The sequence below is a fragment of the Sus scrofa genome, chromosome 10, assembly GCF_054392235.1.
Source record: "Sus scrofa isolate SSC_HxYL_T2T_F1_AM1 chromosome 10, Sscrofa_HxYL_maternal_Yorkshire_Landrace_v2.0, whole genome shotgun sequence".
Taxonomy (NCBI): Eukaryota; Metazoa; Chordata; class Mammalia; order Artiodactyla; family Suidae; genus Sus; species Sus scrofa.
Genome location: NC_139392.1, coordinates 75,147,318 through 75,208,265, shown reverse-complemented (window position 1 = coordinate 75,208,265; position 60,948 = coordinate 75,147,318). Strand labels below are relative to the sequence as shown.

General features: G+C 43.9%; 2 protein-coding genes across 12 annotated transcripts in view; one reads left to right on the top strand and one right to left on the bottom strand.

The window, feature by feature from the left end:
- The first annotated feature begins 2,986 nt into the window (after nucleotides 1-2,986).
- On the top strand, nucleotides 2,987-46,190 carry MCM10 (minichromosome maintenance 10 replication initiation factor). Of its 10 annotated transcripts, none has more exons than XM_021064867.2 (20): nucleotides 2,987-3,033; nucleotides 5,096-5,181; nucleotides 9,850-10,191; nucleotides 11,185-11,289; nucleotides 11,435-11,572; nucleotides 13,338-13,509; nucleotides 17,190-17,355; nucleotides 19,435-19,602; nucleotides 21,044-21,160; nucleotides 23,115-23,314; nucleotides 25,688-25,788; nucleotides 27,263-27,373; nucleotides 27,459-27,576; nucleotides 29,723-29,951; nucleotides 31,235-31,379; nucleotides 32,276-32,394; nucleotides 33,547-33,660; nucleotides 36,822-36,967; nucleotides 41,944-41,986; nucleotides 42,071-46,190. In XM_021064867.2, the coding sequence occupies exons 2-20, from the start codon at nucleotides 5,175-5,177 to the stop codon at nucleotides 42,152-42,154; spliced, it is 2,625 nt and encodes an 874-aa protein (XP_020920526.1). In that variant the 5' UTR covers nucleotides 2,987-3,033; nucleotides 5,096-5,174; the 3' UTR covers nucleotides 42,155-46,190. The 10 variants fall into 10 exon arrangements, 4 of the variants coding, with proteins under 4 accessions (XP_020920526.1, XP_020920524.1, XP_020920527.1 ...); XM_021064865.2 differs by having other exon boundaries at nucleotides 11,432-11,572; XM_021064868.2 differs by having other exon boundaries at nucleotides 2,987-3,168.
- Nucleotides 46,191-55,105: 8,915 nt separating this feature from the next.
- Nucleotides 55,106-60,948, bottom strand: part of UCMA (upper zone of growth plate and cartilage matrix associated) — a 10,477-nt gene continuing 4,634 nt past the window's right edge. The window contains exons 4-5 of one of the 2 annotated variants that reach the window (XM_021064863.2): nucleotides 60,480-60,578; nucleotides 55,106-55,524 (exon numbers count right to left, since the gene is read on the bottom strand). In XM_021064863.2, the coding sequence (XP_020920522.1) occupies nucleotides 55,427-55,524; nucleotides 60,480-60,578 (197 nt within the window). In that variant the 3' untranslated portion in view covers nucleotides 55,106-55,426. The remainder of the gene's footprint in view (nucleotides 55,525-60,479; nucleotides 60,579-60,948) is intronic. The other variant, XM_021064864.2, reaches the window with a different exon arrangement.

The window sequence follows — 60,948 nt, the reverse complement described above, 5'->3', positions numbered from 1 at the left end:
GAACCTTAATGTAAACTATAGATTTAAATTAATAATAATGTATCAATATTAGCTCATCGATTTTAACAAAAAGTCCCATACTAATGCAAGATATTAATAATAGGGGAAATTGTGTGTGAAAGGGTCTATATGGGAACTCCATTCTTCCCATTCAGTTTTTTTGTAATCCTAAAATCCTCTAAAAAATATTCTTTTCTTTAAAAATGAAAAAAAAACTTTGAACTCTGTATAAGATTATTTAAATATGAAAATATAAAAATGTATGGATCATAAAATCATGATTCTGATGAAGAATGGCTCACAATTCCACTTGATCCATAATGAAAGGGCTAAGCTGGAACTGCTTTCAATGAGATACTAAATTTATTATGCCATCATTAATTCAAGGGAAGAAAGCCAATATAACAGCTCACTGCAGCTTTTCAGTGTTAACAGGAACCAAGTATATGGACCAATATACAAATGTCTTAGGACAACAAATTAGTAGAATTGTTAGTTGGACAAATTCAAGTTTGGGATAAAACTCTTGAGAGTCCTGCAATACAGCACAGGAGATGTGAAGGCAGATGTAAATAGACATCTACAGGGAGTGGTGGGGGTGCTGTAGAAATTGGCTGTTATTCCCAGGAAAAGGGCTGATTTTCTGATTTTGAATAGCATCGCTTCCTGCTGGGCCTAAGGGTGGAAGCATTGATTTAATTATCCAGTCCATTAGCCCTGTCAACATGTTCCACAATCTCTACTTTAGAGGACTCACCAAACCTACACTTGAAGCTCTAATATGTTCTCTTGCCTTTGGTCATAAATTGAAAGGTAACTGGAGTTCTCTGGTGGCCTAGCAGGTTAAGGATCTGGCATTGTCACTGTTGTGTGCCATGGGTTCAGTCCCTGGCCCGGGAACTTCCACATGCTACAGGCACAGCTGAAAAAAAAAAAAAAAAAGTAAATGTACAGAAAAAGTTTAAAATAAAGTAATAGTCCATGCAGGTTCAATCCCTGGCCTTGCTCATTGGGTTAAGGATCCGGTGTTGTCATGAGCTGTGGTGTAGGTTGCTGACCCAGCCCAATCTGGTGGTGGTGTGGCTGTGGTGTAGGCTGGCAGCTGTAGCTCTGATTTGACCCCTAGCCTGGGAACTTCCATATGCCTCGGATGTGGCCCTAAAAAGCAAAAAAAAAAAAAAAGTCTAAAGGTAGCTCCTGAAATCTGCACCATCACCTTAGGCTGATCTTGTCATTTCTACCTTGTCTAAAGCCAGCTCCTCCTCTATAATTCTACTAGTGTCTCAGCTACTGCCACCTTAGCCATTGTCCTCTCCTTTTCCTACCAAAGGTAATTTTTCTTTGGTCACTTAGCACAATAGATAGGTTTCCCACATAATGTTTCCCATTTGTCCTTTCCCCTCAACTCTTTTAACAGTCTGGGACTATCACCATCTTCTCTCAAGCTTCTTCGACTCCAGTTTCTGGTATATCTAGTTCCTGAGCACTTACCTTTTTAACTGTCCTAAGCAATGCCTTTGAAAGAATATAAGTTAATACACATTTAATACTTACATGTGTTGGGCATACTCTGCACATATTCAAGTTTTTCTCATGAATCCTCAAAATATCCTATGAAATCACTACAACTATCCTTGTTTTGCAGATAAGTTGAGGCTCAGAGAGGTTAAGTAACTTAGCAGAAGTTGCACAGTTCATATGTGACAGTTAAAAATCTTAACATAGTGTAAGCACCTAGCTGCACCTTCCTTTCCCACTTGCTCAAACATGATCTTTTTACTGCTTACAGAATAAAATATTTATCTGCCACATAATTTGCTTTACCTGCTTTTTTAAAATTTTTATTTTAACATTTGCTCCTCTTTTTACCTTCTCTCCAGCAAGACTGGTGCTCCTCAGTAGTCACCTTATGTTATCTTTTATGCATGTCACATCTCCAAAATTAGACCTAATAAATTTCTAGAACATGGACCTCCTCTTTGTCCAACCTTGTGCACCTGAGGCACGAAGTGATTATGGTCAATAACTCACTTGATCTTTCCTAAAATCCTCCAATCCAGGTATTGCTATTATCAGCACTTTACAGATGAAGAAATCGAGCCCCCCAAAGCTGACTTGTTAAGGAGTAAATACTCTGTTCGATTTTTTCTTTCTTAAGCATTTACTGTGTGCCAGGCACCAGCACCAAGAGAGAAGACAGAGGAAGGGGAAGATGAAAAGACACGGTTTCTTTGTCTCCAGATGCTGATATTTTGGTGGGAAGAAGCAGCAGTCATTCCCAACTCCGACGAATTCTCAAAGTCTATGGACCACGGACTCCTCTGGAAACGATGGTTTCTACTGTGCCAAAGAATGTCATCCAGCCTTTCCTTCTCATTTTATAGACGGTGAAGATGTTAGTGCCCAAGGTCAATCAGAGGCAAAAGGAGACCAGATTTCTGGTTTTGACTCCCAACTATTTCAATTGAACACTGGGCTATAAACTAATCTACTAAGTAAAATAGTCAACCGGCTTGTTCAGATCTCTACACAATTGGTCCAGCCGCGGGAACTCTGTGAGGACAGGGGTAGGTTTGTAATGGGTTCTGTGGTTTGGGCGTCAGCATACAGAGTTGTTCGCATCAAGCGTTACCAGCTACCTCACAGGAAGAGAAAGAGAGGATCAGAACCACATGACACACTCAGTTCCGGAAAGTGTCAGGAACTGACACCTGTGAAAATACCGTACGGGGATATTTCAACTTCCTGGCGCCAGCAAGGACGCAGGAACACTCACCTGAAGAAGCCCAGTGCCGCACCGACCGGAAGTTCCTTTGCCCCCAACAAAGAGGGCGCCGGTCACATGAGCCAATCAGATTGCTGTACGTAAGGCGCCACCCCCCTCCATCCCCACCCTGTCGTTTCCGCCCAGTTCTCTGAAGTAGCCAATCAGTACAGCTCTGAGCTTGGCGTGCGTCTGACGTCAGAGGCGGGGCGGTGGCTAGTTGGAATTTTGGCGGGTCTGGTTGTAGAAAGGGAAGAGTGCGGAGCCTGGTAAGAAGCTGGCGTCCATAGGTTGAGGGGCGGGTTGAAGGGTTCGCCACGCGCCTCAGTAGGAGAGTTTAGCAAGCTCCGAAGGCGGAAGGCCCGGAGTCTTAGGGGCGCCCAGGTGGGCGAGACTGGAATTGGGTAAGCGCGGGGGCGGCCTGGGCAGAGCGCGGGGCTGGCGCGGGCTGGGAGGCGCAGTGGGCGCTGGGTTTGGAGCCGCGAAAAATGAGGGGGTTGGGGGATTGCGTGGACTTGCGAAATGCATCTTGAGGTACAGGCGTCCGGCCGCCATGCTGTTTAAGGGTCCAATTTTTCTTTTTTAGAGGCAACCTTTTAAACTCTTGCTAAATGCGTGGCGGTTGGGCTTTCTCTTATTCACTCGTTCATTTGCTTAATTGATGATTTGCTAACAGTTAATGAATGCGTGCCATGTGCAGCGCTACAAATACCCATTACTTCTTAAAGAAGATAACAGCTAACAAACAGCTAACAAACAGTGGAATTGTAGGATGAGGGGAGAGGATGTCAGGGGCCTGGTCAGATAGGGTGGCCTGGAAAAGCTGAGAAAAATTGATAGTTAAGCAGAGCTTGAGGGATGAGAAGTTGCTGGAGGAGAGCTTTGCAAAGAACCTGAGGTCTGAAAGCACCGCTGAGTTGGAGAAATTGAAAGCAGACTAATCTGGGTGGAATGTCTTTTGGGACATGGGTAGAGTTGGGGGAATGACCCCTGGAAAAAATGAGGAAGTAGAACTAGGCAGGAGAGAGCCTATCCATTGCCTCATAGGCTCCGTAAATTTTCTTTTCAGGGCAGTGGGAAAATCGTTAAAGAAATCATATGAAGGGACTACCACGATCTGGCTTATGTTCCTTAAAGATTGCTAAGGAAAGAAAAAATTAACTGTAGATGTTGTATAGAGGATAGATTACAGAGGGGCAGAGAGACCAATACAGGTAGTTAATACAGTAGTCTAGGCAAAAGATTGATGGTGGCTTGGGCTAGGCTTTTGGCAGTGAAAGTGGGGAGAAGTAGGAGATGTGAGCAATATTTTGGAGATAGAACCCATAACATGTCATATGGGCCTAGATGTGAGGTGAGGAACAGTGCATGGGTTTGTCTGGTGGGAAAAGGGATTAGTTATAGAAATGAACAAGACAGTCTACTCCTACCAAACCCTCAAGAAGCTCACAATCCAGCAGAATCCCTAGTAGACAGCACAGCTCAGGGCACATGAGGGGTCCGTGGAAATATTTGTTGAATAAGTGAAAAGAAAGCACCATAATTAACACTTGATAGTGGACTTACCAAGGACACACACACACGTCTTTTTAGGGCTGCGCCTGTGGTATATGGAAGTTCCCAGGCTAGGAGTTGAATCCGAGCTGCTGGCCTACACCACAACCACAGCCAATGCCAGATCCGAGCCACATCTGCAACCTACACCACAGCTCATGGCAGTGCCAGATCCTTATCCCACTGAATGAGGCCAGGGATTGAACCTAAATCTTCATGGATACCAGTCAGATTCATTTCCACTGAGCCATGGCGGGAACTCCCTCTTGCAGTTTTAAAAGTCATTTTAAATGAAAAAAGGAAAGTGCACAGAATAATATGAATTCGTCCTAATTAGCTATGCCAACTGTTTGCTTTGCTAACTAGTTTGAATTGAAAACTTGATGTGGTCAGGTTGCAACTAAGTAGAATCACACAGTAAGCTCTTAGGGATAATGTAGACATCAAATGTGTTACAGGAAATAAAACGGATTATAGTCCTCCTGTTTAGACCCTACTGTTTACCAGCTTTCATAATACACAGTTTGTTCACAGTTTGTCTCACCTGTGTAATCTATTATTGTACATGAGATACATGCCATGTACCTCAAGTTTCTCTAACCATGGAGATGAGAAAAAGGGACTGCTTCCATATTAGGCGGGGAGAAGGAGTTGCCAGTGGGGTGAAAAACTGAGAGCCTGGCTGAATTCTGACCCTAAGCCTCTAGAATTTGTAGTATTCTGGTTTTGTTGGATACTCGATGTGAGAGAATAATTTCTTATGTTGATTTCACACAGACAAGAGTCGGCATCACTGCCATCACCTGGCACCTGGTCCTCCTTCATAGGTCTCCGTCTCCACTGTTCTCTTGACAGCATGGATGGTAAGTCCTGACCGTTTTCTCCATTTCTCTTTGTTTCATGGAAAACCACTCTTTTGTCCGTGGGCTTATTGTTATGTATTCCACCTATAAAATGGTGAAAAGAGCTACCCTGGTCTCAAATAATTGTCTGAGCGGTTCCAAAGAAATCTCACTTCAGTCAAAGACTGTTATTTGTTTTAATCAGGTGAGATTTCTCCTCCTGACACCAGTGATGGTCTTTCATAATTGGGGAGTTCTTGCTGTGGCTCAGCAGGTTAAGAACCCGACTAATATCCATGAAGATCCATCCCTGGCCCCACTCTATAGGTTAGGGATCTGTCATTGCTGTGAGTTGTGGTGTAGGTTGCAGATGCAGCTCAGATCTGGCATTGCTACGTCTGTGCTGTAGGCTGGCAACTACAGCTCCAATTCAGTCCCTAGCCTGGGAACTTGCATGTGCCATAAGTGGGGCCATAAAAAAAAACTTTTTCAAGTTCCCATTGTGGCAGAGCAGAAACAAATCTGACTAGGAACCATGGGTTAAAGATCGGGCATTGCCATGAGCTGTAGTGTAGATTGCAGACTTGGTTTGGATCTAGCGTTGCCATGGCTGTGGCGTAGGCTGGCAGCTGCGGCTCCAATTCGACCCCTAGCCTGGGAACTTCTATATCACATGCCGCACATGCTTTTTAGGTACAGCCCTAAAAAGAAAAGAAGGGAAAAAAAAAAAGAAAAAAAGACAACTGGCATTTACTTCCAGTGTTCCAAGCACTGCTCTGAGATCTTAGGTATATAGCAGACCTTCCATATTTGAGGTTTCTGCATCTGCAGATTCAACTGACTGGATAGAAAATATTCAAGAGAAAAAAAATTCCAGAAAGTTTCAAAAAGCAAAACTGGCAACTATTTACATAACATTTGTGTTGAATTAAGTATTATAAGTGATCTAGGGATGGTTTAAAGTGTATGGGAGGTTGTGGGTAGATATATGCAAATACTATGCCATTTTATGTAAGGGACTTGAGCATCTGTGCATTTTGGTATCTATGTGGATTCCTGGAACAAATGCTGTTGGATACCAAGGACAATTGTATTAACTGATTTTATCCTCACCACAACCGTGTTTTATACACAGGAAAACAGATGTTAGATAACTTGTCACGGGTGAAACTGAGAGGCAGTCTGACATCAGAGTTCACTTTTGATATTGAAATTTCTTGAGGTGGTTTAAGTCTAGCTATGACTTAAATTCTTGGTCTTTTGAGATTTCGTTCATTTTACTGGGATGTGGGCAAAATATTCACCTAGTAAAGCTATTGTCACTCTAATTAGCAGAGCTTAGCCTGAGAGCAGCACAGAAATGATTGTGCTGCCTGGGAAGAGACCCTAATGTGTAAAATGCATTATTTTTCTGGTTGTGTAATTTTACTTTATAATTTTTTATTTATTTTTTTGCTTTTTAGGGCCACACCCATGGCATATGGATGTTCCCAGGCTAGGGGTCAAATTGGAGCTACAGCTGCTAGCCTACACCACAGCCACAGCCACGTGGGATCCGAGCCTTGTCTGCTTGTCTGTGACCTACACCACAGCTCATGGCAATGACGGACCCCCGACCCACTGAATGAGGCCAAGGATTGAACTTGCATCCTCATAATTACTAGTCAGATTTGTTTCTGCTTCACCATCTTGGGAACTCCTGGTTGTGTAATTTTTTTTTTGTCTTTTTGCTATTTCTTTGGGCCACTCCCGCGGCATATGGAGGTTCCCAGGCTAGGGGTCGAATCGGAGCTGTAGCCACTGGCCTACGCCAGAGCCACAGCAACGCAGGATCCGAGCCGCGTCTGCAACCTACACCACAGCTCACGGCAATGCCAGATCCTTAACCCACTGAGCAAGGGCAGGGATGGAACCCGCAACCTCATGGTTCCTAGTCTGATTCATTAACCACTGCGCCACGACGGGAACTCCTGGTTGTGTAATTTTAAAGCCCAAGTGTATTACACTTTGCCCTTAAAAAAAATAGAACCAAATGTTAAAAATCATCACACTGATAATATGTGAAACTAATTGCACCTTTGTTGTAATGATAGTTTTCTGTTCCCTAAAATCACCAAATTTTGATGTAATACAAAGCATGATTTGTGGCTAGTCAGGAAAATAAGTGGTGAATGGGTCTGTATTCTCTAAGAAATTACTATATCTAATAAAAATCTCATTTGGTTGCCGTGGCTTCACAGTTTGGTCCAGTATAGACAAAATCAAAAAGTTTACTGGTGCACAGTGAGTGCTGCTGAACAACATCCCTGCTTACATGCTAGTAGAGAGTGCAAGCAAATCCGAAACAAATAAGTAGGAAAATCTCAGGTGGTTGGTAAGATGGGAGACACTGGAATGAGTTTGGATGCTGAGGGGAATGTGCCCGAAGACAGGGAAGAATGAGTGATGTGGGGGAGAGAGCTGGTGACTGTCAGCTGAAGTCTTTGAGAAGCTGAGAGGAAGGGGAGCCAGTGTATAAATGGTGGAATTGGCCAGAAATAGGACTCGACTCTTTATCCACTGTTGCCGGAGGAAAAGCGGAGATATACATGTTCAGGTTGGGTAGTGAAAGATGATGAAGTCTGATTGCTTCTACTTTTTTTTTTTTTTTCCCTGTAAAATATGAGGCAAGATCATCTAAGAGTAAAGAGGGAGGAGAAGGCCCCAGAGGTTGGAGGAGAGACAGTATGAAGGAGTTCAAGAACAGGAAAGCAAGGGTGTCAGGGAAGTGTGGGCGCTTTTAAGCAGTGTTGACTGCCACTTTGTTATTGGGGGGTGTACATTTAGAGCTAAACCAGTCAGGGTGGTGGGTCTTTGTCCAGGCAAGTTTACCAGCAGGGGGATAGGCATGGAGGTGTTGGCCTGTTGGATTTCATCAGGGTTACAGGACAGGAGGGCAGGAGAGAGAAGTAAGGCAGTTAAGAGGCGTTAGAAGACGGTGATTCTAATGAGGGAACACGGATCCAAAGTGAGGACGTGAGAGATGGGGGGTGAGGGATGGTAAAAACCTTACGGGGGGGGGTCAATGGAAGGGCAGGAAATGCTGGGTAGGAATACTAGAGTGAGTTGGTGAAGGATCAGGGGCAGGGATCAAAGTGGGATGCTTGAAATCAAGATCTCAGAGGTAGGTTGTGCCTTTGCTGTGATGAAAGGGAGTGACCTCGGGAGTAAGTGGCTAAGATGAGAGGGGAGGACTTGACCTTGAAGGTGAGGTCAAGAAACCAAGAGACCAAGGCGTTGGCTGGTCCCTGAATGCGTGTTGTAGAGACTGAGAATGGAGACGGCAGTAGTGTTGGAGGGAAACCTGGGGGCATCCAAAGGGAAATCTGGCAGGGACAGCAGCTGGGAGGGGATCTTAATGAAAAAAATCTGTGCTTATTAACTGTGGCTGAAAGAAAGGTACGTGGTTCCAAAGTGAACAGAGATAAGCAAAGAAGACCTGAGGGCCCTGTAGTTGATTGTCAGGTATCTATGGCATGCCTTGTGCATGCTGGACACTTCTTGCATTTGCAGAGTGGGCTGTGGAAGGTTAATGAACTTCTAGTCAAGAAGGTTGCAGGACAGCCAGATTTCTGGTTTAAGAGCCACTGAGGATATAGGGAGACTACCTGATGGTAGATTTTTTTTGGTTTCAGAGAGCAGATCCCAGGAATTTGGAGCAAGGAGGGTGGAGGATGGAGACAGTGTAACATGGAGAAGACAGATGGTTTGGGGTGGTGACCCAGATAAACTGGGATGGGAGGCATCATGGGATCAGCCTTCATTCTCTCAGGGAAAGATGGGCTCAAGGCAAGAGCTTGAAGTCACTAGGCACCCTTTCTCGCCGTAGCTCCCTGGGGGTGTGGGCCAAGGCCTCTTCTGGGTGTGCTCTCTATGTCATCTTGGAACAGGAGAGAGGAGGGCCCCTTGGCTCCTTTTCAAGGATGCGGTGGTCTCACCTGGAGCTGAGGGGCCAGGTGGCCTCTTCTCTTTTCCTGTAGTCTGCAGTCTTGGGAGTCTTTGTTGGCTGGTAAGCAATTTAGACTAATCCTTATGCAGCCCCTGACTTTAAGCCTTAGATTGTTTCATCAGATTCTAGGCCTTGAGTTTAGCTATTGGCTCATTTCCTTCTGGTAAGGGAGTGTAAAGTGATGAAAAGGATATTGGCTTACTGGTCTTGAGATCTCCATCCTAACCCAGGTTCCTTTGCCAACCTGTTTCACCACGTGATCCTGAACAGACCCTTAACCTCTCTAGACTTCAGCCCTGTCTTTCTGAGGAGAGGTTGCATCACGTATCCTTAATGTTTTTCCTTTAAAATGCCTCTGATTTTGTAAAGGAATCATACCCAGATGGGGGGAGAGGGGAGCAAACAGGAGTTCCCTGGTGGCTCAGTAGGTTAAGGATCCTTTGCCACTGCTGTGGCATAGGTTCGATCTCTGGCCTGGAAACTTCCACATGCTGCAAACGCAGCAAAAAAAAAAAAAAAAGAAAAGAAACAAAATAAACAGATAAATCAAGAAAGAGGAACTCTAACTGTCCCATTCTCTACCTTGGAAATGCCCATCAGAACAGTGAGTCTTATGAATATTGGATATTGTAACTCTGCTTGTCAATGGCTGTTTTTCATAGGTAGCCTTCCTTTTTTCCTTTTTCTTCTTTTTGCCCCAGGGGAGGAAGATGATTTGTCTCTGCTGACTGCACTGTTGGAGGAGAATGAGTCGGCCTTGAATTGTAATTCAGAAGTGAGTCAGCCCTTGACCCAGGAAGATGGTGAACCTGACGAATTTGATGAGCTTTTTGATGCTGATGGTGATGGTGAATCCTACACAGAGGAGACTTCTGAGGGAGAAGTGGAAAAGGCGGAAGACCAAAAGGAGAATTTGGATGCTCTCTTTGGAGACATGGGAGACTTAACTGATGAGGAAGAAGTTCCTACATTGCAGTCAGCTAAAAATGGGGTCCTTCCTGCTCCTGCTCCCCGTCAAGGGAAAAGTAATCAGGAGTTGCAAGGTGCCTTAATCACTAGCTTTCTCTAATTTCTTTATGATAGACCAGATGAAAACTACCTGTCTGAAAGCTTTCCTCTAAGTGGCTGCTGAGTCAGGGGTAGAGATAAATGCCTTTGCCAAAAAAAGCTGTATGAGTGGAACAAGCATTTGAAGTCTGCTTTTGAACTACAGAGGCCCACTTATATCCATACCAACTGCTATGATTGATTCTTTGCAGAATGGCTCCAGTAGTCCTCATACTTATTACAGAAACATAATAGTTTGGGGTTTTTATGCACATGAGCCAGGGATAAGAATACAAAGCGGCATATGGAGGTTCCTAGGCTAGGGGTCCATTCGGAGCTGCAGCTGCCAGCCTACCCCGCAGCCGCAGCAATGTGAGATCTGAGCTGCCTCTGTGACCTACACTGCTGCTCATGGCAATGTTGGATCCTTAACCCACTGAGCAAGGCCAGGGATTGAACCCGCGTCCTCACAGATACTAGTAAGTTCGTTACTGCTGAGCCACGATTGGAACTCCAGAGCAGAAGACCATTTCTAAACAGACACATTGAGAAGTGCCCTTTTCTTATTCCTGGTATCTTCTCTTACATATTTTTAAATTACATACAACAAAATTCCGTTTCAGTCAACTGGCTGTTTCTTCTAATACAAGAGTCAGCATTCATTGTATAAATTATGATCCTCAGTTTTTGAAATAAATGTGATCATCTCTTGACTCCTAAAAACTTTTCAACCATGGCTGTATATCTGTGGTATTCTGTCATAATGAGCTTTGGTATTAGAGGTTTGATGACTGGAAATAGCAAGTTTATTTCTCTGAGGGGACCTCTTTAAAGGGCAAAAGTTAACTACGAGTTCTTGGTATGTGATTATATTATGGGTCCCAAGGTTGTAGGGGTGATGGAAAGACATCAAAAACCTTTCAGCATTTTTGTTGTGTGTAATATTTCCTCTAGTCTGGTTCTTAAATCAGTATATGTGTCTTTCCCAGACGAGTTAAAGAAGTTGCAAGAACAAATGAAGTCCTTACAAGAACAGCTAAAACTAGCAACAATTAAACAGCCTGCTAGTCCAGCTCGTCTGCATAAATCCCCAGGTAATCACACTAATTCTAGAAATAGTATGCATTTTCTATTATGAAGTAATTATAACATTACTTATGTATCCAACTCCTGGTAAAACAGCTTTTGAGTCCCTTTCTAAATTTTCTTTACTAATTTCTTTCACTATTATTGAAGTAGATAAGACTTCACGTCCCCCTCTTAAGGAGAAGAAAGTTCAGAGAATTCAAGAGTCGGCGTGCTTTTCTGCAGATCTTGACGTCCCAACTCTGCCAAAACCCAAGCGAGTGGCTCGGACACCAAAGGTTTCACCTGCAGGTATAGTACTTGAGGCCCTCCTGGTTTCTTACTGCTTGAGTTCTGTTTAAAACACATATTGGGGAATTCCTGTTGTGGCTCAGCAATAATGAACCCAACTAGTGTCCATGAGGATGTGGGTTCCATCCCGTGGCCTTGCTTAGTGGGCTAAGGATCCAGCATTGCCATGAGCTATGGTGTAGTGGTGTAGGACACAGACACGGCTCAGATCCCATGTTACTGTGGCTGTGGTGTAGGCCAGCAGCTGCAGCTCCAATTTGACCCCTTGCCTGGGAACTTCCATGTACCAAAAGTACAGCCCTAAAAAAGCAAAGAGAATTAAAAACTACAACACATTTTGACTCTGTCTTATCTGCCTATTGAGAAAAGTAAGTTTTTTGGGAATGAGAACCATATGCAGTATTCTGTAATCTTTCTCTACATCTCCAAATGCTTAGAAAATCCTTAGGTAGTAAGTAGGTGTTTAACTAAATGCTTAGTGGATTCAGTTTCTTTTTAAGTCTTGTAGTTGTACGTAACCACTGGGTTGAGTTCTTCTACTAGCAGTCTAGAGATTTACTCTTCAGGCTGTGAGATAAAGGCACAGATTCCCTTATAAAATGGTCAGGTTTTATTTTTGACCTTTTGACTACCATTGGCATGTGACACAATAGGACAGAATAGGTGCAGGCTCTCAGTGTATTTATTTGACAACAAATTATGTATTTTGTGTATCCACTGATAAATGGTGTTTATCCCCTTAGAACCTTTGATATTACTAAGGTGTTTCATCAGGCAGTGTCCAAAGTTGAGTTTTGAGAGGATGGGTCAAGTGCATGATTTCTGGAGATTCTAAAGTTCTAGAGTTGCACTAGCCCCTGGCTTGGGAGCAGTGATCCAGAGTGGCTTTGAAGGTAAACAATGATCTTATTTAAGAGAGAGCGATATATACCCAAGCTTTCTGACCTTCAGGAGAATTATCAAATGCTTCTAAAATATGAAAAGTAATCACATCAGTAGAATAGTCTAGCCCCCTTAACTCCCTCCTACCCCACAAATAAAATGGATTGGATTGAAATGAAATTAAATGAAACAAGAAAACAAAGGGAAGCTAAGTTTGATCTGTGCAGAAATTCCCACTAATGCGTTTTTTCTTTTTATGGCCTCACCTGCGGCAATGTGGAAGTTCCTGGGCTAGGGGTCAAATTGGAGCTGCATCTGTAAGGCCTTTGCTGCAAACTGTGCCAATGCCAGATCCTTAACCCACTGATGGAGGCCAGGGATCGAACCTGCATCCTCACAGAGACTGTGTCAGGTCCTTAACCTGTTGGGCCACAATGGGAACTCTCAACTAAATGATTTCTAAAGGAAGGCTCTTACTTCCTTAAGGAATCAACCCCAGGTCTTTGTATGTGGTGAATACTCAAAAAATGGCATAGCACAGAGGAACAGTGTTTGAGAGCAGCACTGATATAGCAGCCACTAGCCGCATGTGACTGTTTAAATTAAATTAAATTAGACATTCATTTCCTTGGAACGCTATTCATTGTCAGTGTCCCCATGTGGTTGGTGGCTACCACAGTGGAAAGCACCAGTGTGAAATATTTCCATATGCAGAAAGTCCTTTTGGACAGAGCTTTGAGCGTAGAGCAGAAATGATCCTCTCGGCTTCCTTTGGTCTCTCAAGATTTGGTTGTTGCATGTGTTGATTAAAAAAGAAACAATTCCATAAAAAATTGTTAGTTATCAGTGTTGTTTTCTTCTTAAATTTATGTTAATTTTCTAGAGCCCAAAAGCCCATCTTCAAGGATGACAAGTATACCCTCCCAGCCGCTCCGAACAACTCCTGGGAACACTCCTGGTGGGGTGACTAGAGATCAGAGTGCAGGGACCCCCAGGAGCTCTGGGGAAACAGCTCCGACAGTCTCTGTGGAAACCTTCTCCGGCCTGAGGCTCAGGTCAGTAACCGTAACCCCCCTACACACTCTCTTTGGATGCCCATTACATGGCTCATCCTCCTTCCTCGGGACTGAGCCTTCCAGAAATAAGTGTATTTACACTGCAGGTCCACATTAGACCACCAGCTCTTGAACTTGACAAAACTTGGCTCTCAGCACTGGGTTTGTTTGACTCAGTATATTTGCCTGTGAAATTAAGGAAGACTTTCTCTTGCTTATATAAAGAATCAATGATATATGTTCATAAAGAAATGAATAAATAATAATACTGTATTTACTATTAAAAATTTTTTTTTTAGGACTGCACCCACAGCATATGCAAGTTCCCAGGCTAGGGGTGGAATCAGAGCTGTAGCTGCCGACCTACACCACAGCCAGAGCAACGCTGGATCCTTAACCCACTGAGCAAGGCCAGGGATCAAACCTGAGTCCTCATGGATACTAGGGTTCGTTACCACTGAGCCACAATGGGAACTCCTGATACTGTATTTAATCAGAAACTGGGAGTTCCTGTCATGGCTTAGGGGTTAATGAATCTGACTAGCATCTGTGAGGACATGTGTTTGATCCCTGGCCTCAATTAGTGGGTTAAGCATCTGACATTGCTCTGGCTGTGGCGTAGGCCTGCAGCTATAGCTCTGATTGGACCCCTAGCCTGGGAACCTTCTTATGCCTTGGGTGCGGCCCTAAAAAGCCAAAAGAAAGAAAGAAACTGGCAAAAACAGTAATAGAGACTGTTTATTTATTTATTTTTTTAGAACCGCACCCACTTCATATGGAGGTTCCCAGACTAGGGGTCTAATTGGAGCTATAGCTGCCGGCCTACACCACAGCCACAGCAATGCAGGATCCAAGCTGCGTCTGCAACCTAAACCATAGCTCACAGCAACACCGGATCCTTAACCCACTGAGGGAGGCCAGGGATTGAACCCTTATCCTCATGGTTCCTAGTCAGATTCGTTTCTGCTGCACCACGACAGGAACTCTGAGACTTTTTAAATACCTAAAGGTATATGCAGTTTAATCAGGATAGTGTCTTATAATTGATGTTAAAAGAAATAACTGTGCTCTTTTTCTTCATGATAACTTTTAAGGCCATTTTATATTCTTTGCGTCTGGTAGGTGGAGAAATTAAGATACTCAGTTAAAATAGGAATAAATCCCAGGATCAGTTTAGGGAAAAGCCTGGACTTGTAAATCTTCTGTGCTCTGCATCACTGCTGCCTTGCATCTCCGTTATTACTGCTCTTGAAGCCCTGGGCACAGCAGTAATCTGAAACCAGATGGCCTTTTGTAACTTCCATCTAAGTCGCCAAGTGCAGCCCCTCTAGAACACCTGAACCTTGTCCATCAAACTGAAACTGCTGAGCTCTTAAATTGTATATTAGTAAGAAGGGGAAAAACAAATGACTCCCGACACACAGTATAAATTTATTCTCCAAAATTGGGGGGCAGGGTGGTGCTGGGTGGGAATCAGTATCTTGATAACATTTCAGACAGTCTCAGGGATGGAATATAGTAAAAGCTCATTGAGGGAGCTTCAGGGTTCTTGTTCAAGGTAAACATGACCTTCCTGAGCTGGTGCTGCCTTTCCCAGTTGAAATCACTGTGGATAATGAAAGATGTTGCTGCTGTGAGTGTGCTGTTCATTTGCACTGAAGTCGAGGGAGTTGAAACTACTCAGACGAAGCTTCTGAGCAGCCTCCAAATTGAGGTTGTGGAATTGAGTCTCTCATTATTCTTCCTGAATCTTCGGAAGGATCGTTGCTTGATAGTAACGTGCTAACTCGGAGAAATCAGGCAGGGAAAGGATTTCTCCACCCACATCAGTGTTTCCCTCCTGAATATTCTTCATTGTTCAGAGGTAGCTCTTGGGCGTGTCTGTTCCAGAAGACTTCTGACAGAGTCAAAGGCATGTTTTTCTCCTGACTCTTTTTGCTTGTCCTCGAATGTGTAATATGATCACACAGGGAACAGATAAGAGTATTCTACCAGGGAAAAACAGTTTGTGAATTCAGGAGTTTTTGGCCTGTCATTAGGAACAAGAATATATTAATTGAAGCTAGATTCAAAGCTTTTATTTGTTATGTGAAAACACTGGCTTAAAAAAAATCTAATTAGAAGTCATAGAACCTGTGAGCTTCTTATAGAATTGATGGAATTGAAATATTTACAGCAATTCACGATTTTGTATTAAAGTTAAGAGGTTTTTGTTTTTTTTTTTTTTTTCTTCTTTTCACTTTTTGGGCTTTTTAGGGCCATATCTGTGGCATATGGAAATTCCTAGGCCAGGGGTCATATTGGAGCTATAGCTGCCGGTCTACGCCACAGCAGTGTGGGACTTGAGCTGTGTCTGCAACCTACACCTCAGGTCATGGCAACACTGCATCCTTAACCCACTGCGTGAGGCCAGGGATTGAACCCACATCCTTGTCAGGTTCGTTAGTGCTGAGCTACAACAAGAACTCCAAAGTCTAGAGATTTTTTGGAGTTTCCTGTCGTGGCTCAACAGTTAACAAACCTGACTAGTATCCATGAGGATGAGGGTTCGATCCCTGGTCTCTATCAGTCGGTTAAGGATCCAGCATGGCTGTGAGGTGTGGTGTAGGTCACAGACACGGCTCGGATCCTATGTTGCTGTGGCTGTGGTGTAGGCTGGCAGCTGTAGATCTTATGCGACTCCTAGCCTGAGAATCTCTCTATATGCTGCGGGTGCGGCCCTAAAAAAGACGAAAAAAAAAAAAAGAGAGATTTTTTTTTTAATTTAAATTTTTTTTTCCATTTTTGGCCACAGCATACAGAGTTCCCAGGCCAGGGATCAGATCCAAGCCACAGTTGGGGCTTATATATACCACAGCATTTAACACCAGATCCTTTAACCCACTATGCCAGGCCAGGGACCCATCCAACCTGCGTCCTGACACTCCAGAGACACTGCCAATCCTATTGCACTAAAGCAGGAAACTACAAGAGATTATTTTTAAAAGAATATTATAACTTTATATTGGAATTCATAAGAACTTAAAGAATTAGGGTTCCTATGTGGCTCAGTAGGTAAAGTACCCAGTATTGTTACTACAGTGGCCTCAATTGCTGCTGTGGCACTGGTTCAATCCCCTGCCCAGGAACTTCAGTATGCCAAAAAAAAAAGAAGAAAGAACTTAGGGTCTTTGTTTTCTATATAAGTCCCTATCTAGGTCCAAGGAAAAGCAAACCTTTTTTTTTTTTTTTTTTTTTGGTCTTTTTAGGGCTGCACCTGCGGCATATGGAGGTTCCCAGGCTAGGGAGCAAATTGGAGCTACAGCTGCTGGCCTACACCATAGCCATGGCAACACCAGATCCAAGCTAAGTCTGCAACCTACACCACAGCTCATGGCAATGCTGCATCCTTAACCCACTGTCTGGGGCCAGAGATCGAACCTGTGTCCTCATGGATGCTTATCAGTTTCGTTTCTGCTGAGCCATGATGGGAGCTCCAGCAAACTTTTTTTTTTTTTTAATTATCCTGGTTTCATCTGCTGTGAGAATGTGTACCTTGTCCATACTATGTAACTAAGCTTCTCTGAGAACAGGTGCTTCAGAAATTTCTGCCCATAACACCTCTTCTAACCAATCTGTTACCATGCCTGATAATCTCTTCTTACAATAATGACCTACCAATTGCTGGCTTCTTGACCCAGGAAGCCTCGAGTATCCTCCACAGAAATGAACAAGAAAATGACTGGCCGAAGACTGATCAGACTGTCTCAGCTCAAGGAAAAGATGGCAAGTGAGAAGCTGGAAGAAATAGACTGGGTGACATTTGGGGTTATTTTGAAGAAAGTCACTCCACAGAGTTCTAACAGCGTAAGCCATTTTATTGACTTCTCAGCTTTTTTTGTTACCCAGAGCCATCAGAATTTCACCTTGAAATAATTGCTAGTAAGTTCTCAAGTTGCCACACCATCATTGGGTTTGTAGCCGAGGTGGAGATAGGTAAGGAAAGCCCTATTTAAAGAAGATGTGGTTTTACAGGCTTCTTAAGCTTTTTATTGTCCACATCATTCTTAGTCACTTCACTTGTCTTTGTTTGAATGTGGGTGTGGTTGTATCTGTGATGCTCTCATCCCTCTTGTGGAAGAGGAGCAGGTCTTCAAAGGGACTGCGTTCACAGATCCTTTGCAGAGTCTTACTAGATATAAAATGTCAGTCTCAAAAGTCCTGAAATTGCTGACCTGTGCCAGTACAGTATGGTTTATTTAAATTGACAGATATTAAAAAAGATCTAACAAGTTTTATTTTATTTATCTTTTTTGGCTTTTTAGGGCTGCACCTGCGGCATATGGAAGTTCCTAGGCTAGGGGTTGAGTTGGAGCTGTAGCCGCCTGGCCTGCGCCACAGCCGCAGCAACTTGGGATCCGAGCCTTGTCTGTGACCTACACTACAGCTCAGGGCAACGCTGGATACCTGACCTACTGAGCAAGGCCAAAGATTGAATCCGAATCCTCATGAATACTAGTTGGATTTGTTTCCGCTGTGCCACAGTGGGAACTCCCAATCTAACAAGTTTTAAAATTGCAGTCGACTGAGGCATAACAGGAAAATTATTATTTCTAAGCCTTGTTCTCTGTTTAGCAGGAGGCTTGTGGTCTTAGAGTAACCCTTAAACTTTCTTTAAGGATCTCTGTTTCCTTGCCTATAAAATGAAGGAACTGGCCTTTGAAGTCTCTCCTAACTTTAAATTACTACAGTTAATCATCCTCAAAACTAATGTCATTCTCCATTTAGATCTTGGCCAGACTTAGACTGTTTTTATGAGCTCTGACACCAGGGATTGAGGTTTAGATTCTGAATCCTGCTCTAGCCCTGTTCTGTCTCTTGAACTGTGATCAAGTCTGGTTTTCATTTGATTAAGTTCTTTTTTTCTGCTTTTTAGGGCCGCACCTGTGGCATATGGAAGTTCCCAAGCTCTAATCAGAGCTGCAGCTGCCAGCCTACGCCACAGCCATAGCAACACCAGATCCGAGCCGTGTCTGCCACCTGCTGGACCACAGCTCATGGCAATGCCAGATCCTTAACCCACTGAGTGAGGCCAGGGATCAAACCTGCAAAACCTCATGGTTCCTAGTTGGATTGGTTTCCGATGCACCATGGTGGGAACTCCCTTGATTAAGTTCTTAGTTGTATCACCAGTGGCCATAATGACGTGGAAATAATAATGTGAAATTTATCTGAACTCCTGTAAGAGTTTCATATGCTGCAGGTGTGGCCCTAAAAAATTATAATTAATTGGTGGTAAATAATAGATTTACTACATTTATATCAGTAAGGTCTTGAATGATAGTGCCACCTTTCCTTGTTCTTTCATTTTTTTCTTTAATTTTTTTTTTTTTTTAGGGCCACACCCACAGCATATGGAAGTTCCCAGGCTAGGGGTCCCGTCGGAGCTGCAGCTGCCAGTCTATACCACCGCCACAGCAATAAAGGATCCAAGCCACATCTCCAACCTACACCACAACTCATGGCAATGCCAGATTTTTAACCCACTGAGCGAGGCCAGGGATCAAACCTACATCTTCACAGATACTGGTCTGATTCATTTTCATTGCACCATAACAGAAACTCCCACTTTCCTTGTTCTTTTAATGTTATATGTGCGCATGCCTGTGAAATCAGGAAAGCAGTGCTGTCCCATCGACCATTTAGATCTGAGAATTATAGACAAGTTTGCTATTGGTTTCTCTTTCTTCACCTTGATTTCTAAAACTAGAAAGGGTCATATCAAAACTGAGGAAAAGGATGAATTTATCATTAACAGACATTCTGATGATTATATATTCAAGGTGTGTAAACTTACATATTCTTCTTCAGGGGAACCCTTGAATCATATGTGGAGACAGTGTAACTAACTCATTGTTCAAAATTTATGAAAAATATTTCCTCCAGGGGAAAACATTTAGCATCTGGCGACTGAATGATCTTCGTGACCTGACACGGTATGTGTCGCTGTTCTTGTTTGGAGAGGTTCACAAAGAACTCTGGAAGACTGAGCAGGGCACCGTCATAGGGCTGCTCAACGCCAACCCCATGAAGCCCAAGGATGGTTCAGAGGAGGTAAGACTGGGTTTCCATGGCTAATTTTTTTTCTTTATTACTTAGCTGTGTTCTGTCAAAAACATTTATATTTTAAATATAATAAGTCCAGTTTTTATAGTCTTTTATCTCCATTGAACTGGTTTTTTGTTTGTTCATTCATCCCTCACTGCCAGTATTCTGAATTTCTCACTTCTTGAGTATTTTGCATTATATATTGCATTATATCTTTTCAGATTTGTTCCAGGATTCCTGGAGTTTTTTCAACTCTTGCGATCAGGTCCCCATAGATCTCCCATAAGTTTCCATGGTGGCATCAAGAAGCCAAGGTTTTATAGTTGAGGGAACTTTGTGCCATTCCTTAGTACAGCTATAATTGCAGCTTATGAATTTACTTTTTTTTTTTTGTCTTTTTAGGGCCACACTCATGGCATATGGAGGTTCCCAGGCTAGGGGTCGAATTGGAGCTGTAGCTTCCAGCCTATGCCAGAGCCACAGCAACACCAGATCTGAGCCGCATCTGCAACCTCCTATACCACAGCTCACAACAACGCGAGATCCTTAACCCACTGAGCGATCAACGGGAACTCTGCGAATTTACATTTTTAGTGTAAATTTTCATCTTTTCAAGCAGCATCTACTCAAGAGTTTGGGTAAATTGCACACCGACATACAGTATGAATAGCAACAACTTCTCCACCTGAGCCAGCAAGAAACTACTGCTTCTCTTTTAGACAGATTATATCAGCAGGAATGAGAAACAATTATTTCATTTTTTGCTTTCAGGAGAGAATGACAACACATCTTCATTTATTGGTTGGGAAGGTATTTGATTAAAGTAACAGAAAAACTTTACTGTAGTTTCCTTTTAACTGTCAATACTGAGTTTGTTTCTCTTACATAGTAAAAAAAGAAAAAAGAAAAAAAACAAAAACAGACATAGGCGGTGTGGTGATACCAGGGACAGTGTCCTTGAGTCTCTCAGCCTTTTCTTCTTGGTCACAAGATGTCTTTGAAGCTCTGGCCATCACATCTCCATTCAGGGCAAGAAGTGAGCAGCCTCTTTGCTCTGCTTTTGTCAGGAAAGCACAAGCTCTTATAGCTCCCTTTCCTGCCCACTCCTGCTTTATTGTCATTGGCTGGAGCAGTGGCAAATGACCATCACTGGTTCTAAAGAATGCTGGAAAAACTGGGAACTGGATTCATCACCCGAGGCTGAGCAGCAGAGATTCTGATAGCAGAGACGCAGGAGGGGATGGATAGTGGATGGAGAGCTAAATGTGTCTTCTCCACCTCCCATTTTTACAGCTGTCTGACAGAGCTTTGGCTTCAAACTCCTGTGCAGTGATAATAAGTGCAAAAAGCCTTCTCAGCTCTCACCAATTGTTGGTATATCCATTCGTGCTGATGAAAGACCATATCTTTGTCTGCTTTTAACTCCCACACTACCTCTTTTCTACAGGTGTGCTTATCTATTGATCATCCTCAAAAGGTCTTAATTATGGGGGAAGCTCTTGATCTGGGAACCTGTAAAGCGAAGAAGAAGAATGGAGAACCGTGTACACAAACTGTGAATTTGGTTAGTTTCAGCTTTGTTGGGGTGATTTTTGCTAAAGAAAGAAGAAACTAATATGAATAAATTATAGGTATTTTACCTATAATGACCTGTTTAAAATTGAGTTTCCTATAAAACAGGAAGCATCAAAGTGAGAAAATTGAATGCGTGCTTAGTAAGGGCCAGGTTAAAAAGCGGGGGGTGGGGACAGTATTTAACCTCTTAGAAAAGTAACCTATTATTGCTAGCTGACTAGGAGGTATAAGAAGACAGAACTTTAATTTGCCCTCAATTCTTTTTAGTGCCAGAGATCAAATACTAATGATGAAATACACTGAAACATTATTTAAACTCCATTTTATCTTTTCTTAGAGGTTTCTTTTAAATATATACGTAGAGATGGATTTCATATATCAGACTCTTAAAGTGCAAAGTTTAGTAATTTTTAGTATACTCAGAGTTGTGTCATCATAACCACTATGTAATTTCATAACATTTTCTCTCCCCAAAAGCCTATTCCCATTAGCAATCATTCCTCATTCCTCTCTCCCCTGCCTAGACCTGGCAACCACTAATCTAAATTCTGTATCTATAGTTTTACCTCCTCTGGACATTTCATACAATGACATTGTATAATATGTGGCTTCTTATGTCTGGCTTCTTTCACTTAGCATAATGTTTTTAAGATTCATCTGTCCTCTATCTATGCTGCAGAACAGTCATCAGTGCTTCATTCTTTTTACAGTTGAATAATATTCCATTCTATAGATAGATCCCACTCTGTTTATCCATTCATCAGATGATGGACATTTGGGTTGTTTTCACATTTGACTGTTAAGAATAAGCTGCTGTAAACATGTACATGATTTTGTGTGGATGTTTTCAGTTCCCTCGCATGTATTCCTGGGGTGGAATTGCTGGGTCTTATGATAACTCTCTGTTTAGGCTTTTGAGGAACCACCAAACTGGTTTCCAAAGTGGCTTTTACATTTTCCCCAGTATGTGAAGGTTCCAGTTTCCCCACATCCTCGCCTACACTTGTTTTTTTGTTTGTCTTTGATTACAGCCATCCTAGTGGATGTGAGGTGGTACTTCTTAGAGCTCTTTGAAGGATCGTGACAGGTTTTGGTTTCATCTCTTTTGATTTCCCTCATTCCTGTCCATCAGATGAACTAGCGGAAAGGAAGTAGGAAAGTGGGAGATGTTTGGAAAAAGAGGTCTCAGGGGAAGTACCTGACAGATCCCTTAAGAGCTAGACCATTAAAGCCCCACCGTCGCCATCTCTGAGGTTCATCCAAAAGGACGATACTTCACAGTTTCTCTTAGTTCCTTTCCCTGAAGGGGTAGCGTTTGTCCAAAAGTCAACCAGAGAAGTAGAAAAGCTTACTTGAAACTGATTTTGTTTTATTTTTTAACTTTTATTGAGGTAAAATTCACATTACATATGATTAACCATTTTAAAATGTACATACACATCGTTAGTATTTAGTGTATTCACTTTATTGTGCAGGTATCAGCATCTTCTGATTTGAAAACCTTTCCATCACCCCAGAAAAACATGCCGTGTTTGTTAAATAACCACTTCCCGGGTGACCTCGAAGCCGAGTTCTGTCTCTGGATACATGCCATAAAAGCAGTCCTACGACGCGGGACCTTTTGTGTCTGACTTCTTTCTCTTAGCATAACATTTTCAAGGTTCATCTGAAAGCTGATTTTATTTCCATTGTAGAAAGAGGCCAAGGCAGTGAATGACAGCACTTTTTCTTTTACCCGTGTAGTACATGAAGAGGAGGTTAGGAAAGAACTTCTTGCCTTCACCCACTCTTAACTCTGCACTGAGAATGGTCCCAGAGACCAGCCAGGAGGGTTCTGCACACAAAATAGCCCTTTGTGGGGCCAGGAGAAAGGAGCTGTGTCTATTAATGCTGTCCCTGGCCTGTCGCCCTAACCCTGACGCAGCCCCTCTTCTTTTTCACAGAACGACTGTGAGTACTGTCAGTATCACATTCAGGCCCAGTACAAGAGGCTCAGTGCCAGGCGGGCCGACCTGCAGTCCACCTTCTCTGGAGGCCGAATTCCAAAGAAGTTTGCCCGCAAAGGCATCAGCCTGAAAGAACGGCTGTGTCAGGATGGTTTTTACTACGGAGGAGTTTCTTCGGCCTCATACGCAGCCTCAATGTAAGATATTCCTGGGTCTTCTTTGGGACAAGGGTCTTGCCTGTCTTCGTTTAAGAATAAACCCAGTGGTTATACATTTCTCTCCAGGTCCTGGAAGGCTTGTAGGGGTTTTATCTTTCATATGGTACTGCCTGGAACTAGGTAGCTGAGGGCCTCTCGCAGTCCCGGAAAGAGGTTGTGATGGTTTGTAACAGGGAGCCCGCACTTCCTCTTTGGCTTCTAACGTGAACAGTGCAACTTGGTCAGGTCTGATTGGAGAGAGTGTTACCTTGAAATCAGTTTCCCCCATGATTGTTGGTGTGGGACTGTTGACCTCTTGGAACCCACATTTAATTTAGTGAACAAGTATGCAGTGAAGCTTCAGGAGGGGGACATTCTTGGCCTCGCCTCTGAGGATCTTAGCCTCTCCATAGAGTCCCTGCAGGTGATCAATGGCCTTGTCACTGTACTCTAGAAAGCACATCTGAGGACGTGACAGATGGGGACCTGGCTCGGAGAAGCTGTAGTTGGTCCAAGAATAAATTGTAGGTTTTGTCCTTGATCCAACAGAAATTGGGCTGGAGGACTCATACTTTCTATTTTGTAATATCAAGCACTTTTTTTTTTTTTTTTCCCCCTGGCTGCAGTTTGTAGCCGCTTGATGTGGAATCTGAGTTCTCAGACCAGGGATCTAACCTAGGCTGCAACAGCAAAAGTACCAGCACTTGTTTAAGATTTAAAATAATGTTGGGGAGTTCCCGTCATGGCGCAGTGGTTAACGAATCCGACTAGGAACCATGAGGTTGCGGGTTCGGTCCCTGCCCTTGCTCAGTGGGTTAACGATCCGGCTTTGCCATGAGCTGTGGTGTAGGTTGCAGACGCAGCTCAGATCCCGCGTCGCTGTGGCTCTGGCGTAGGCCGGTAGCTACAGCTCCGATTCGACCCCTAGCCTGGGAACCTCCACATGCCACAGGAGCGGCCCAAGAAATAGCAACAACAACAAAAAGACAAAAAATAAATAAATAAATAAATAAATAAATAAATAAAATAATGTTGGTATTTTTCCACATTGCAAAAGCAATAGGCATATGTTATCTTAAACAAATTAGGTACAATCCAGTCAAAAGGAGACAGTAAAAACCATCTATAATCCCACCACCTACGGGAGTTCCCTGGTGGTCTAGTGGTTAGGATTTAGCACTTTCATGCTGTGGCCTGGGTTTCAGTCCCTGGTCTGGAATTGAGATCCCATGTCAAGCTGCTGCTGCAGTGGTGAAAAAAATTTTTTTAAATAAAGAAAATTTTGTAAATCCCATCACCTAGGTAACTGCTAGTTTGGGTATATGTGGTTCTAGGGGGGTTTTTCCCCCCACTTTGTATACACTTTTAATAATATAAAATGGGATCCTGATATACTTTGCAAGATTCTTTTTTTTCCCCACATAAAATAATGAATTTTTCTTTTTTTCCTTTTTTTTTGTCTTTTTTTTGTCCTTTTAGGGCCACACCCTCGGCATATGGAGGTTCCCAGGCTAGGGGTCTAATCAGAGCTGTTGCTACTGGCCTACGCCAGAGCCACAGCAACACCAGATCCAAGCTACATCTGCAACCTACCGCACAGCTCACACAAAGCCAGATCCTTAACCCACTGAGCAAGGCCAGGGATCCAACCCAAAACCTCATGGTTCCTAGTCAGATTGTTTCTGCTGCATCATTACAGGAACTCCAATGAATTTTTCTTTGTGGGGTATTCACTTATGGCATTATTTTTAGTGGCTACATAGTATTCTTTTACATGCCTTTGATAATTTAACTAATTCTTCATGGATAAACATTAAGAGTATTTTTGGAGTTTGTACAGTGGCTCAATGGGATCTGTGGCTTCTTGGGAGTGCTGGGATGTGTGTTTGATTCTCCGCCCCACATGGTGGGTTAGGGATCCGGCATTGCTGCAGCTATGGCATAGGTCTCAATTGCGGCTCCTGTCTGATCCCTGGCCTGGAAACTCCATACGCCCCCGGGGCAGCCCCCCAAAAAGAGTATTTCCAACTTTAAACAATACAAACAAGGCTGTTAATATCCTAAACTTTTGCAAAAGACTTAAGGTAAATCCTAGACTACTTGATCAAAGTATTGGCGTATGTTTTATTTCTTTTGCCAACTTTCTTTTCCAGAATGATCTTCAAGCTGATTGTAGGCTTCCTATTGTTTTATGTCTGTGATGTAATGCATGCATCAGTTAGGCTGTGAGGCCATAGTATTAAGAAAGGCTGCTTACACAGTGCTTTGAGAAACATTGGCAGTTTATAATGACTGTTTCTGCATCTTCTTTACCCCATAGAGCATTGAAGTTCAGTGACTTTCTTTTTAAGAGGGTGACTCTTGTCGTTTCAGTGCAGCTGCTGTGGCACCTAAAAAGAAGATTCAAACTACTCTGACTAATCTGGTGGTTAAAGGCACAGATTTGATCCTTCAGGAAACTCAGCAAAAACTTGGTAACTTTGTTTCTCCATACCTTTCTCTGTCTTTTTTTTTTTTTTTTTTTTTTTTTTTTTTAGAGTATGGTTGGTTTACAGTATTGTGTCAATTTCTGCTGTACAGCTTAGTGACCCAGTCATATGTATATATACATTCCCTTTCTTAGGTATTGTCATCCATTATGGTCTATCCCAAGAGATTGGATATAGTTCCCTGTGCTGTACAGTAGGACCTCATTGCTTATCCATTCTAAATGTAATGGTTTGCACCTACTAACCCCAAACTCCTCTCCTATCCCAATCCCTCCCCCTCCCCCTTCCCCTTGGCAACCACAGGTCTTTTCTCTATATCTGTTTTGTAGATGGTTTCATTTGTGTCATATTTTAGATTCCACATATCTCTCTCTGGCTTAAATACGTAGCCTTCAGGATTGAAAACGGTTAATTCCTAACTGAGTTATACTTAGCGAGTGATGTGGCATCAGCTGAAGGAACCAAGCTTGGCTGGTAGCCTTAAGGAAAAACAGCCTCTTAATCTTAGCTGTGCCTTAGCTTGCTCTGCTTGTTAAAATGTATTGATGTATATGGGTCTTACTCCTAGTATCCAGCACTGACTGGAATCAGTAGTGTCAAGTTCCTAGTCAAACTCATCAGCTGTCTTTCATTAAAACAGGTCAGAGGGAGTTCTCTGATGGCCTAGCGGGTTGAGGCTCCTGCGTTCTCACTGCTGTGGCTCTGGTTGCTGCTGTGCGGCGTAGGTTCAATCCCTGGCCCAGGAATTCCCACATACTGCCTGTGTGGCAAAAAAGAAAAAAAAAAAAATACAAAAAAAAAAACCAAGAGAGAACCTGAAATAAACGTTGCAACTCTCATTTAAAAAAAAAAAAAAAAAAAAAGCAGGTCAGAGAAGGCCACCTCCTGGGGGCTCTGTTCATAACAGTGGTCAAGGTCTGGGATGCACCCTTTCCCTTTGTGCATATTACACAAGTAGGTCTGAAATGACTGCACAAATATTAGTATTCCAGTTATTATTCAAAATAAGGTATATTTATCTTCCCTTTGCAGTCTTACTGGTCCGATGTTAGAGGTTAAGGATTCTCTTTTCTCTTGATATATCTACTTCATTTGCAAATGACTAAGTTGAGAAAGCAGAGTTTAAAAAGGGATAAGTCACATGATATAAAATAGACTGAATTTTGGAGTTCCTATTGTGGCTCAGCTGTTGCAAACCCAGCTGGTATCCATGAGGATATGGGTTCCATCCCTGGCCTCACTCAGTGGGTTAAGGATCCGGCATTGTTGTGAGCTGTGGTGTAGGTTGCAGATGTGGCTCAGATCCCCCATTGCTATGGCTGTGGCATAGGCCAGCAGCGACCACTCTGATTCAATCCCTAGCCTGGGAACTACCATATGCTGCAGGTGCAGCCATTAAGAGGAAAAAACAAATAGTCTGAATTTTGAATCCTCTAAGACTGATGTTTGTATATTCCAGGAATACCCCAGAAGAGCTTGTCTTGCTCTGAGGAATTCAGGGAACTGATGGACTTGCCTACATTTGGAGCTAGAAACTTGAAACATCATTTAGCCAAAGTCAAGACATCAGGTAGAGTCAGCCTACTCTTGCTCTGGTGTCCACACCTGAGTTCCTGAGGCCTCAGAACCCCCTAAGCCTGTGGCTCTTGTTTTAGGGATCCTGGGGAGCCCAAAACCTGCCTTCCAGTCTATTTCAGCATCAGCCCTCTTGAAGCAACAGAAGCAGCGTATGTTAGAGATGCGGAAAAAGAAGTCAGAAGAAATACAGAAGCGGTAAGGGTAACATTTAATATTCCCTGTTTGGTTAGCTCATCTCATGAATCCTGAGGATGTCTTAATAGATTTTAAAAATGTGAAATCTTTGGGGATTCCCATCGTGGCTCAGCAGGTTAAGAACCCAACATAGTACCCATGAGGATTCAGGTTCGATCCCAGGCCTCACTCAGTGGATTAAGGATTTGGCGTTGCTGCAGGCTGTGGTGTAGATCTCAGATGCAGCTGGGATCCTTTGTCGTTGTGGCTGTATGTAGGCTGCAGCTATGGCCTCTGATTCAACCCCTAGCCTGGGAACTTCCATATGCCCTAGGTGCAGCCATAAAAAGGAAAAAAAAAGTGACATTGGATTTGGGGTGACTGGCTACCGTTTTAACTTTGGAAGTTTTTAATAATGATTTTAACATAACCTAAATTGATGGCATTTAAAGTTATATATTTCTGACTTAATGCTAGTGAATTCTGAGACCTGGTGGTACAGATTGCATTAATGAATATCATTGGAAAAGAGAAAGGAGTGATGCATAAAGAGGGTTTTGTGAAAAGGGAAAATAGGTGTTAACCTGTTTGGTGCCCATTTCTTAGTTTTGCCACAATTAAGTTTTTAATTACAGGCTAAACCAATGTGTAGATTTTGCATTTGTTCAGGTCAGTGATGAAAATGAGAAGCTGAAAATGGAGAGTCATTTTAGAGGCAGAATCCAGTGGAAATGGGTGTTGAAGGTAAACGAGTTTAAGACTTTTAAGCTTAAGTTATCTGAATAGTAATAAGAGCTGCTGTTTACAGGCACTCATCATGCACTGAGCACCATGCTTTACATGGTACACACGTCTCATTCGGTCCTTACCATACTCTACAAGGTGTCATTACCTTGTTTCGTACTTAGTGTGACCGAAGGTCAGAGAGCTAGTCCAAGTCTGTTGGAGCCAAGTCTGAACTCAAACCTACCTGCTCTATTCCAGTGCTGAACTATTATGTTGTCCCAGACCTGGGCTCCTGAAAGGGTAGATAGTTCCATGAAAAGGAGAATGCATTTTGAGCCAAGAGGAAATGCTTTGGAAAAATAAGATAATAGATTTGCCCTCAGGCAGGTTAGTTTGAGGTGCTGGTGGGTTATCTATAGAGGTATTCATCAGGGGGCTACAGATGACATAAATGTATGGATGTGGACATCAAAATATACATGGAGTTGTAGACACTGTGGGAAGTAGAAAGCTCCTGTCCCTTTAAAGGCTTTACAGTTCGAAGTTTGGCAGAATTTTACTGGCCAAACAAAACATATCTTGGGATGGGATCTGATAGGCAGTTTGCACAGTCAGCCTGGAACTCACAGGAGTGGGGATGTGATAGGGAAGGAAGATTGGCCTGGGATTACCTAGTACTAGGCCTGAGCCTGTCACTTGTGAGCAGTGGGGTCTTGGGCATCAATTTCTTCATATCTAAAATGATTTTTTTTTTCTTTCTTTTTTTTTTTTTTTTTTTTTTGGCTGCCCTGCAGCATATGGAGTTCCTGGGCCAGGCATCAGATCCAAGCCACAGTTGCGACCTACACTACAGCTGAGGCAGGACCTGGTCCTTAATCCACTGTGCCTGGCTGGGAATCAAACCTGTGTCCCAGCCCTCCCAAGTCGCTGCTGATCCTGTTGGGCCACAGTGGGAATTCCTAGAGTAGATGATTTCTGGCATTTGTTGTTTTTAAGGAGCCCTTAAAACCATATGTAAAATAATCACTGTGTGAGTGGTAGCGCTTTTCTGTTAGGACTTCCAAATGTATAACGTGTTACACCTTCCCAGTAGAGTGAACAAGTGCAGAGACTTCATGAGTTCCTGAACAGTCCAGAGCTAACCAGATGTCTGGGATCACAGTCAGCAGCTCACCTTCAGGACGGAAGGTGCTCCTTAGACTGCACCCATTGAGAAGCCTGCTGATAAAAATAATAATCAGTTCTAAATTGGTGAAACAGTTAGCACTGATTCAACCAAAACTCAGTTAACTGAGGAGTTAGACTAGTTTTGTATTTCTATGTGCTAATCTGAATTAATAACCAAGGAGAAAAAGTTTTACTCACAACTACTTCTCAGTTCTGGCTTGCCTGCAGCCTCCCAGTCTGTGTGTTTAGTTTGTGACTGCCTATTTCTTTAAAGATTTCTCCAGAGCTCAAGTGAAGCTGAGAGCCCAGCTGTGCCGTCCTCTTCTCGGGAGCCCCTTTCTTGTTCTCCACCAACTGGGGCCAAGCTCCCCAAGATGAACGGAACCCCAGCCATTCAGACGCCCAAGCTCGGAAGAGGCATCTCAGAAGGAGATGATGTCCTCCTTTTTGACAAGTCACCACCACCAAGACCAAAACTCAGTGCTTTAGCAGAAGCCAAAAAGGTAGCTGCCATGCGTTATCTTTACCACTGGAATGTGCATTCTGAGAGACACGGTTGGAGTTTTAAACATGATGTACCTGTGGCCAGGAAAGACAAGTCACCTCATGCTTGTTTATGGGTCATGACAATTAGAGTTGAAAGAATTTTAAATGATAATGGGTGTCGACATAGTGCCATTAATTTAATACAGCCATTATCTCCATTCTGTTTCCTGTCAGGCTGTAGGAGATAACTTAGAAGATACTGTTTTATAGCTAGACACCTTAGATTAGGGGGAAACGTCTTTGGAATTGTTTCAGCAATTGAATTGTCAAATAATAATTAGGAGAAGCCCTCTTTAAAAGAAATCTTACACAGGAGTTCCCGTCGTGGCGCAGTGGTTAACGATTCCGACTAGGAAACATGAGGTTGTGGGTTCAATCCCTGCCCTTGCTTAGTGGGTTAATGATCCGGCGTTGCCGTGACACGGCCCAAGAAATGGCAAAAAGACAAAAAAATAAAAAATAAAAAAAAAAGAAATCTTACACAGAAGTCCAGTCTGCAAACAGATAGAAGCTAAGTTGCTCTGACTGAAGTGGGAGTTGGGGGTAGTCAGAACCCCACCTGCTCAGCAGTTTCCACCTCTCCTCCTGAGTTGCCTGTGCCCCGACTAGAGCCTGTATTCTCTGTTTTGGGTAACAGCCAGAACCACAGGAAGGGCAAAGGCTGCCTGCAAGCCAAAGCTGTACCTATAATAATCGTAATAGCAATTACATGATATATTTCTAATATTCTGTGATATGTGCATACATTCTGTTTACTAGGTATGGGTACCTGTTTTGCTGGCATTATCTCATTTTATTCTCAGAACCCCAACTATAAAAGATAAGTTAGTGCTGTCATCCCCATTTTATAAATGTGGAAACTAAGGCTGAACAATTAGGTCAGGTTACATACTAGTAAGTGGCAGAGCTGGAACTCTATCCTAATTTTGTCTATTCTGAAACAAACTTCCAAAATGTTTGTGTGGTTCCTCTATGGGTCTCAAAGCCTGTGGATTAGCTAATGTTAAAGTAATTATTGATATTGAACTGAGCTGAAAGTTGGCTTCCCAACTTAGAGACCTGTCTTTCATTCTTTTAAAGTTTCATACTTGTGTTAACACTGCCAAGTAAAATGAAGATATATTTTGCTAATACATATCTGAGAACAGCCAGAATTTACTGCTTAATCACTGGAAATGGGCCCAGAGCTACAGGTGCTTATCTTTTAGATTTTCAGCTCCCTCTCTTTCTGTTTTTCTAGTTAGCTGCTATAACCAAATTAAGGGCAAAAGGCCAGATTCTTACAAAAACAGACCCAAACAGCATCCAGAAGAAACTAAAGAAACCTCAGGATGTCCTGGAAGTGAAGGAACGTGTGGAAAAGAACAGCACATTTTCTCTGCAAGGTACTGCAACTTTAAAACCTAGCAATGTGAAAGAGACACCACTTACAAAGGAAACATTCCAAAACGTAACCAGCTTCTCTGACATCAAAAGTCATTATTTTACTTCCGTTTACCTCTGTGAAGAATACCTAAATAGAATTTCTACAGCGAGAACTGATTGTTTCTTATAATCACATTAAATTAAAATGGAATTATGCACAACTTGAAAGCTTGAGATTATTTCATTGAATCTTTGCACATATATATTAGTATAAAGATTTACTTTGAAAGAAGTAGAATTCCTTGGCTTTAAATTGCCCGGTTTTTATCTTTTTTAAAACTCTGAAGTTGGCAGTGTCATTTTAACATCAGTTTGTGAATAGGGATTTTGTTGTTATCTCTGGTCATAATTGGCTCTTATTTTAAGGTGAAAAAGAGAGTCTAATTTAAACTACCCGTATTCTAGTTCTTACTTCTCAACTCACCTCTTCTTTTTTTTTTTTTTTTTTTTGTCTTTTCTAGGGCCATACCCAAGGCAAATGGACGTTCCCAGGCCAGGGGTCCAATCGGAGCTTTAGTCGCCAGCCTACGCCAGAGCCACAGCAATGCGGGATCTGAGCTGTATCTGCAACCTACACCACAGCTCACGGCAGCGCCAGATTCTTAATCCACTGAGCAAGGCCAGGGATCGAACCCAAAACCTTATGGTTCCTAGTCAGATTCATCAACCACTGAGCCACAACGGGAACTCCTCAACTCACTTCTTTAAGAGCCTTATTTTCTGGTACCAAGGCGGGGGTGAATTCCCTTTGAAGGGTTGTAGAGGGAGGCAGAGGAAATAGGAGCAGCAGAGTCGGTGAGACTCACTGGCTGGGAAATGCCTCTGTAACGGCTCACACTTTTCCTTTTTGCTCTAGCTGAGGATGAACTGGAGCCTGCCAGGAAAAAAAGAAGAGAACAGCTTGCTTACCTGGAATCTGAGGAATTTCAGACACTTCTCAAAGCAAAATCAAGGCACACGGATGTTCTAAAAGAGGTATGAAAGAGCCCAGAAAGTCCAAGGTGACAGAGATATCCTCAGACCTGGGCACTTTTTTTTTTTTTTTAGGGTGTATCTGTGGCATGTGGAAGTTGCCTGACTGGGGATTGAATTGGAGCTTCAGCTTGCGGCAATGCCGGATCCTTAACCCACTGAGTGAGGCCAGGGATGGAATCCTCGGGGACACTATGTCGGATTCTTAACTCACTGAGCCGCAATGGGAACTCCTGCCCTTCTTTTGACTAACAAATGACTAAGGAGATGGTCGTATGTTATTTCTTTCTACTGGAATTGAAACTCATTCAGGAGAGGTGCTCAGGCCGACCCTGAAAAGACCTTACAGCAGAGCTCCTTGCTCTTGTCACCACCAAAGACCTTGCCTTTGTGCCTTGTGTAGCTGTGCTGGCTCCAGCACTGTGACCACATCCTACAGTAAAGATTTCTCTGCGCTTTTACCGTCTCACTATCATTCTAAACAAGCAGGGCTTGCTCCTGCCAAGTGCTTTGTCTTGAGAATATCGAATGGACTGGGGAGGCATCTGGCACCTCTGTAGCCGAGTCTGTATTGCAGCAGTAGAAATAGTTCCCTTGGGAGTTACTTCGTGGTGCAGTGGAAATGAATCCGACTAGGAACCATGAGGTTTCGGGTTCGATCCCTGGCCTCGCTCAGTGAGTGAAAGATTAGGCGTTACCATGACCTGTGGTATGGGTTGCAGACATAGCTTGGCTCTGGTGTTGCTATGGCTGTGGTGTAGGCTGGCAGCTGTAGCTCCAATTAGACCCCTAGCCTGGGAACCTCCATATGCCTCAGGTGCAGCCCTAAAATGCAAAAATAAATAAATAAATTTCTTTAAAAAAAGAAATAGTTAGCTTTTGGTGCACACTTGGCCTGATGACTTTGTTAATCATGTCAATAGTTTAAATTCATATTTAGTGTTTTACACATCACCAGATGCTTTCATACCCTCTTTTTGCCTATTAAGAGCTTGTTTCTAGTTAACTATCTTTGGCTTGCAGTTCATTGAGCCACTACCACGTGTCCTCATACGGTTAGCTTGTCTTTTCAGTTCTGATTTGATTATTATTGAACAGATGCTTGAATATATATTGGATCTGGTACGAGGTCTTCTGGGTGTCTTGTCATTCCAGGCTGAGGCTGAGCTACAAGAGCAGTATTTTGAACCCCTGGTGAAGAAAGAACAAATGGAAGAAAAAATGAGAAACATCCGGGAAGTGAAATGTCGAGTGGTGACGTGCAAGACGGTGAGTGCAGGAGACGGCTCTCAGCGGGGAGACTCGGGGGCCGTGGGGCCGTGTCTTGTGACTGGAGTCCTGCGAAGTTCATTTCATTGGGCTGGAAACTCAATGGCATGTGATAGCCCAGGACCTGTCTTCCCGTGACCCTCATGGCAGTGCCTTTGTGATGAGATGTTCCTCATTTGGCCACAGCTCGCAGTTCTGCGGACCAGCCTCTTCCCCCTTTACCTTTGGGCTTGAGTATTCCTCTCTCTCCTCCTCAAGTTTGAGCACATCCTTAGTCCATAGTTCCCAGTCCCTGGGGCCTTGTTTGAACAACTTGAGCACCAGGCCAGGGATTGAACCTGCACCTTCATAGTGACCCAAGCTGCTATAGTTGGGTTCTTTTTTTTTTTTTTTTTTTTAATGATTTTTATTTTTTCCAATATAGTTGGTTTACAGTGTTCTGTCAATTTTCTACTCTACAGCAAAGCGACCCAGTCACACATACATATATACATTCTTTGTCTTCTCACATTATCCTTCATCCTGCTCCATCCCAAGTGACTTGATATAGTTCCCAGTGCTATACAGCAGGATCTCATTGCTTATCCACTCTAAATGCAACAGTTTGAATCTACTAACCGTAAATTCCCAGTCCATCCCACTCCCTTCCCCTCCCCCTTGGCAACCACAAGTCTGTTTTCCAAGTCCATGAGATCCTTTTCTGTGGAAAGGTTTATTTGTACTGTACATTAGATTCCAGATATAAGTGATATATGGTATTTGTCTTTCTCTCTCTGACTTATTTTTCACTTAGTATGAGTCTCTGTTTCCATCCATGTTGCTGCGAATGGCATTATTTTGTTCTGCTTCATGGCTGAGTAGTATTCCATTGTGTGTGTACACCACATCTTCTTAATCCATTCATCTGTTGATGGATATTTAGGTTATTTCCATGTCTTGGCTATTGTGAATATTGCTGCAATGAACTATGGGTGCATGTATCTCTTTCAAGGAAAGTTTTATCTGGATATATGCCCAAGAGTGGGATTGCTGGGTCACATGGTAGTTCTATATATAGTTTTCTGAGGTATCTCCATACTGTTTTCCATAGTGCTTATACCAATGTTTTTTAAGGTTTTTTTCTTTGTTTTTTTTTTTTTTTTGCAGTCGAATTCTTAACCCACTGCTCCACAGCAGGAATTCCTTTTATTTTATTTTTTTATTTTTTTGTCTTTTCTAGGGCTGCTCCCACGGCATATGGAGGTTTCCAGGCTAAGGGTCTAGTTGGAGCTGTAGCCGCCGGCCTATGCCAGAGCCACAGCCACACGGGATCCAAGCTGCATCTGTGACCTACACCATTCCTTTTAAATATACCTGCATAGCTAATCAGCCCTGTGAACATATATGAGAGGAGAAAGAGCTTACCCAGTACCGTTTTCTCTGTCTTTATTCTAGTTAAAACCTTATATTCTCAGAGTTCCTGGTGGGCTAGTGGTTAAAGGATCTGGCATTGTCACTCCTGAGGTGTGGATTTGATCCCTGGCCTGGGAACTTCCAAGTGTTTCAGGACATGGCCAAAACAAAGCAAAACAAAAAACAGGAGTTCCCATCGTGTTTGAGTAGAAATGAATCCCAAAAAACAAAAAAAAACCAAAGCATAAAACCTTAGATTCTCCTTTACCTTTAGGGAGTGGTCCTGAACCAGCTGCCACCACAATTAGAGCTTCCTTGAGAAAGATCTGGAGTATCAGTAAAGCTCTTGCCTTGGAGGACAGTGTTTACTCAGACCACGTGGCCGTGTTAGGACAGACTTTTCCTGTTGCTTCTGTAACAAGTGACCACCAACCAACTGGGTGGCTTAGAACAACACACATTTATTATTTTGGAGTTCTGTAGGTCAGAAGTCTGTGTAGGGGAGTTCTCGTCATGGCACATTGGAAACAAATCTGACTAGGAACCATGAGGTTTTGGGTTTGGTCCCTGGCCCCACTCAGTGGGTTAAGGATCAGGCCTTGCCTTGAGCTGTGGTCTAGGTTGCAGGCGAGGCTTGGATCCTGCTTTGCTATGGCTGTGGCATAGCAGCGGCTGTCGTTCTGATTCGACCCCTAGCCTGGAAACCTCCATATGCCGTGGGTGCAGCCTAAAAAGAAAAAAAAAAAAGTCTGTAGGTCTCACTGGGGTAAAATCCAGGTGTCAGCATTTCTTTCTGGAGTCTCCAGGGGAGAATCTGCCTCCTCACCTTTTGCGGCTTTTAGAGCCCACCTGCATCCCGTGGCTCATGGCCCCATCCTCATCAGAGACAGCAGCAGCCAGTTGAGTCGTCTCATGATATTGCTCCAGCCTCCTTCCCTGTGTCCCACTTCCACTCTGATGACCTTTGTGAGTCATTGGGCCTTCCTGAACAATCCAGGATTACTTCCCAGTCTTATGATCAACTAATTAGCAAACTTAATTCCATCTGCAACCTGAATTCTCCTTTGCCATGTGACGCAACATACTCCTAGGTTCCAAGGAGTACAGAGTGCAAATCTTGGGGGGATGGTTCAGGGTGACCACTCTGCTCTACCCTCTTTGAGGTTGCCAAGGCTGAGAGTTTATCCAGACTCAGGAAGGTTACCAGAAATTATATTGCACTCTCCTGGCCCTGTTTGAACCTTTCCCCACCATTTCTTGTTCTTTTCAGTCCTTTTGAGGATCAAAATTAAGTTACTTAATATCTGTCTTGGTTTTACTGCTTATGTAATAGGAGTGATAAGCTCTATCCTTTTCATAGGCCTGGTAAGAGAAAAATGAGAAAGAACAGCTCATCAGCCTTCCTAAATAAACCCCCTGCCTATAATCTATTTTATAATCTGGGACTACAGCAGATACAGGATAGACCAACCAAAGCTATTTAGAGATTTCCAGTCCTTTTCTTCCTTCACCCTTGCTGTTGTCTTGAGGTCACAAGTGGTTATTGTGTAGTTCATGCCTGACCAGAAGTTGGGGCCAACATGAGAAAAAGTGATGTCAGGAGGGGGAAAGCTAGGAGATCACACAGATCACTGCAGCTAGAAGATAAGATGGCAGCTCCACCGGCAGCTGGCCTCCTATTCTCAGGAACAGGAGGCCCTTGTGGCTCTTGGCCTGTTTCTCCTTCCGTGCTCTTGACCTGATGTGTGCCTCCTGCTGATTTTATGCAGTGTGCCTACACCCATTTCAAGCCCCTGGAGACCTGTGTCAGCGAGCAGCACGACTACCACTGGCATGACGGCGTGAAGAGGTTTTTCAAGTGTCCCTGTGGAAACCGAAGTATCTCCCTGGACAGGCTCCCCCAGAAGCACTGCAGGTAGGGTTGCTGGGGTTCTTGGTCCCATCCAGCCTTCCTGAACCTTGTTCCAATTCCTGGGTGATGCTCTTGTTCCCAGGATCTCTGGACAGTCCTCGATCTCAGAAAGGTCAGCTTGTTCTGCAACCTCTTAACAACCTGAGGATCCCCAAACGCTCTCGGAGGAAGAGCCCCTGCCCCTTTCACGGCTGTATCCCCAGTACTAAATCTAGTGCCCAGCACATAGTAGATTGTCAGAAATGCTGGTTGGATAGATGAATGGGGCTTGGGTAGGGTGGGCTGGTGAATATGTGTTTGTAGGAGGCTCAGGTAGGGAATTTTTTTCTTCACTATAAGGAGTTAATTGTTCAAATTTTTAAAATATGTGAGTACATGTGTTTTAAGGGACTTTGCGCTTTTACTTTGGGGGAAATTTCAGATACAGGGGCAGAACTACTGGGTTTGACTCCTGGGGCATGATTCATGCAGAACAGTGTGAACAATCCCTGTGGAGTTTGGGGAGGATGATTACACAGCTGTTTGTTGAACATCGTCCTTGGTCCGTTCAGTTCCTTCCTCATTCATGTGTTTCTCTAGCGCCTTCCTCACTCACTGTGCACGTGGTCAGATGTCTTTTCTTCAGTGTGGTTTTATTTTCCTTTATCACTGTAGTGTGTTACATGGTTCAATTTTTCTGAAGTTGAACTTCCCTTATATTCCTTGGATAAACCCTACTTATCTTGATGATGTTTTAATTTTGTACACTGTTATAGTCAATTAGCTAATATTTTATAAGTGATTTTTATATCTATTCATACATTCATAAGTAAATTAGACTTTTTTTCTCTTATATAGACTTACCTGATTTTGGAACCAAGATTATATGAGCCTTATCAAGTGGATTGGGCAGCTTCCTGAAATAATTTATATTAAATAGTAATTATTGCTTGAAAGTTTAGTAAATCTCAGCTATAAAATTATTTAGACCTTGTTTTTTAGGGGGAAGGGGTGGCTTTGATTACCATTTCAATTTCATGGTCTTCTACCAGTTTCAGCATTTGATATTTTTCTAAGAATCTGCTTCATTTAGATTTTCAAATTTATTAACATTTAGTTGTCCCTAATATACTTTTTCAATCCATTACTTGCTATTTTTTATTAATAGGTATTTACTATGTTTTGTTATTTTTTTTCTTCTCTTTTTCAAGATCAGTGTTGACAGAGGACTCTTTGTTTTGTTAACCTTTTTTAGAAAACCCTCTTTCGGTTTTCTAAATGTTTATTGATTTTCTTTCTATTCTATTGATTTCTGCACTTATTTTTCTGCCCTTCTTATTTTTTTGGGTTTACTTTTTACCCTTTTGTGTACTTTTTCAATTAAACACAATTAGTTTGTAACCTTTCTTTTTTTTTTCTCTGTCTTTTGTCTTTTTAGGGCTGCACTCGAGGCATATGGAGGTTCCCAGGCTAGGGGGTTGAATCGAAGCTACAGTTGCCAGCCTATGTCACAGCCACAGCTGGGGTCCGAGCCTTGTCTGTGACTTACACCACAGCTCATGGCAATGCTGGATCCTTAACCCACTGAGCGAGACCAGGGATTGAATCCACGTCCTCATAGATTCTAGTTGGGTTTGTTAACCACTGAGCCATGACCAGAACTCCAGTTTGCATCCTTTCTTATTACCTCATAAATCTATCTAAAGCTGCTTATTTCTGAATAGTGCCACAAAGTCTGTCTGACATAGTCAAAAGTATTGCTTTTTTTTTTTTTTTTTTTTTTTTTTGGCTTTTTTGTCTTTTGGGTTTTTAGGGCTGCACCTGTGGTATATGGAGGTTCCCAGGCTAGGGGTTGAGTCGGAACTGCAGTTGCCGGCCTATGCCACAGCCACAGCAACTCGGGGTCCCAGCCGCGTCTGCAGCCTACACCACCGCTCATGCAACAAGGGATCCTTAACCCACTGCACAAGGCCAGGAATCAAACCTGCGTCCTCATGGATAGTAGTCGGGTTCGTTAACCACTGAACCACAATAGATACTCCATCAAAAGTATTTCTTAATGACCTGGGTGATTTCCTTTTTGACCCAAGAGTTAGTAATGTTTAATTTCCAAGTAGATGGGGTTGACTTTATCTTTTTTGTTAATTAATTTCCAACTTTATTCTATTATTCTTTTTTTTTTTTAATTTTTTTTTTGTCTTTTTTTTTTGTTTGTTTTTTGTTGTTGTTGTTGTTGTTATTGTTGCTATTTCTTGGGCCGCTCCCGCGGCATATGGAGGTTCCCAGGCCAGGGGTTGAATCGGAGCTGTAGCCACCGGCCTACGCCAGAGCCACAGCAACGCAGGATCCGAGCCGCATCTGCAACCTACACCACAGTTCACGGCAACGCCGGATCGTTAACCCACGGAGCAAGGGCAGGGACCGAACCCGCAACCTCATGGTTCCTAGTCGGATTCGTTAACCACTGCGCCACGACGGGAACTCCTTTTTTTTTTTTTTTTTTTTTTAATAATTTTTTTTTTTTTGTCTTTTTTTATTCTATTATTCTTGAAGGATGTAACTTCTATGATGTTGGTCCTTTGGAATTTGAGGCAATTTCAAGGTCACCTTTTAATCAGTCTTCCCAAGAATGTCTCACTAGGATAGTCTCCCTGCCTTTCTGTTCACTTATTTCGTTTAGATTGTTGTTTGTTTCCTGGAGCCCAGAGTTCAGGTTTCTCCAAAGCTGATTTGGGGTGGGGAAGCACCCCAGTGCATCACCTTGTCAGCAGCTGGTTTGTGAAATGTTTTACAGTCTAGAATTGTTTTAAGTAGCTCCTTGTGTATTGATGCTTGACTTCTCTCCAAAATATTATAACAGCGAGAGCTTATATAAAAACATTTGAGTATCAGAGGAGTTCCTGTCATGGCTCATCAGATAATGAATCTGACTAGCATCCATGAGGACAAGGGTTTGAACCCTGGCCTCACACAGTGGGTTAAGGATCCAGCAATGCCGTGAGCTGTGGTGTAGGTCGCAGATATGGCTCGGATCTGGCATTGCTGTGGCTGTGGTGTAGGCTGGCAGCTACAGGTCCGATTGGACCCCTAGCCTGGGAACCTCCCTATGCTGCGGGTACAGCCCTAGAAAGACAAAAAGACGGAAAACAAAAACAAAAAACATTTGAGTATCAGAGAAATACGTCCTAGAGGATAAACAGTAAGTATAGCTCAAATGGAAGAACATGATTTCTTTCAGCCTCCAAGTGGCACTGTTATTTTTGCTAAGACGATCAGCTTTGGGAGTTCCTGTTGTGGTACAGTGGAAATAATCTGACTAGTATCCCTGAGACCGTGGGGCCTATCCCTGGTCTCGCTCAGTGGGTCGGGGATCCAGGATTGCTGTGAGCTGTGGTGTAGGTCACAGACTGGGCTTGGATCCCGCATTGCTGTGGCTATGGCATAGGCCGGCAGCTGTAGCTCTGATTTGACTCCTAGACTGGGAGCTTACATACGCCATAGGTACAGCCCTAAAAAGGAGGGGGAAGAAAAAAAAAAGATGATCGGCTTTCTCTGGTCTCTCTCATCAGTTACTGTACTAGAGCAGAAATGGGCAAAGTTTTTCTCTAAGAGGCTGGGGAGTAAATATATTAGGCTTCATAGACCCTACAGTCTGTTTTACAACCCTTCAACTTTGCTGTTGTGGCAGTCATAGGAAACTAACAGACAAGTGAGCATGGCTGTGATAAAAAAAAAAAAACTTTATGAAACCTGTGGCAGGCAGGACATTGTGTTGAAATGTCGTCATTGATCTTGTAGTAGGCTGCACAGGTTCTCTCAGTAGATGCTGAAGTGGTTTCTAGATGGAGAAGGTGGTGGAGAGGCTTGGGGTTAAGCCCTCTGACAGCTGATGTATTTCTATCCTGCTTCTCTCTTTCCCGGAGTAAACGTTGTAGAAAATCAGCTTTATTCATAGTGTCCCCGTGCCTTCTCAGACTTGGGCTGATCTACCCTGTGAAACAATGAGAACAAATATACCCTTTGGCTGATAATAGAGTAAAAACATTTGGGTTATGAGGAGTTTCTCGTGTGGTGTAATGGGATCCGTGACGTCTTGGGAGTGCTGGGACGCAGGTTTGATTCCCCAGCCTGGTACAGTGGGTTAAGGCTGGCGTTGCCACAGCTGCTGTGTAGGTCGCAACTGTGGCTCAGATCTGATCCCTGGCCTGGGAACTGCGTATGCTCCAGGGTGGCCAAAAAAGAAAAAAACAATAACAACAACAACAACAAAAATTGGGGTTATGAAAGGATTTCCTTCCTGTTGTGTTGGTTTAATACCAAATTTTTTTGTTAATTTTATAATGATTTTTATTTTTTCCATTATAGCTGGTTTACAGTGTTCTGTCAATTTTCTACTGTACATCAAAGGGGCCCAGTTACATATACATGCATGCATTCTTTTTTCTCACATTATCATGCTCCATCATAAGTGACTACATATAGTTCCCTAATACCAAATTTCACATTGACCTTTAAGTGGAAAATCAAGATATCCCTGTCTTCCCTGTTCTCACTAGTGAAAAAGATGGAAGGATTGTCCAGACCAGAAGGAAGAGTCATCCTTTCTTATCACAACCATTCGGTTCCAGAAAAGAGGAAGAGGCAAAGCCATAGGCTGCAGGTGGCCATCAACTAGCTTCCTCCATCCTAGGGTCATCCCAGGGACCATCAATAGAAACCAAGCTTGCTCGTCACCTCTAGTGTGTGCAGCCCTGTTATAGTACCATTTGAAATGCCTTCTCTGAGGTATCTAGCTTCTTACAGAGTTGAAGACCATTTCTCAAATGACTGGAGTGTGTAATTTTCGGTAGTAATAGATCATAGCCTGTAATACGAATGTCACCTTGGTCAGCGTCTGCTTAAATGGGGGAGGTCTTCCCCCAAGTGCAGGGAGCACTGTTATCTTCATGGGTGTGTCTCGTAACCTCATCTCTGAGTAAAGCCTATCTTTTCTGTTTCAGTAATTGTGGCCTCTTCAAATGGGAACGGGATGGAATGTTAAAGGTACGTCCTTTGCAAGGTGATTGATTCCAGTGGCTGGTACAAATGATGTTGACCCATTTCTTATTAAACTTTCCATTTTTCTAGGAAAAGACAGGTCCAAAGATAGGAGGAGAGACCCTGTTACCAAGAGGAGAAGAACATGCCAAATTTCTGAATAGCCTTAAATAGCCCTGACTTCAAACAGGTACCCACAGCCTATGTTTCTTCTTGTGGTTCTGGAAAAGCCGAGTATTGGCTCTGAATTGCCCATGTTCCTGATTGACACAGAATGAATACGTGTTCGTAACAGCCTACAACTTTGCCTGCTTCCTTTGTTGTGTTGGTTTAACATCAGCTTTTACATTGACCTTTAAGTGGAAAATCCAGATACAATTGTCTTCCCTGTTCTCACTGCTGATGCCCCAAAACTGGAAGGCAGATTGAAAGCTGTGTTTCTCTCTTGGGTTACAGAGTACGCAGTGTGGTGTCTCACTCACAATAAGATTCTGGTATTTATATGAACACCCAGAGGCAAAGGAATGAATTTGGCTCAGGTAACTTGCCTAAATTTGGGGCTTCAGTTTCCTCACCTGTCAAATGAGGAAGTTGGACGATATGAGCATGAAGTGTATCTTTGAGCACTCAGAAGTGTACAAATAATACAACTTTTTGCCATCTAGAAAATTATGACCATCGCCCTTGACATAGTCTTGCTGTATTAATACAAAAGCCAGATTCCTTCTCTTGGTGCTACTGTTACCTCTATTTTGTTCTTCAAAATCAAGTCCTTGATGCACTTGGCATTTCAGTTCATATTGTATGACTGTGCCCTTACAGTCTTGTGGAGCTCTGTAATGGAAATACCTAAAATTTCATCATTTTCAAATATGGCTTTATTTAAATATGACTTAAACTTTGAAACCTCTAACCAAAACACATGCAAAATGTGAGAAGGCATGAAGCCCAACTGGAAAACAGAAGCATCCCACTAGGAGACTCCTGTGGCATTTGGCATTGGCAGGTATGCTTCATTACACATATCAAGAGTTATACCTTGGGGATCTCTGCGACGATGGAGGGTGATGGGCAGCTGGGACTTGGGGTTATGTCTGTGGCCCCTGGAGCATTAGTCTCAGCTCTTCTGCTTGCCAGTTGTGTGACCGCGGGTGAGGTGCCTGTCCTCAGGGTCCACAGTGGCGTGGACTCATGTGAATGGCTCAGGCACACAAGGGCGCCGCAGGTGTGACTGTCAGTGTTTGTGAGCACAGGGACCCGAGGAAGCGGATCCTGAGAGGAGCGTTTGGGTTGCGGGCCAAGGAGGAGGTGTCACAGTTGAGACTGGAGAAACAAGCAGCAGGCCTTAACTTTGCAGGGCCTCCTTGGCTATGGTGAGGACGCGGATCTCGATCGTGTAGTTGTTGGGAACCACAAGAGGCCGTTTTGAAAAGATCACTCAGCTGTTGCTTGGGGAATGAGGCGGGGGCCGGGGGTGCTAAATTCAGGACGGTGCTCAAATATCAGCACTTGAGGGAAGGGAACGGTGGCCTGGACAGAAGGGTGATGGCAGAGATGGAGAGCGGCGGCTGGCCTCAAAGGAACAGGTGGAACTGTGCAGGAGAGGGCATCAGGATAAGGTTCTGGACTGGATATGGAGAGGGAACCCTGAAGGGGTGGGAGGCAGACAGGCCAGACGATCGGATGCACCAGGCGCCCCACCCAGGGAGGATCGAAGTGGTGACAGAAAGCAACTCTGGGGCAGCTCAGCCTGCAGGGCAAGCCCCGTGCAGTCTGAGGTTCCTGTTCCCGTGGAGGTCGCCAAGGGCAGTGGGAATGTGGAATGTAGCCATCATTTTGTACAAACATTCGGTGCTCAATAAGCTTCTAAAGAATTAGTAATTTTGTGAGGACCATGGGCCAAAAGAATACAGTCAGCATTCCAGATAAGGCAGGATGGGATTTCACTGGGTTGGCTCCATCTTGTTCTTCAGCCAACTCCAAGGCGCCCGTAAAGTTTTGGGTCTTTGCCCTGAACCAGCCCAGGCTTTGGAGTCACCTGCAGGAGTCTGGGTGTATAGCTAGCTCTGGTAAGGTCACCGGCAGAAAAATAGATGATGAGGAGGATGTTACTCCTGAAAGATCCTTTCCAGGTCCTTCTTCAAATGCAGCTCAGTGTTTATGCATGAAATGATCAAAATGTCTAGGATTGGCCTTCAAAACAGAATGAAGGGACGGAGGGCAGCGCATGGGGTGTCGATGGATCAAAAATGGCGGAGCTACTAATTGTTAAAACTGGGAGTTCCCGTCGTGGCGCAGTGGTTAACGAATCCGACTAGGAACCATGAGGTTGTGGGTTCGGTCCCTGCCCTTGCTCAGTGGGTTAACGATCCGGCGTTGCCGTGAGCTGTGGTGTAGGTTGCAGACGTGGCTCGGATCCCGCGTTGCTGTGGCTCTGGCGTAGGTTGGTGGCTACAGCTCCGATTCAACCCCTGGCCTGGGAACCTCCATATGCCGTGGGAGCGGTCCAAGAAATAGCAACAACAACAACAACAAAGACCAAAAAAAAAAGACTCGGTCGCAGGTATATGGAAGCTTATACCCATCTCTGTTTTCGCATTTGTTGTAAAATGTGATGAAAAGTAAAACATCAAACAAGCAGCTTGTCTTCTCCATGATGCCTGCCCAGTGCCCCTGGGCGCAGTCACCACCCCTTCCTCCAAATCTTTGCTGTATTTTGAATGTTGATCTGGCAGGAAACTTATTGTGATGGTTTTGTTTATCTGTGTCACCTGCTGTCTTCTGTATTTTAGTGTGGTTTGATTTCCAGGTGCCAAACCAGTGCTGCCTTATTAGTGCTCAGTGTACGTAGGGTGGATGGAGAGATTTTTAAAATTGTGAATACCAGGAATTTAATAAATGTTTTCTGAATTGTTTATAAAAGGGGGGTTGCAGTTCCCATTGTGACTCAGTGGTAATGAACCCAACTAGTATCCATGAGGATTCGGATTCAACCCACGGCACAACTCAGTGAGTGAAAAGGATCCTGTGTTGCCATGAGCTGTGGTGTAGGTCACAGACGAGGCTCAAATCTGGAGTTGCTGTGGCGTAGGCCGGCAGCCGTAGCTCTGGTTTGACCTGTAGCCTGGGAATTTCCATATGCCACAGGTGCAGCCCTGAAAAAAGCAAAAATGAATGAATAAATAAGTGAAATGAAATGATAGGTCAAAACTCATGCAGATTACCATCAAAAAATTCCACTTACGAGAATCCTCTGCCCACGCCATGTGATTTTCCAAGTACCATTTGATCCAAGTGAATGTCACCTAAAGATTGGGTAAATTGGTGGATTATTATATTGAGATTTGAACTAGAGCTGGAAATAATTTGTTTCCCCTAAGATGGTATTATAGTAGAAGCATAACACTTAAGGGGAAGAGGTTGTGGGGGATTGTTGATTTAGGTTTTCAAGACCCAGAAATAAATTTCTCATGCCTTGGATTTCATCGAATTCTGCTCTATGTAGAAGGTGCTGGGTTTGTGTTTCCCCTAAGGTCACATCCTAACGGCTATATTTTTAAGAATATTTCATTTCCCAGGAAGTGTTATTGTTTGTGTTTTTTTTTTTTTAATTATTTTAACTAACAAGAGAATAAAGTGTTTAAATTCTCGAAAATCACCAAAAGCACTTGAAACTCTGATATTTTAATGCCTCCTTTAGAGTAGATGTATTTGCCCATAAACTTAAAACAGAGCTATGGATCTGAAATATAAGTCACAACCAAGCAGCTGCCTGGAAATGGAACTCCAAGTTGATCTTCGAAGAGCTCCTTCCCATGCAAGAACCATACTCTTGTTTGCACCACGGTGTTGTCAGAGCCACAGTTACTGATACGTCAGGTATAAGTCATGTAGTAGCAACGTTCCTCTAAAGGTGGATGCGTGAGCTGAATCTAGGTGCCCTGCGTTTTTAAATTTGATTTTTAAATTTTAAATAATTAAAAAGTACAATCGAGTTCCTTCTTGGTTACTCTGAGTGTTGGGGGGCTTTCACTGGGGGTGCTGTGTGTGTGTTTGTGTGTGTTACTAGAATATTCAGGAATGAAAAGGGGCAGGTGGGCTGGAAAGGGGACTTACATGTTTGCATTGAAAATATGATTCATTGTGAGACCTGACTTTAATCCTACACTCTTTGGTAATGTGTATTAAATACTTTTCTATAAATCCAAAATGTGTGTTTTTTTCTTACCCTGTCTTTGGCAGCGTAGGGCTTATTGTAGTATAATCACAGGCCATCGGAAGAGGGTGAGCACACAAACACTGGCCAAGTCCTTCAGGATTTATCACAATGTTCCGATCTTCACCATAGATTTTTTTTTTCATATGCATTTTTCTGTTTAGAGGAAATAAGTGGCTTTTTAAAGAAAATCATCTTTCTCTTTGAGTTTTATTAAACTATACTTTCCTTGTCCGAAAAACAAAAGGGAAACTGAACTAACTAGGTAACAGTGATCCAGGATAGCAAATAAGAAACTTCTGAATGATTGGCGTGGAATTGACCCCAGAGGGAACTTTAGAAGATTCAACTTTTAAATTTTTTTTCCAGTTTTCAACGTTCAAAAACATTAGCAGTTGATGTATAGCAAAGTTGACAGGAAGAGATGGCATGAATTAGGCTCATCAGAGCCTCTATTGCGCAGAGCAGACAGACATCTCAGATGCCTTGGGGAGAGCTTTAGAAATAGTACCACTCACCAAAAGCTTGACTGGCCCCCAAAGAGAAATTCTGTATTTTCCAATATTTAGGAAAGAAACAGTGCTATATCTAAAGAAAATAACAGAGAGACCCAAAAGGTGGAAGAAATCAGTTGGCTTAAGTTGACAGCAGTTTGTAGGAAAGCTGTGAAATTTTTGAAAATTAAAGACAGCCAAGAATATAGCCCCACAACTGAACTATCCATATCAAGATGGGGGAGAGGCCTGCCACGTTCTGTGCAGTCAGACCATATATCCAACAAAATTGATGCATTTTGGAGATAACCAGTCAGCGGTAGTCAAGATGGTGAAAACTCAAAGCCATTTCACCAAAGGAAGGAAGAAAGAACTAGGGCGATATATACGGGGGATTTGTGTTATTCGTAGTAATTCTGTTTTAAAATATCAGCAACTGAACTAGCAGCTACCCAAGCACTGCCACTAGAGGAAATTCAGAGTTAAGTTCCTGTGAGCCTCCGGTCACATTTTCTTCACCGGATCAGTACATAACCTTGTATTATGTGTGTTTTTGTTTGAAGAACCTTTAATATATATTGTTGATTCATTAACCTGAAACAAACAGCACTGTAACTCGTGACTGAACAAAGCTGGTCTTGGCACACGTGTTTGTTCCAGATGCTGCATCCTGGCCTCCTCGCCTTCAGGAACAGGAGGCAGCACTTCAGCACTACACTTGGGGGCTGTTTCAAACAGCAGCACCCAGAAAAGCACAAAAATGTGAAGAACACAGAGTAAAGAGGACATCTTTTAACAGTATCAGAGCTGAAACCAGCAGAATTGTTCGTTTGACCTCAGGTGGGAGCAACTCAAAATTGCTCCTTGGTCCATATGTGTTACATGCTCAAAATTGAGCACAAAAACACCACAAGTACTGCTTTTGGAGTTAAATTTTAGCCATTAAGTTGAAGTCACAAATATGGGATCCACAGATAATGAGGAACAACTGTATACAACATTTCCCAAAACAGAACAGTTCGGGAGTGTCACCATTTTGCAGATTAGAAAATTGATTAAGTGATTTGAAACTAAGTGTTGAAGTGGAGTTCCCATCGTGGCTCAGTGGTTAATGAATCCGACTAGGAACCATGAGGTTGTGGGTTCAATCCCTGGTCTTGCTCAGTGGGTTAAGGATCCAGCATTGCCGTGAGCTGTGGTGTAGTTTACAGATGCAGCTCGGATCCTGCGTTGCTGTGGCTCTGGTGTGGGCCGGTGGCTACAGCCCCGATTGGACCCCTAGCCTGAGAACCTCCATATGCCGTGGGAGTGGCCCAAAGAATTAGCAAAAAGACAAAAAAAAAAAAAAAAAGTCAGCTTAATTAAACATCTAAATGTCATGCAGCAAAATGCACATTTAAGTTTACAATTCAGTAAATTTTGATGCACCCATGTAACCACCACCATAAGGAGAATAGAGGACATTTCCATCACCCCAAAAGGGTGCCTTCGCCACTTCCCAGTCCGTCCACACTCCCTGGTCCTGTTTGTCACTGATCTGTTTTCCAACACTGTGGTTTAGATCTGTCTTTCCTCGAGTTTCATATAAATGGAACCATACAGAATGTACTCATGTACTTCTGTCACTCAGCATATTTTGAAATACATCCATGCTGCTGCCTGTGGTCTATAGTTTGTTTTTTTATCGTGAAGTATTTCACTCTGGATATATCACAGTAGATGGACCTTGGGTTAGATTGTTCTCCCAGTAGATGGACCTTGGGTTAGATTGTTTCCAGTGTAGGGCTGTTATGAATAAAGCCATTAGCAATATTCAGGTATAAGTCTTTCTGTGGATGTGTTTTTGTTTATTTTACGTGAGTATTTAGCTGTGGGATTTCTGGTCAGTTTATGTTTAGCTTTATATGAAACTGCTCAACTATTTTCCACAGTGTACGATTTTACATACCTGTTAGTGATGCATGAGAATTCCATTTGCTCTGTGTCCTCACCGATACTTGATATTGTCAGTGTTTTAAATTTGAGCCGTTCTGATGGGTGTATGGTGATATCTCATTGTGGTTTTAATATGCATTTCCTCCATGACATCTTTTCGTATGCAGTTGGCCATTTGGATATCTTTTGTTTTTTTCTTTTTTGTCTTTTTAGGGCCGCACCTGCAGCTTATGGAAGTTCCCAGGTGAGGGGTCAAATCGGAGCTGCAGCTGCCAGCCTACACCACAGCCATAGCAGCACTGGATCCAATTCATGTCTGCAACCACAGTTCATGGTTCCACCGGATCCTTAGCCCACTGAGTGAGGCCAGGAATCAAACCTGTGTCCTCATGGATACTAGTAGGGTTCGTTAACAGTTGAGCCAGGGTGGGAACTCCCTTGGATATCTTTTTTTGGCGACATTTCTGTTTAGTTATTTATTGGGTTGAGCTGTAAGAATTCTTTCTATGTTTTGGATACAAGTGTGTTATGGGTATGTATGGTGAATATTTTCTCCCAGTTTGTGGCTTACCTTTTTTTTTTTTTTTTTTTTTTTTTGTCTTTTTGCTATTTCTTGGGCCACTCCTGTGGCATATGGAAATTCCCAGGCTAGGGGTCTAGTTGGAGCCGTAGCCACCGGCCTATGCCAGAGCCACAGCAACTCAGAGATCCGAGCCGCGTCTGCAACCTACACCACAGCTCATGGCAACGCCGGATCGTTAACCCACTGAGCAAGGCCAGGGATCGAACCCGCACCCTCATGGTTCCTAGTCGGATTCGTTAACCACTGAGCCATGATGGACACTCATTATTATTACTATTTTTTTTTAACAGTGTCTTTCAAAGAGCATTTTCTCATTTTGGTGAAGCCCATTTTATCACTTTGTTCTCTATGGTTCATGTGTTTTGTATTCTAGCTAAGAAATCTTTAAGATCCCAAAGATTTTCTCATGGAATTTTTTAATATAATCTAAACTATATAAATATAGGGATCAGATACAAGCCTAGTTGCAACCTATGTTGCAGCTGCAGCAATGCTGAATCCTTAACCCACTGTGCTGCGCCAGGGATGGAACCTGTGTCCCAGCTCTACAGAGACACTGCCAATCTTGTTGCACCACAGTGGGAACTCCTATTTTTACATAGTTTCAATGGCATCGTGAATGGTATTTTTTTCCATTTTAATTTCCAATTATTATTCTCTAGACTTGTTAGTATATAGCAATACAATGCATGTTTATCTGTTGGCCTTGTATCCTGGAACTATGCTAAACTTACATACTAGTATAGCAGCTTTTTTTTAAATAGATTCCTTAGGATTTCCTACATTGAGATCTTTTGCCCAAGAAGTTTTAACATTTCATTTCTTGTTTGTATGACTTGTTTTCTTGTTCCCAGTCTGATGAGGAAAGCATATTCCTTCACCAGTAAGTCTCAAGGAGGTATTTTGAGTAAGATTGGACAAGATCTATAAATCATGGTATGGTTTTTGTTTCTTTTCTCTTATATTCCGTGGACTGAGGTTATCATTTGAGCATTAATGGACTTGAACTTGAGAAGAGGAAGCAGATTCAAGCTCTGGGCTGAGTACATTTTTAGGTGGTGGTGCTGACTTTATTACTTTTTTTTTTTCCTTAGGGCCGCACCGGCGGCATATGGAGGTTTCCAGGCAGGAGCTGAATCAGAGCTACAGCAGCCAGCCTACACCACAGCCACAGTAACATGGGATCCGAGCCATGTCTTCGACCTACACCATAGCTCAGAGCAACACTGGATCTTAACCCACTGAGCAAGGCCAGGAATTGAACCCACAACCTCATGGATACTAATTGGATTCATTTCTGCTGTGCCACAACAGGAACTCCCATAATTATCAATTATACCAAAACAAACTTTTGTGTGTTATTTGTGCACTTTTGAGTTAAAGGTTCAAGAAAAACTGTCTTCAGTGACTTACTAAAGGAGTGTACTGGAGTTCCCATCATGGCGCAGCGGATACAAATCCGATCATTAGGTTGAGGGTTCGATCCCTGGCCTTGCCCAGTGGGTTAAGGACCCGGCATTGCTGTGGCTGTGGTGTGAGCTGGCAGCTGTAGCTCTGATTGGACTCCTATGCTGTGGGTGCGGCCCTAAAAAAAAAAAAAAGTGTACTGTTCTCTTTCTTTCAACAGTGATTTCAGGGTATCAATCTAGTAATACGTTTTCATTTTTTGTCATCTAAATGCGCTTACAAAATATAAAATATCTTGCACTTGGTACCACAATTCTGTGCTGGGTGCATGATAAACAGTCATAAACATGACCTAATAACTCATACTTGAGGGCTCCTTGACCTCATGAGGTTGTCATTTTATTTAAAAAATTTTTAATTTGGGGGCCTACACGCTAAATGATTCAGGCTCACTAATATTTTCTTTGAGACTCATTATTATTACAGGGTCTAAATTAATGAGAAATTATCTAGAAAAATATTTTTCGCCTTCATTTTGCATATTCAGTCGTTATTCTTGTTAGATATGTCCCCCCAAACATCTCCTTTCCTGTAGGGAGATTTTTCTTTAAGAAAGCGTCATGAGAATTGCTTAACTATACATTAACTATACAGTTTTTTTTAATGGGAGAAAATTAGTTTAATAGGTAAAGTAGGCATTGCTGGTCAGAAATGAATTTTAAAGTTTAAAAATAAAAATAGGAAAAAGGCCTGGAGATCCCGTTGTGGTGCAATGGTTAACGAATCCGACTAGGAACCATGAGGTTGCGGGTTTGGTCCCTGCCCTTGCTCAGTGGGTTAAGGATCTGGCGTTGCTGTGAGCTGTGGTGTAGGTTGCAGGTGCGGCTCAGATCCCTCGTTGCTGTGGCTGTGGTGTAGGCCGGTGGCTACAGCTCCAATTAGACCCCTAGCCTGGGAACCTCTACATGCCATGGGAGCAGCCCCTGAAAAGCCAAAAAGCCAAAAAAAAAAAAAAAGAAAGAAAGAAAAAAGGCCTAGGAGTTCCTGCTGTGGATCAGCCGGTTAAGAACACAGCTAATAACCATGAAGATGTGGGTTCGATCCCTGGCCTTGCTCAGTTGGTTAATGATCCTGCGTTGCTTCAAGCTGCAGTGTAGATTGCCCATGTGGCTCCAATCCACCGTTGCTGTGGTGTAGGCCAGCTGCTGAAGCTCTGATTCGACCCCCAGCCTGGGTACTTCCATATGCCACAGGTGTGGCCCAAGAAAGAAAGAAAAGGATAACACACAGAACTATTAGGAAAAAATAATGAGTTTTCACCAATTCATACTAGGGCAAGATTTGTTTTCGACCACTTACCTGGCACCCATCAAGGACTGGGGAAAGAAATGAAAGACCAGAGAAGAGTGAGTTAGAAGAATGTCCCAAAGGCCACCCCTTTGACAAGGCCAGTCTCTGAAAATAGAGATCCTCCGTTAATAATTCCTGTGAAATTGGGCTGCCCAGATTCTGGGCGTGTTTCCCTTGGCATCCTTTTCCCTGCCCAGGAAATGGCTGTGATTGGCTTTGAGTGAAGGAATTCGAAAACCCTGAGATATAATGGGGCCCTTGTTAAGGATGGGGTAGAACGAGGTAATAAAATTCTTTCTGCCAGAGTTCTTTATCTAGAGCCGACAAGCCAACCCTGGCTGTTGAGGAGGCTGGGACAGGCTGCTTCGTTTTGTGCTTTGAAGCTGAGTGAAATGGTTACCCAGACCACTCGTGGTATTTGATATCTGTATGGCCCCAGCATCCCTTCCTGTGCGTGCAGCAGGCTTGTTGAGCCGGTGGTGCCGGGGAATGGCCTGGAGTCAGGCGCCATCAGCTGCCAGGCACTTACCTGGTTGCTGGCCTGCCAGAAGGTTTTGGGTGTTTCATCGTCACCACAGCAGCCACAGTCTGGCTTCTTTCCTGGCTAAGGTGAGGGAGCAATGCTTTGCCTTTTCTCCGTTGCACAACTGGGTGTGTGAAAACACACACAAGTTGAAGTTACAAACCTAGAGGGTGAGGACTGGATCTTCCAAGTTGCTCCTGGCCAGCCAAGAGGGCATTTCGTGTGGGTAGAGCACGGGCCCACTTGGATCACTGGTCCAACAGCCTGCAGCCCTGACTCAGGGCCTGAGCGGGCAGTCAGCAGAGCTTGCCCTGCGCACCTGCAACCCGCCTTCGGTAACGGGCTGAGGCTAGGCATTGTGCTTCCTGCATGCCTGTTAGCAAGAGTTTCTAATCTGTGCATGGGGTCAGGTGCCATGAGGAGCCCCACCCCAAGAGCACAGACCTTGGACCAGGGGGTACATGTAGCCCATTTGCTGAGGCTCCCTGTTCTGCCATTTCAAGGGTGAGGTGGAAAGCAGAGGGGATCCAAGCATGAGTCTCCTGCCCAGTAGTTCGGAGAGGACCTTCGTTCCACTCAAGCCCACAGATTCTTCTTTCAGTCTGTTCAATTTTATGCTCCGAAACTTTGAAACACTCATTCCTCCCCAATAACTTCAGTCTCCTCAGAATAATAAGTAAAACTGGTTAATGAAACATTGAGGCATCTGCAGAGTTTTTTATTTTATGTCAGTTTCTTCCACTACTGTCAGCTTCTGATTTGAAGTTTCTGGTAGTTACAGCAAGGGCTATGGGGAGCAGTGGGTTTCCTGAAGAGCCTGTCTTTTCAAAAACAGGCCCAAAGGTAGTGGGGTGGCCGGTTGGAATATCTGGATGGCGCAGGTGGGGTGTGTGCCGAAAACCTGGTTTCGTTTTGGAAGCGTTTTGATTTGATTCACTTTATACACACAGGATGTTTGTGTTGGTCGCATAACTTTATAGTGACTATACCTCAGTGAATCCCAAAGGAATGTAATCAAAATATTCCCCTGCCCCCAAGGAAAGGAGTTCCCTTTTGGCACAGTGGGTTAAGGATCCAGCATTGCAGTGGCCTAAGTTGCTGCTATGGGATAGGTTTGACCCCTGGCCCAGGAATATCCACATGCTGTGAGTGCAACCAAAAGGAAAAAAATTCCAATTCTCAGCTGCCGATCTTCTTATATAAGGCACATTTAACACAAGTGGGTTGTGCTGATCAAAAACTGGGCATGGCTTTTATTTTTGCTGTATTGGGACTTGTGCCCCAAGCCTGTGTCTCCAAAGGATGAATCCCGGCACCCTGAGAAGAGAATGACTCCTCTCTTTCACCTGCCCAGGTAACGACATTGAATGGTAGTGTTTGCCCGGTGCCCTTCCTACCTTCCCAAGGCCCATTCAGCTCCTGCTTGGAGTTTCTGTGAGAAAATACAGAGCTGACTATACATGAGATGAGGTGGTTTGGAATGTACACAGTTGCTTAATCACTAGAAAGGTTTTAAAGACTTTATCCCTTCCTTAAATATCCCTTTGCATTCATTGCAAGTGTCGAGACCTAGTAAATCACCTCACCTTTGGAGGAGTAGTTTACCACCATTGAGCAGCTTTTCCTCAAATCAAGTTGCCCTATACTGTCCTGGAAACCTAACCTCCAAAGCAGGCTGGACCAGCCAGCCAGAGACCCAAGCCACGGGGGAAACAGAGGGCCCAAGGGTGGGGACAGGGAAATGGCCAGGAGAGGGTACATTTATTTCTTCATCTAGAGTCCTCTTTATCTTCAAGAGCTGACCCCACCGAGGTGCTTGTGCGGGTTGTTCTTGAGTTTCCTGCACTCTTAGTGTGGAATTAGGATAGTGCTGCGGCTGGGCCGGAAGGCAGAATGCTTGAGGCTGTGTCTGTTGACCTTTTATGAAAATAGGGTCTTGGCAGACAAAATCAAGTTTAGTGAGGCTGGTAGGGTGAGCCCTTAGCTCGATCTGACTAGTGTCTTTATAAGAAGAGAAGAGACACAGACACACAGAAGATGAAGACACAGGGAGAGGCTGTTTAACCATGGAGTTAGAGACTCCAGGGAGCCTCTACAAGCCAAGAAACACCTGGGCCCCCGAAGCGGGAAGAGGCAAGGGAGGATCCTCTCCTGAGCCTTAGGAGGGAGTGTGGCTCTGCCAATACTTCAGAGCAGACTGCTAGCCTCCAGAACTCTGAGAGAATAAATGCTCATTGTTGTGGGTCACCCAGTTCGTGGTGCTTTGTATGACAGCTCTACCAAGGAAAGCTCTGAAGAAAAAGGAGGTGCTATCGCAGCTAAACTTGACCTGCTCAAGAGTTGGGTTACAGCTGGCCTTGCTACTGTAACCCTGGCTTCTGAGGGATGCCTTTAAGAAACCACCGTTGAAGGTTGATTCTTTCCAGATGAGACATGAGAAGTACCTGGGCTCAGTAACGATCTCACAAAATGGATTTCCCCAGTCCCTTTAGGTCACATGACTGCCGAGACAGCGGAAATACCCAGCAGGGCTCGAGAGCCCAAGCTTCCAAACGAACGCCACAGTCAGGGAGAGCCATGGTGTCCCTTGGGAGGGACAATCTGAGAAGACAGTGTAGAGTGTTGACTCAGCATTTTTATTTGTCAGCTTTTCTCTTCACTGGGATTCTTTGTTCTATGGGAGGCTCACTTTGGGAACAATGGCAAAGCAAGGGAAAACCGCTGTAGGGTTAGTGCCACAGGCCCCACAGGTGTTGGCTCACCTCAGGAAATACCTGCCAGGATGCGGAAGCCAGGGTGTTTAATCCATCAGAACAGAAGGCCCCAGGCTGAGGCCCTGTCACTGACTGGTTAGCAGGCAACAGAGATGCCTGAACACTGCGGTTGGTCAGGGTAGCAGACCTCTCAGGCTCTGCCTTCTGGGTCTGTTAGGTTGAGGTCAGATATGGTGGCGGTTGTAGAGATGGGATGGGTATAGGCCATCATAATGCCACTGGCGCCACTGCTCCACGGCCTCCCGGCTTCTCTCTTCCTGTTCTGGGAACGAGAGAGAAAGTCCTTGTGTCAGGATGGAGGACTCGGATCTGGACACAGACACCAAGCTCTCTTGGCAACTCTCAACACAAAGGGCCCACCCCAAGGTGATATGAACCAACCACACCTGTGTGCAGGGGTGACAGAATGTCCCCTCTGGAAGGGCCTGAGAGGACACAAATCCAAAGTCCTCATTGTACATTCAGACCTGGACAGGTGAGCCTCACAGAGGTGGTTGCCAAGAGAGCTAGAACCAGAGTCCAGCATTCTGTTCAGCACTCCTTCCCTGAACAGCCGGCACAGGAAGGAAGGCCTGCGTGCAGAAACTGGTCCAGATCATACAAACTAAGACATAGAACACAGAACCACAGTAGCGTTAAAACAGACTGCAAACCATACTGTTGAAAAAAATCATAGAAGGAGATTGTCGGTTTCAAAATGGGATTGTGAGTGAGTAACAGTAAATACTGTGCTGTGTTTTCTAAGCTTTAAAAATAAAGTTATTTGGGAGCTCCATGGGTTAAGGATCTGGCATTGCCATGAGCTGTGGTGTAGGTTGCAGACGCAGCTCAGATCCCATGTTGCTGTGGCTGTGGTATAGGCTGGCAGCTATAGCTCCTATTTGACCTCTAGCCTGGGAACTTTCATATGCCACGGGTGTGGCCCTAAAAAGACCAAAAATAAAAATAAAGAATTTTGCTTCTGAGGTCAATTCAAGACTGCCTGCTCACTGTTAGAGACCATTAAAATATGAGCAACTGTCACAAGGATGTCAGTGTTTAAAAATCGTCCATAGGGGAGTTCCCGTCATGGCGCAGGGGTTAACAAATCTGACTTGGAACCCTGAGGTTGCGGGTTTGATCCTTGGCCTTGCTCAGTGGATTAAGGATCTGGCGTTGCCGTGAGCTGTGGTGTAGGCTGCAGACGCAGCTACAGCTCCGATTCGACCCCTAGCCTGGGAACCTCCATATGCCACAGGAAGCAGCCCTAGAAAAGGCAAAAAGGACCAAAAAAAAAAAAAAAAAAAAAATCATCCATAGGCTCCTCAAAAAATTAAATAGAACTACCGTATAACCCAATAGTTCTGAAAACAAGAACAGATGAGTAGATAAACAAAATATGAGATAGGCAAATATGGATGTATATATATATATGTCTGTGTGTATTATTCAGGCATAAAAAGGAATGAAGTTCTGATACAACATGAATGAACCTTGAAACATGCTGAGGAAAATACACCAGACAAAAAGACAACATTTTGTGATTCCTCTTCTGTGAAATATGTAGAACAGACACATTTGTAGGGACAGAAAATACATTAGAGGTTACCAGGGGCTATGGGGAGAGGGGAATTGGTGAATAATTTGTAGAAAATTTGCTTAAGGTGATGAAAGGGTTTTGGAAATAAATAGTGCTGCTGGTTGCGAATGTATTAAATGCCACTGAATTGTACTTAAAAATAAGTAAGATGGCAAATTTTATGTTCTATATATTTTAGCCACATTTTTAAAAAAAGTATTTGGGGAAAACGTTAGGAGGATGGAAAGTTAATAGAATAGCAGAGATTCAAAACCCAAAATGTCTTCCTGCCTCTGTCTTATTAAATGTGGGCTTCACCACAAAGCCTCTGACTCTGACCTCGGTGCTGGTGAAATGTGTCCTCTGTGGCTTTGGGTGAGCAGGATGGCCTGATGGCTTCAGCGTGCGGGGAAGCTGGGTGTCCTTGTGGTCCTTGGCACCTGTGAGAGCCAGGTGCTCTCAAACAGGAAGGGCCCTTGCTACCTCTGGGTGTTGGAGCACCATGTCTGCTGGGGATGTTTCCTTCTATGTGAGCTTGGGGTTGACACTACCCTGGGTGCTAAAAATCCACCGTCCCTTGGTGCCTCAGGGGCAGCCAGAAGCTCACAGAGACAGGCCAGGCTGGAGCTTTGGCTGTGAGCCTTTGGCCGTTCAGACCTTTCTCAAGCCTCATAGAGCAGCTACTCTTTGCTGATCTTGACAGTATGATTTTGACATAGGAGTTTTATTTTTTCTTCCCAGACCAAGCCAAACTCTTTTCTTGGACCGTTTCATTTAGATGACCAGAAGGCCTCCCTGGTAAAGACCCAAGGCCCGGAGCCTGTGACCTTTGTATAGGAGTCACTGTGACCTTTGATAGACTCAGGCTTTGAAGGTCGAAGCAGGCCTGAGCTGCCATACAGGAGTTAGAAGTGGGAGCTCAATGCACTGTTTATCCCAGAGCTTTTGGGGGCAGAACTCAGAGTTAGTTTTTCCTTGTAAAGCTGGTGGTCTCGAGCAGAGTTACAACCAGGAGTCATGACAGAGCCCAGTGATCCTCTGACCCTTTCCGCCCCTTCCCCAGACAAGGGCCAGTGTCCTGTGGGTTGGAAGAGGGGCCTTTGACCTAGATAGGATTTTCAAGCCCTCAGGACAGTCCCTCTTGTCCAGAAATCTCGCTCCAGACCCACAGAAATCCAACTCCTTCCAGTCACCCGTGGTGATCTCTCAGCATTCACTTTTATGAAGCATGTCCCTTGGGGAAAAGGCCAGCGTCCAGCTGCTATCAAATATTCTGAGAAGAAATGACATTGCATCAAGATGGCTAACTGAGGAGTTCCCGTTGCGGCTCAGTAGTTATGAACCCAACTCGTATCCATGAGGATGTGGGTTCCATCCCTGGTCTCACTCAGTGGGTTAAGGATCTGGTGTGGCCTTGAGCTATGATGTAGGTTGAAGTCTTGGCTGGGATCCTGAGTTACTGTGGCTGTGGCGTAGGATAGCAGCTGCAGCTTGTGATTCAACCCCTAGCCAGAATTTCCACATGGTGCAGGTGCAGCCCTAAAAAGTCCCCCCCCAAAAAAAAACAAAAAACAAAACTCTCTGAACCCAGAGTCCCGACCAAGAAGGGAGTGTGAGGGCCTTTGAGAAGAGCTCTGAGCATGGCCCACAGTGGAGCTTTCCGGCAGCCTGGCCTCTGTGCAGCAGTCTGTTCTGGAGCGGAGGCAAGGGAAGGGGGGAAATTGAAATGAGGTTTACCCTTGACATTTATCCTCAGCCTGTACCATCAGCCAGACTGGGCCACTGTACGTTACCCGCTCCCTCCCTCCATCCTCACAGGCCAATCCTTGGACGGAGGAAGCTCTCTAGGACCTCTACTCGTTTCATTCACAAGAACATGAGCTTTGCAGGCACATACGCCATAGCTTAAATCCCTTGCTAGTTATAGGTCCCGGAGTATTCGTGTATCCTTTCTAAGCCTGAGGTTTTGAAACTGTAAAATGGAAATTTTAAGACCTGAAAGGCTGATTATAGGATTACATGGTTCAGTGGAGAGCCTGGTATAGCACGTTCTCAGGCCATGACCACAGCTGCTGTCACTGCAGTCCCTGAAGCCCTTTGCCCTGCCCTGCAGCGTCCTCATCTTTGTGGGAAAGGCCCCGGGGCCTCTGGCTCTGGCGGAGGACTTGTCGTCCCTGAGATGCCCAACCCCTCATCCTAATTTGTGGAAGGGAAAACAGTGAATGTTTTCCATCCAGATGCTAGGGACCTGAAACACTTAAAAATGCACAAAATAAAATGCTGTTATTAATGCTGCATGTTTAAAAAAAAAAAAAAGCCAAAGAAATTTCAGAGGCCACAGTCTCATTTTTTAAAATGTTTCTCCCCACGCTGTCCACCAAGGTAACAAATCTTCAACAGAAATATTTTGCCTCTGAGTTATAACAGTCTGACTTTGTCCCAGAATGTTTGATTTGCTGGAATCCTGCCCAACACCTGACTGCAGGGTGCAACCAGGTGCCACCTGCAAAGCAGCGAGCATGGCCTGCAGCCTGCTGGTACCTGGTGATGGTGTCCTTTTCACTAAGAAGTGCCCTAAGAGTATGTTACCTCCCGGACCACCAGCAAGCAAGCAAGGAGGTTGATGAATTCAGTACTGAAATCATGGACTTTCTCTAACAAAGGGCACCTCAACTGTGGCCCTGTGTCCAAGCTGACATGCATCAAAGACCTTTCTCAAGAGCACTTCAATCTTGAAGCTTCAGGGGAAAAAAACAAGAAAGTAATAAACACACACACTGGCCTACCTGGACTGAGCCCCATGAACTGTTCTATGGATTTTTTGCTGTGGGTGACTCTTGCGGACAAGTAATAGATACAAAGTTGAATCCCACCCCTTCCATGGGAGGCTGTTCAAAGGTGGAGCTTCCTTTGACCCGCACCCACATCCACACCCTGAGACCTTGGTGAATAAAGCACTTCCTGGGTGGAGGCTGGAGCCCTGTCTGGATAAGCTGTGCTCATTGTCTGGTGAGAGACACAGAGGCCAAGGCCAAGGCTTAGCAAACAAGACACGTGGGGCAGCAGGTGAGGAACAGGCAAATCATGTCGGAAGTTGCAGGGGCCTGATGCGGTGGGCGAGAGGGAGCCTTCACGTGGGCTGTAGATGTTGATGCTGGAGGTGGGGTGCTGGGGGAACGGCGCAGGGCCCCGTGACCAGTGCTGTCTGAGTTCCATTGTTCTGGTTTGCTTTCACCAGTCACCAGATGCTGATGGTCGTGGCTAGGGAGATGAAGGCCTAGGTGTTCCAAGATGGGTAGTTCCCAGAGCCATGACATGGCCCCTTGAAAGTGAGTTTGAAACCCTCCCAACTCAACTCTCTGGGAACTAAGCTAGTAGTGTAGTTGCTAAGACAGGCCACCACAGTGATCCTGAGTAGGAGAAGATACTATCAACTCAAAACTCCCACAGACCCCAGGCCTAGGTGGTCTGTCCTCTCCCAGGCCTTCTGAAATGCTGGAGCTACTTGTGTGACTTCCTCCCTTTTTTTTCCAAGACTCTCATGTTGTGAAGTAAAAGTAGAGCTGCTCTTACCTCCCTCCTTTAATTAAAAATTAGGGAGAAGTACAGGCAAATCAACGTGGCATTCCCGCAAATCTCCCTGGCTGCAGAGCTCTTACCGTCGTTTTGCTCCTCCACGAAGTTCTCAAACTCGTTCCTTTGTTCCTCGTGATACTCTCTCCGCAGCTCGTCCGCCCGCAGCTTCTGCCTGTTCTCTGCTGGGGGAGGGAAGATGCGAGAGTTGCCCCTAAGAATAGGGGCTGCCACCCGCCTTTAGGGGAACACCAGACATTCTGCCCAAGAGACTTAGTCAGGTGGGTATGGGGCTGTGCGGGAGGGGTAAGGACCGGCTTTCACAGAAATGGTTCTCTCCTGACATAGACTTCAAAATCTGAGAGATTGGGGGGCAGTTCATCCAACAGCCTCATTTTGTGTATGAGAGGACGGAGACCCCAAAAGGGGAAGCCATTTAGCTTCAGCCTTAAGGTAATGGTGTATCCAGGTGTATCTTGCTCTCTGAAGCTAGGAAGTCGATGATAGATATGAATTCAATGAAGGAGTGACCAACTTTATTTCATATTAATACCT

Coding starts and splice junctions, on each gene's coding strand:
- MCM10 (XM_021064865.2), top strand. Junction 11,573..13,337: donor ACCAAAGGTTTCACCTGCAG/GTATAGTACTTG, acceptor TTAATTTTCTAG/AGCCCAAAAGCCCATCTTCA. Junction 31,380..32,275: donor CAGCACATTTTCTCTGCAAG/GTACTGCAACTT, acceptor TTTTTGCTCTAG/CTGAGGATGAACTGGAGCCT.